Raw genomic sequence first — 72089 nt, 5'->3', positions numbered from 1 at the left:
GTATTTTATTTGAAAAATCAGATGTTTGAACTACAGAACATTATACGTTATTTAATTTTTGAAACCAGCCCCCTAACATAATAATTATGGATTATGAGAGTACGTGCCTACGTGATTTAGGTGCGTTTGATAATACCGAATGATTTAGCGCTGAATAGTTCAGAATCTGAATAGTTCAAAGCCCCTCAATAAAGTTTGTTCTGAATGAAAATAAGTTGTTTGATAATCATTTTAAATGAACGATATGAATTGAGTAAAATTAACTTATTAACGTTCTACATGAATAGAAAATACAATATAGTTGTTGGTTAAACGTTCTGGATATGACTTTAAAAGAATATTACATAAAAATTAGGCTCTTAATGGTTAAGAGTGTGTTTCAACTCTGAAGGGTTCAATACTTAATTCTGAACCATTCAGCACCATATGTATGTCAGAAACACACATGCTGAATGATAAATGGTTCAACATTCAACGCTGAATCATTCCATTAAGATGCAAACAAACGTATCCTTAAAGGTATATGATTATATGGATATGTAAGTGTACGTTATTTTTACCTATATAATACGGAGTATTAGGGAACGATCGGCATGTCATTTCAATTATATTTTATTTCGGTTTACACAATTCGTTAGTGTTAGTATTGTAAATTAGGGGTGAACATGGTGCGGGTTGGAGCGGTTTTAGGTCAAAACCACACTCATAACCATTATTGCGGTTAACTAATTTTCTTAACCATTGGGTGCGGTTAAAATCGGTTTGGTTAATATGGTTAAACTGGTTAGCGATTAATTATAAAACGGTTAATTTGGTTAACCATTTACGGAAAAATAATAATTTAATAAGTTTATTTTTATACTACATAAATAACATTTTAATATGAGATTAGGTCATTGTCTCATATTTCTAATCGAAAATAAAATTAGATCAATGTCGTTTTTATACTCTAAATTGATGCAAAAGACCATAAATTAGACAAAACATAAGTTCGCGTAATGTTCTTAATAATTAAACTTTCCTTCAAACTTCATTCTCCCTCCATCAGAGAGTCATAGATCAAAGTGTCTTTCATTGGTGTGGTTCCCTTTGGTATAATTAATATCTATGCTTAACTTTTCTCAACTTAAAAGTCAAAATAATGTTACACATTGATTTACAAGATTTAATATTTTACATGTTGACCATCTTCCACAAAAATGATTATATATAAAATACTAAATGGTGCGGGTGCGGTTAATTCGGTGCGGGTAGCTATTAATTCCATAACCGACCCACAAAGTGCGGTTAACTCAAAAGTGTTAATCAAATCCGCGGTTATCTATTTGGTTTGGTTAATTTGGTGCGGTTTTTTCGGTTAAGAGAATCCTTGTGTGTAATGTTGCCACTCCAGGAAATCGAATTCTCGACCCCTATCAAAGAAATATGGGTTATTACCACTTACCCAACAACACAATGATGCAATTTTGGTATTTTTAATTTCAACATTTTGTTTTACGTTTGATTCGTATACTTTAGGATGTTACTACCACTTAAAGTTTCTTTGTATTAGATTTCTTTTAACTATCATTTTTATTTTTCAGTAGTAATAATATTTGGAAACGTAGTTTTCATTTTATTATTATTTTTAATTTTTTTTAACATATATTTTTCATATATACAGCTACCAGCTAGTTTTGTCAAACATAACTTAAATGAATAACATACCTTAAATGAATGATGGGGTGTAAAAGAGGTTAAGAATTGAACACATAAAAAAATTGCATTGATTATCAATATACAAAATAAACGTTCCTGTGTTGTCCGAATCCAAAATTGTTCTGAACTCAATTATGCTTTAGTGTTGTCCAATACTATCGTTGTTGTGAATACACATCTGTTAGCTTAATTTGACTGTAAAATTCAACAAATGTAATAAATGTTCAAAATAGTGCTAAATATTTTGTTGACCTCACTTGTTTGATTCTATGCATAGTACATGAACAAACTGTTTCCACTAGAGCATGCAATTAAATTGGCTTGCGGGTGCCAAGCTAAGTGCAATAACTTGGAATTTAAATCACAAGAAAATTCGTTTATTCCTGTGTCCGAAACTTCATTTCCTGAAACAAATGAGGATATAATGCTTGTAACTAAATACTACTAATAAATAAGGACTTTTAAAGTATAACAGATATTTAGTTAATATCAAGAACCTTGTCGGTAGAATCCCCGAGTTAAGCTGCTCAAGGATGATCTCCTAGCCCTCGAAGCTTCTTGTTGGGTCCGTTTTCTGTAGCCAATGCCAATAAGAATGAACCAATATCAGAAACAGACAAATAGTGGATTGATTTTGTTCAGGGCCAATAACAAGACAATGTTTTTTTTTTTTTTTTTGTTTGTTCATTTCTATATTCTTCTGTAACTGACGCATTAACTACGCTGAAAAATGATAGGATTAAGGTACCGATAAGAGTTTCTGCTAGCTTCAACTGTAGTTCCTTCTTCGGTTCCAACTCCATTACAGAATATTCTCATATGATTGCTAAGTCAAATAAGATAAAAATCGCAAGTGGATAGAGCTGCATAAGTGGACTGGTTAACGTGCAACATGAAGCTTTGAAAATCTTACTTCTATAACTAACACAATTAGATTAAACGAACACTTTGAATACCTATATGATCCTGTTGCAAAGTGAGTCCCATCTCCACTTATGCAGCAATCAAACTTATCGAATATGGCATCATTATTGTACAAGTCACATAACTGTACGCCTCATTAATGTAAGTTGTAGTACATTCAAGCTTATAAAATTTCGATGAAATATCACTGAAGTCTAACTGACCTTTGGGCGAAGGTGCTCGTGGATTTTATATGTCACAACTGGTGCGGTCGACATACGCATATCCCACAGCTGAAAATATCTCAAAGCATCAATAAGTACTTACGAAGTTACGATCATGTTTGATAAATGGAACATGGTTGGATTTTTAGGGTATACAAAACAGACCTTTAAATTCATGTAGTCACGACTTAAAATCTGTCTTTCGTTTGTTGCGAATTTTATACTAGAAACTGATGCTACTATTTCTGTAAAAAATGTTTTTTGCCCTCGCGACTCAACATCCTGCAACCTGAAAAATTAAAGGTTAGATGCTCATATTATTAGATATAACAAATAACAAATGTCATATTTTAACGACAAGGACCCAATAATTAAACTCACAATGTAGCACTGTGTTCACATAATGCTGATTGTCGCATGTCTACTAGCCGTATAAAACCTCTTGAACTACTATAAGCGAGTAAGTTACAATACATTGGGTGGAATTCAGCTGCTGTTATTACCTCTGATAATGAAATAAACATAACTTAATTAAATATTACAATCTTTAATGTGCTGAATACCTGAAACAGGGAAAAATTATAATATTTGTTTACCTGTAAGGTCATCCATGTTTGATGGCTTCATGTTGATTATATTAAAACACTGATCACTGACCTCAAGGTTCCACAAGTTTATCCTAAGGTCATCCGCAGAAATAAACGTCTCCCCATCACTGTACAAACGTTTACAAAAATAAATTAAATGATTATTTAGTTGTGTCCATGTCATCCTAATATCTGTTGGGTTTTTTATTTGGTTTCCAATTATGTGGTTAGCCCAAGCCCAACAAATTAAGCCCAATTGATTGTTTGACTTGGTCAAACATCAAGGGGCATCTTTAATTTGAAGTTGTGCAGCTGTATTCATAAAAGAGTGCAGAGAGATAGATCAAGAAATTGTGTGAAACCCCAATTCCCGTCTACAGTGACAGCAGGCCAGAAAACCTTCGATCCCCGGAGATCCGACCGTTGAATCTTCTTCATTTTTGGGTTGTGTCTTCCTGACATCAGTGCCAACATTTTCAACCGTTGAATTCGTCTCAAGTGGTCTGTAGCTCGAGTTACAGCAGGTCGAACAGTAGCAGAATTTTGGGTGATGAAATTCTTCTTTTGTCTTTAATTGTTTCATATACTTGTTGATTATTGTTGTTCAAGAGTATGATGATGTTGTATACCTCTAGTTGATCTAGAGAAGGATTATTGTATTGCTCTCTTTGTTGATGATAGTGTAATTTAAGTGGCTTACGAGTCCCGTGGTTTTTACTCTCGATTTTGAGGGGTTTTCCACGTAAAAAGTCTCGTGTTTTAGTGTGTGCTTGGTTATTGTTTAGCTACTGATTTGGAACAGATTTGGGTTGGTTTTGATATAGCTTGTTTGTTAGTTTCCTCACGGGTTCATACGGGTCGGGAAATGCTTGTCAAACGGGTTTGTTTCCGCTTTGTAGATTGTCCGTTGTGATTATTTTCTCATCAATATCAACTTAACAGCTTTACCTATTATTAGATATAGAATTGATATTATAATCATGAGCATGCGCATACATCTTCCGACATCTAGCAATAGCAGCGTCCCCAACAGTTTGCCCCTAAACAAACCATAATTATTAATTATGAGAGGACACCAGAGCTGAAAATCGATAAAAAATTAAATCGATATGTTTTAGATTTACTAACATTTACATATCCTGAATTATGAGGCGGGATACTTGTACCCGTATTTTCTGTCCATTCTAGACGGTGACCATGCGCAACCGATGATTTAGATGCCATGCTAACAAAACTGCTTTCAGATAAAAGAGAATTCTCTGTATATACATACGGAGTAAGATCCATTTCCTTGACTTTCTTGACTTTTCGTTCCTTAACCTGACTTTAGAAACAACGCATATATATTAGCATCGTTATGTTTTCAAAAATAAAATATGATTAGTTCATTTCTTTCATTATCGTTTTGGATTGAAAAAAGTAGGAACACACATTCTGTCCAAAAGTTTCAACCTTTTATTCATAACTACTAGCATAGTAAATGTTATTACAAAATATACAGTTTCAAGGATATAATTGGGAGGTTGTATGCATAGGAAGTACCCTTTGCCTGACTCTAATTTGACCCATTTGACCCGTTTGAGTTAATCAAATTGAATCCTTAATACATAAGTACCCTCTGTGTGACTCTAACTATTGACTCATTTGACCCGTTTAAGTTAATCAAATTGGATCCTTAATAGATAAGTAGTGTTAAACCTAAAGAAGATTGTACCTTCCAAAGTTTGATGGTCTTATCATTTGTTGAAAGTAAAAAGTGTGATTCATTCAAAGTCATGCACCATCTCATCTTGTTGATCTTCTCTTCAATTTCAACACTTTTCAAATAATCAAACTATAAAAATAACAAAAATAAAAATAATACCATTATCAATACTTCATATACATACAGATATCTGTAAAAATGTATACATTTAGTAATATCAAAGCACCTCTGGCTCATGACTCTGAAATTCAGTCTTGTATCTATACTCAGGATGTTCCTTAACATAATCATCCATATGTACTAACTCATTCCTAGAATGTTGCTTCTTTGTCCCCTACAAATACAAACACTCGAACATAAACAAAGCACAATTGTAATTCTGATATCTTAGAATGTGGTTGGAATCTTACATGTTTAATGTTTTCGAAAATGACAACACGACCTCCTCTATCGCCAACAGCAATATAATCACCACTCTTGTCAAATTCTATACCAGATATCACATCAACTAATACATAACCAAATACATTTCATTAGCACAATATATAAACTAAGTTGTAAACGGTTATAGAATAATCCGTTAGACCGGATATATTTGAGTAAAAAAAATATATATTATTTACTTATATCCAAAAATGACTTAAAACAAACTATACTCTTATTGATACAGTACATTTAAATGACAAAATTGACCATTCGACCAATTCATTAAATCATATCAGTTATTCAGTTGTTAAGCAGAATCAACTAAACAATTTAGAAGTAACCAAATATATAATACTCCGTATAATATACAGTAATATATAATAATAAAAATGCATACAGTATTTTTTATAAATTAAAATAGAAATTGAAAATTACTGTTTTCGACTTCTTCGCCGGGACTGCGTTCACCGAAAACCTGTGAAAATTTCCAGTCTAAAGGTGAAGATACCGGTAGATTCATCACCGGAGAATAAATCAAAAAAGGTTTATAAGAATTTGAAAAAGAAATGGCTAGGAGTTATTCTTATCCACTTTATTTTTTCTAGAGTTCGTTAGCCACGAATGTGTTTTTTTGTCGTTTTGTTATTGACCCCGGAATATATAGTGGTGCCGCCTAAGCACATTGTACCACTGGTGACGTCATCGACAGGCGGGAATTGTATATTCTTCTTGTTCTATATGCAACAACGTAACTTTTGATTAACTTTCTAGTTATGTCGTACTCAACAACTTATGTTAAAGTCAAAAATGCTAATTAATTTCATAGTCTTAAATTCAATTATTATTATTACGAAAATATACTTTTCTGGACCTGTCATTGTTACATAACGATTTATGCTTAAATTTTTCATGACATGTCATTGTTTCATAACAATTTATGCTTATATTATACAAACCAGTAATTTGAGATATAAAGGGTACGGTAAAAATGACTGTTTTATATCACCTCAAAATGTGAAACTAGTAAATATGAGTAGTAAATCCGATATAAAGGGTACGGTAAAAACGACTGTTTTATATCATGATTTTAACTGATACACTATTTTGATACAAAACCAATTATCGGTCTTAAAAGTTCACAATTTCAACCTAAATAATATCGGGCTTGAGGTAAAGGCTATATATTCTGGACCTAACCCATATTATGTTTGATAATGGATTAGACATTAATCTATCTCTATTGATACCGTATTTTTTATGCTTACATGTGCTTTAATCTCATTACTTCAAAATGATTTTAGGGAACATATAAGTACATTTTCATGAATTGTGTATGCCAAGTACATTAATAACTGATCATAAACAGGTAAACAAATAACTTTTACCCAAGCATACGTGATTAAGTAGACTATTTTTGACCTTTTCCATAACCACCCCAATATATGCCGTTAGTAAGATTTAAACATGACCACTTACCAAGAAACCAATACCCCAAAACTAAGACTTTTTTGAGATGATTTTATTAAAAGTGTATGTTAACCCCGACACTAGGCATCCACCTTGGACCGAATAGCAATGATGTAGTAACCGGCGATGATCAACTCTATATCAACTATCAAATCTACCGGGTTCGATAGTAAGTCTGAATGGGTCATATCCTTGTATCAGATATGTGTTTTTTTATTTTTTTTTGAAAGGCAAAAAAGATTTCTCCACCTCTGAATCAGATAGGTTGTTACAACAAAGGTATCATTTTAATTACTTGCAACTTGTTTACTTTGGTTATTAAAAATTTCTCCACCTCTGAATCAAAGTCGCTGAATCATGTTAACACCGCATCAAAGGCGGTGTTGGTAATACAAGTAATTAACTAACCATGTACATGAATCATTGGGCTGATCGGGCATATTCAATTCTCAATTAAAAAATAAAAAATAAAAAAAATTTAAAGATCACATTGAAATTGGGCCGTCCATGCCTGGATCTGCCCTGTATATGATAGATTGTGCAAGGTAACTAGGTTGTGTACAATGTTTAAACAAGTTTAGGAAAGCCAAAATGATCATGTGTTTGAATATCAAAGTGATGTAGTCTTCTATATGATCATGTGACAGGGGAGGCCCGGAGGGGGAGCAAGGTGATCGACCGCTCAGGGCCCAATTTTTTTATATGTACACACACAATTAGAGATTTGAGAAACATGATAAGTATGAAAACATAATTGAAGCAGTGAATACGAAACAAAATAGGCTCAAAAATAACAATAAAATGCCCCATAAAAAAAGAAATTAAAGTCCACTAGCACTCTAGCAAGGCTTGGAGGACTTAAAAAAAAAAAAACTTATATTACTACTGTTGGTGCATAATGTTAGTCCTAAGTTCATTATAAGCATTACGTTGTGGTAATATGCGGTGTGTAATAGTATACGAGTTAATATACGTTTGATGTTTCATTTACACACTGTTTTTGCAACCAGACGGATGCGGAATGCATCCGTACGGGTTCAGTGTGCAACCGCACGGTTGCAAGTGCTGGTAGTATTTACTGTTAATCTCGGGTTCATTGTTAGGGTTACGAACTCTAAACCATTCCAACCTTTGTATCCGACATCCAGAGGTACTAGCACTATTGTTGTGATGGCCCCATCAAAACACTTAACGGCTCCGTCACTTGGTCCCACAGCTTGATCGAACTTAAATGAATTTAATAAATGACATTGCATTCTTTTATATCAAAAGTTTCCCAAAAAGGAAAGCATACCAAAATATGTAGTTTAAAAGTAACCCAACATATTAATAATCCAAAGTTGACACAAAAACATTGTCAACAACCCACAAGTATTAATTATTCAAAAACCGAATGCAAGCCAAAGTTTCATAAATTGTTTCATAAAAATCTGCTCAAATGCATGCAGACTCTTCTAAACACAGCGGAAGCATCACATAAACTCAAGTACCTGTAAAAATATGCGAGTAAACTGTCAACACAAAGGTTGAGTGAATTATAGGTTTAAATAATTGAATAAACTTTAGACCACAAGATTTAAAAATGTTAGAAAACATTAAACATTATTCCATTATCAATGAGCCACCTGGTAATCACTTAACCCTTTATTTACCCTTGCCAAACACAATAAAAATATACACTGGACAGTGTATCTACAACAAAATACGAAGTACTAAACATTCCGATTATAAATTGCTAGCGCGACTAGCTCGAAATGGGGTTGTCAAACCCGATAGATCTATCCGTAGGTTTCGCGTTCACCGGTAGAAACCAATGATTACAGTTACCAGACTAGGGAATATTTTTGTCCAGCTCACAATGTATAATTTAAATTTAATTGTCACTTGTGTCTAAACGTGAAATAAAATGCATGTAATCACATCCCAAAAATATACTTTGAAAAGTATATAAAAACGGGACTATAACTCACCTTAATAGTAATGAAGTAACCAACACAATTAAGCGAACAGCAAATATAGTACAGTGATCAGGAATGATCACAACGCCGACCTATAAATAAAGCAGGTCGATGTAAATAACTAACTTAGGTCAAGTCTTAGTATGATAACTATTGTACATGTTGCAAGTAGTCATAGAACAATACTCAATATGCATCGGTTTGATCAGAACAGCTTACGGACACACACTTTCTATTTTTAGAAAGTTTCTATTTTTAGCAGGTTTCCATTTTTAGAAAGTTTCTATTTTTGGAAAGTTTCTATTTTTAGAAAGTTGCTATATTAGGAAAGTTTATAAGTTAGGAAACTTTCCTTAATTAGAAAGTCAACAAAAGTCAACCGAAAGTCAACTCAAAAGTCAACCTTGGTCAAACATGGTCAACGTTAATTTTAAAAGTGTAAGTTATAATAATAATATAAGTTATAACATTTATTAAAGTTAAATATGTCTAATTATGTCATAACATAAGTTTAATTAAATTAAAATGAATTATTAAAGTTAATATAAGTTTAAATGATATAATTAATATAACATAAGTATTTAATTAATTAATTAAATATTAGTCATAATGTAAGTATTATTAATTAATAATAATTTTTAAATTATATCATAAGTATTATTAATTAATAATGAATTATTAATCATATCATAAGTTTCTAATTATAATTATTAAATCATAAGTATTTAATAATTAAATTATAATTAAATAATAACTAAGTCTTATAATAATTAAATAATTATTTAATCCTTGTTATAAGTCTTATTATAATAATCTCATAATATAAGTTTAATACTTATCATAAGTATTTTTTCATTAATAATGAAGTATTATTAATCATATGTTTAATTAAAAAGTTAATTAAATTATAAGTATTAATTAAATGATATAATAAATATATATCATAAGTTGTAAATAATAATAATTACTTTTTTTATCATAAGTAATTAAATGATAATGAAATCCATTATTTATAACATAAGTTTAATAATTAATCACAAGTTTTAAATCAAAAGTTCATCGGGTCGTATCCTGAGCCCCGGGTGTCGGTTTTTGGCGAGCCTTACATATATCTCCGCCTAAGCAAACCACCCGACACTTTGGTATACTCAAGAACACCCCAAGAACAGTCCACAAGTCGTGATGTACAGCCAACACACTACTTGCAACTTCAATTCAATCAAAAACGTGTTTTAGACGTAACGGGTGATTCGTGGCTCGGATTGAGATGACCCGAACATGAAAGTTCGCCCCACCATCAGTCCTAACACACTAACACACCCTAAAGTCACCAAATATGGTCACAAAGTCGGACCAAACCTGGTTCATACCAATATCACAATTCAATCTTAACAAAATACCACTTTGATCATAATTAGGGTTCCGGGAATCGAAACGACATGAATCCGGAGTCTAAAATTAATGTCTTGATGAGAGGAACTCATTTATATACTTTATTTTATGATCAAAATCAGTTACAATATCAGAAACACACGAAAAAGCTTCTGTCCAGAATTTAACAAACCGAAAACATGTGATTATGAGTAGTTCTATGCATACAAACATCATTACAATAATCCACAAACATCATACTACTAAATAATCATCAAAATACAGAAAATAAATGAAAAATTGAAAGTTCTAGGGTTGGGGTTTATACCCTAATCGAGAAACAATTGGTGTTATCGCGTAGAGAACGGAACGAGGAATCCGATTATATGAACAATCTCTAAATCCAAGCAATATTTTTGGTTGATGATGATGATGTTATGGTGATGGTGGTCATCGTCCAAAAAGAAAGAAAGAGAGGAAGAGAGCCAAAAAAAATAGAATTAGGTTTTGAGAGGATATTGATAAATTGGAAATAAAATCAAAGGTGAGAAAACAAGGGAGTAATACTCCCTCCCTCCCCCCATTCGGCCGAATATGGGTGGGGTGGGCCCCATGGTGGGCTAAATTTGCTAAAAGCTTAATTCCTTGTGGCCCGAAGCCCGAACGAGTCCCGAAACGCGAAAACGCACTTACGCTATTAAAAATCCGGAAAGATAACAAACGCGCGACGAAAAATAAATATAAATACCCTATATAATTATATGACCTTAAAATATCATATTTAAAATATTTAGGATTTAAATATCCCAAAAACGCGACCGTTGGTTTGAAAACCGAAAAGATTCGCCGGATAGAAATCCGCGATTCGTATAAACGTACGATTTAAAATATGAATACATATATTCGCATAACACATAATAATTTATATATTATTACTAAAATAATAATATAGGTCATGAAATGACGTAACACAATTAACAGTTAACGGTCGTTAAATAATTAACGGAAAAGATAACAGAAAAAGTAGGGTCGTGACAGTACCTTCCCGTTACGAAAATTTCGTCCCGAAATTTAAGCAGGTGCAGGGGTTGACTCAGCATCTGGAAACAAATGCGGGTACTTCTGCTTCATCTGATCTTCACGCTCCCAAGTGAACTCGGGACCGCGTCTGGCGTTCCATCTAACCCAGACAATAGGAATTCGGCTCTGCTTAAGAGTCTTAACTTCTCGATCCATAATTTCAATAGGTTCCTCAATAAAGTGTAGTTGCTTATCAACATGAAGTTCTTCCAAAGGAATAGTCTTGTCGGCTTCGGCCAAACACTTCTTTAAGTTCGATACATGAAAAACATCGTGAACAGCACTGAGTTCTTGTGGCAACTTCAAACGATAAGCCGCCGGTCCAACTCTCTCAACAATCTCAAACGGTCCAACAAAACGAGGACTTAGCTTTCCCCTTTTACCAAAACGGATCACACCCTTCCAAGGTGAAACCTTTAACATAACACGATCACCAACTTGAAATTCCACATCTTTCCTTCCCCTATCGACATAACTCTTTTGCCGACTTCTAGTGGTTCTCAACCTTTCCTTAATTTGTACAATCTTCTCGGTAGTCTCGTGAATAATTTCTGGACCTGTGAGTTGAGCATCCCCAACCTCATTCCAACAGACAGAAGACCTACACTTCCTACCGTACAGAGCTTCAAACGGTGCGGCTTGAATACTTGCGTGATAACTATTGTTATAAGAAAATTCAGCTAGCGGCAAATATTTATCCCACCCATTACCAAAATCAATAACACACGTTCGCAACATATCTTTCAACGTCTGAATGGTCCTTTCACTCTGACCATCCGTTTGAGGATGATAAGCTGTGCTCATATCTAACCTAGTTCCCAAGGCTTCCTGTAAAGATCGCCAAAACCTCGATACAAAACGACTGTCTCGGTCTGAAATAATGGATACAGGAACACCATGCCTAGAAACAATCTCCTTCAAGTACAAACGAGTGAGCTTCTCCATTGAATCTGTTTCCCTAATCGGCAAAAAGTGAGCCGACTTAGTGAGTCGATCTACAATTACCCAAATAGTGTCATAGCCACCCGCAACTCTCGGTAACTTAGTAATAAAATCCATCGTAATTCCTTCCCACTTCCACTCGGGAATTTCAGGTTGCACCAAAAGTCCAGAAGGTTTTTGATGTTCAGCTTTAACCTTAGCACAGGTCAAACACTTAGCCACATATGTAGCCGCATCACCTTTCAAATTAGGCCACCAATACAGCTCCTTAAGATCATGATACATCTTTCCTGAACCAGGATGAATAGAGTACCTAGACTTATGAGCCTCATCTAAAATAAGTTGTCGCAGTTCACCAAACTTCGAAACCCAAAGACGTCCTGCAAAGTATCTAGTACCATCTGCTCGTACCTCAAACTTCTTAGCCATACCTCTTACGTTCTCATTCACAAAATTCTCTTCCTTTAAGGCTTCTTGTTGTGCCTCAAGAATCTGCCTTGCGAGGTTTGTTCTAATTGTCATATTCAAGGCCCTAAACCTGCGAGGTTCAGCCATTTCTTTACGACTCAATGCATCAGCCACAACATTGGCATTACCCGGATAATACAAAAGTTCACAATCGTAATCGTTTAACGTCTCAATCCATCTTCTTTGTCTCATGTTCAACTGTTTCTGATCGAGGATATGTTGAAGACTTTTGTGATCTATGTACACAGTACTCTTGACCCCATACAAATAATTTCTCCAAATCTTAAGTGCAAAAACAACGGCCCCCAACTCTAAATCATGAGTTGTATAGTTCTGCTCGTGAATCTTCAACTGACGTGATGCGTACACAATAACTTTCTTTCGTTGCATCAAAACACAACCAAAGCCTTGACGCGAAGCATCACAATAAACAACAAAATCATCATTACCCTCAGGTAGTGACAATATCAGAGCGGTAGTCAACTTCTTCTTTAAAATCTGAAAAGCAGTCTCTTGTTCATCCTTCCACTCGTACTTCTTCCCTTTATGCGTTAAAGCAGTCAGAGGTTTTGCAATACGAGAGAAATCTTGAATGAACCTTCGATAGTAATCTGCCAATCCTAGGAACTGACGAATCTGGGTAGGAGTTTTCGGAGTTTCCCACCTTTCAATCGCCTCAATCTTAGCAGGATCAACTTGTATCCCTTGTTTACTGACAATGTGTCCAAGGAATTGAACTTCTCATAACCAGAATGCACACTTAGAGAACTTAGCGTACAATTCTTCTTTTCTCAACAGATCAAGCACTAACTTCAAATGTTCCTCGTGCTCTTCATCACTCTTCGAATAAATAAGGATGTCGTCGATAAACACAATAACGAACTTGTCCAGATAGGGTCTACACACACGGTTCATGAGGTCCATGAACACAGCAGGTGCATTCGTCAATCCGAACGGCATAACAAGAAACTCAAAGTGACCGTAACGGGTGCGAAAAGCAGTTTTCGAAACATCAGATTCTTTAACACGCAACTGATGATAGCCGGAACGAAGATCGATTTTTGAATAAACAGATGAACCCTGAAGTTGATCGAACAGATCATCAATTCTCGGAAGGGGATAACGGTTTTTAATAGTAAGCTTGTCCAACTCACGATAATCAATGCACAAACGAAAAGAACCATCCTTCTTCTTAACAAACAGAACAGGAGCTCCCCAAGGGGACGAACTAGGATGAATAAAACCTTTGTCTAACAACTCACGGAGTTGACTTGACAATTCTTGAAGTTCAGAAGGCGCAAGACGATAAGGAGCACGTGCTACGGGAGTAGCACCGGGAACATGATCAATTTGAAATTCTACCGCGTGTTGCGGCGGAAGGCCAGGTAAATCTTCGGGAAATACCTCGGGAAAATCCCTAACAACATGAACATCTCCAACACTCTTCGTTTCTCTTTCGGAATCAACAACATGGACTAGAATAGCATGACAGCCTTTGCGAAGATGTTTAAGAACCTTCAGACAGCTAATAAGATTTAACTGTAGGCACCTCTTATCTCCAAAAACCATCAGCGGCTCTCCAACCACATTAGTAATACGAATAGCTTTATCATAACACACAATCTCAACACGATTCGCAGATAACCAATCCATCCCAATAACAACATCAAAACTACCAAGTTCAATCGGTACCAAATCTATCTCAAAATCTTTACCAGCTAAACTAATGTTACACTTACGATGCACAGTCTTAGCAGTGAGTACCTTACCATTAGCTATTTCAACAACATAAGTATTGTCTAAAGGAGTTAACGGTGTTTTGATTTTTGGACTTAATTTACTCGACACAAAACTCAAATCAGCCCCTGAATCAAATAGTACATAAACTGATAAATCGTTGACCGAGAACGTACCAGTAACAAGTTTAGGATCTTCCTCAGCATCCCTAGCGTTAATGTTGAACGCTCTACCACGCGCAGTCTCTGCAGTCTTCTTGTTGGGACAGGCATCACGGAAATGCCCCTGCTTTCCACACTCGTAACACACTCCCAGATTACCACCATTATTCGACTTTCCATTTCCATTACCATTACCATTACCACCTCTATTACCAGCATTATTACCACCTGCAGCAGGAGTAGCAGAACCCGGCAGAAGCACCGTACAATCCTTAGCAATGTGTCCCTATTTGGAACACCTCTTGCAAGTCACGGTACAGAAACCATCATGAGCCTTGTAACAACGTGGACACACGCGCTGACTGCGGTTATTCGAACCAGAAGTATCCTGCTTTTTCTCCTAATTCTGGTTTTGATTGCGGTTATTATCCCACTTTCTCTTCCCATTATCAGCTTTCTTAACCGCCTCTTCACTGGGTTCGGTTACAGCAGCCTTGATTCTTCTCAAGATCTTATCATTCAACTTATGAGCCATTGACATCGCGGCCTCAATAGTCTGGGGCTCACTAGATTCAACTCCATGTTCAATTTTCTCAGACAACCCATCAATGTAAGCTTCAATCTTAAGATTCTCATCGGCGTAAACATTAGGGCACAACAAAGTCAACTCAAAGAATCTCTGCTCGTAGGCATCTAATTCGGTGCCCTTCATTTTCAAGTTTTTAAGTTCAACCTCTAACTTCTTAAGCTCACCCCTAGGACGGTAGCGGGTGATCATTCTTTCCTTGAAATTATTCCAAGTTAAACCATAAGCCACATCATTTTCCAAACTGTTAACCAAGTTGTTCCACCAGGTCAATGCACTATCCTTCAAAGTGCGGCTAGCAAAAATAACCTTGTCCTCCTCTCGGACTCGACTAACCCTGAAAATAGACTCGATTTTCTCGAACCAGCGGGTAAGTCCTATGGGTCCTTCTGTACCACTGAATTCCTGTGGGCGACTAGCCATAAACATTTTGTGGGAGCATCCCACCTGATTGTTGTTCGCATTAGCATTTTCATTCGCTGCCATAGCAGCAGCTATCCCTTCGGTAACAAGACGTTGGATACGGGCTTCGTTGGACTCTCTTGTAGTGACCCGAACTTTTCCATGTTTATATATATTAATTGAGATTGATATTTACATGATTAAATGTTTCCAACATGTTAAGCAATCAAACTTGTTAAGACTTGATTAATTGAAATATGTTTCATATAGACAATTGACCACCCAAGTTGACCGGCGATTCACGAACGTTAAAACTTGTAAAAACGACATGACGATATATATATATGGATATACATATGGTTAACATGAGATTATGATAAGTAAGTATCTCCATAAGTATATTAACAATGAGTTATATACATATAAACAAGACTACTAACTTAAGGATTTCGAAACGAGACATATATGTAACGATTATCGTTGTAACGACATTTAAATGTATATATATCATATTAAGATATATTAATATATCATAATATCATGATAATATAATAATTTAACATCTCATTAGATATAATAAACAATGGGTTAACAACATTAATTGAGATCGTTAACTTAAAGGTTTCAAAACAACACTTACATGTAACGATTAACGATGACTTAACGACTCAGTTAAAATGTATATACATGTAGTGTTTTAATATGTATTTATACACTTTTGAAAGACTTCAATACACTTATCAAAATACTTCTACTTAACAAAAATGCTTACAATTACATCCTCGTTCAATTTCATCAACAATTCTACTCGTATGCACCCGTATTCGTACTCGTACAATACACAGCTTTTAGATGTATGTACTATTGGTATATACACTCCAATGATCAGCTCTTAGCAGCCCATGTGAGTCACCTAACACATGTGGGAACCATCATTTGGCAACTAGCATGAAATATCTCATAAAATTACAAAAATATGAGTAATCATTCATGACTTATTTACATGAAAACAAAATTACATATCCTTTATATCTAATCCATACACCAACGACCAAAAACACCTACAAACACTTTCATTCTTCAATTTTCTTCATCTAATTGATCTCTCTCAAGTTCTATCTTCAAGTTCTAAGTGTTCTTCATAAATTCCAAAAGTTCTAGTTTCATAAAATCAAGAATACTTTCAAGTTTGCTAGCTCACTTCCAATCTTGTAAGGTGATCATCCAACCTCAATAAATCTTTGTTTCTTACAGTAGGTTATCATTCTAATACAAGGTAATAATCATATTCAAACTTTGGTTCAATTTCTATAACTATAACAATCTTATTTCAAGTGATGATCTTACTTGAACTTGTTTTCGTGTCATGATTCTGCTTCAAGAACTTCGAGCCATCCAAGGATCCGTTGAAGCTAGATCCATTTTTATATTTTCCAGTAGGTTGATCCAAGGAACTTAAGGTAGTAATGATGTTCATAACATCATTCAATTCATACATATAAAGCTATCTTATTCGAAGGTTTAAACTTGTAATCACTAGAACATAGTTTAGTTAATTCTAAACTTGTTCGCAAACAAAAGTTAATCCTTCTAACTTGACTTTTAAAATCAATTAAACACATGTTCTATATCTATATGATATGCTAACTTAATAATTTAAAACCTGGAAACACGAAAAACACCGTAAAACCGGATTTACGCCGTCGTAGTCACACCGCGGGCTGTTTTGGGTTAGTTAATTAAAAACTATGATAAACTTTGATTTAAAAGTTGTTATTCTGAGAAAATGATTTTTATTATGAACATAAAACTATATCCAAAAATTATGGTTAAACTCAAAGTGGAAGTATGTTTTCTAAAATGGTCATCTAGACGTCGTTCTTTCGACTGAAATGACTACCTTTACAAAAATGACTTGTAACTTATTTTTCCGACTATAAACCTATACTTTTTCTGTTTAGATTCATAAAATAGATTTCAATATGAAACCATAGCAATTTGATTCACTCAAAACGGATTTAAAATGAAGAAGTTATGGGTAAAACAAGATTGGATAATTTTTCTCATTTTAGCTACGTGAAAATTGGTAACAAATCGATTCCAACCATAACTTAATCAACTTGTATTGTATATTATGTAATCTTGAGATACCATAGACACGTATACAATGTTTCGACCTATCATGTCGACACATCTATATATATTTCGGAACAACCATAGACACTCTATATGTGAATGTTGGAGTTAGCTATACAGGGTTGAGGTTGATTCCAAAATATATATAGTTTGAGTTGTGATCAATACTGAGATATGTATACACTGGGTCGTGGATTGATTCAAGATAATATTTATCGATTTATTTCTGTACATCTAATTGTGGACAACTAGTTGTAGGTTACTAACGAGGACAGCTGACTTAATAAACTTAAAACATCAAAATATATTAAAAGTGTTGTAAATATATTTTGAACATACTTTGATATATATGTATATATTGTTATAGGTTCGTGAATCAACCAGTGGCCAAGTCTTACTTCCCGACGAAGTAAAAATCTGTGAATGTGAGTTATAGTCCCACTTTTAAAATCTAATATTTTTGGGATGAGAATACATGCAGGTTTTATAAATGATTTACAAAATAGACACAAGTACGTGAAACTACATTCTATGGTTGAATTATCGAAATCGAATATGCCCCTTTTTATTAAGTCTGGTAATCTAAGAATTAGGGAACAGACACCCTAATTGACGCGAATCCTAAAGATAGATCTATTGGGCCTAACAAACCCCATCCAAAGTACCGGATGCTTTAGTACTTCGAAATTTATATCATATCCGAAGGGTGTCCCGGAATGATGGGGATATTCTTATATATGCATCTTGTTAATGTCGGTTACCAGGTGTTCACCATATGAATGATTTTTATCTCTATGTATGGGATGTGTATTGAAATATGAAATCTTGTGGTCTATTATTATGATTTGATATATATAGGTTAAACCTATAACTCACCAACATTTTTGTTGACGTTTTAAGCATGTTTATTCTCAGGTGATTATTAAGAGCTTCCGCTGTCGCATACTTAAATAAGGACGAGATTTGGAGTCCATGTTTGTATGATATTGTGTAAAAACTGCATTCAAGAAACTTATTTTGTTGTAACATATTTGTATTGTAAACCATTATGTAATGGTCGTGTGTAAACAGGATATTTTAGATTATCATTATTTGATAATCTACGTAAAGCTTTTTAAACCTTTATTGATGAAATAAAGGTTATGGTTTGTTTTAAAATGAATGCAGTCTTTGAAAAACGTCTCATATAGAGGTCAAAACCTCGCAACGAAATCAATTAATATGGAACGTTTTTAATCAATAAGAACGGGACATTTCAGTTGGTATCAGAGCGTTGGTCTTAGAGAACCAGAATTTTGCATTAGTGTGTCTTATCGAGTTTGTTAGGATGCATTAGTGAGTCTGGACTTCGACCGTGTTTAGTTGAAAAATGATTACTTAACAAATTTTGTTGAAAACTATATATTTTTAACATGTGAATATTATGTGATATATTAATCTCTTAACGCGTTTGATATTATGTGATAGATGTCTACCTCTAGAACAAGTCCCATTGACTCACCTAATAATAATGAAGAGTCAAATGTAAATTGGAATGATTCGTGGACTGATTCACAAGTTCCCGAAGAGGAACCGGAAGAAGAGTCGGAACCGGAAGAAGAATCGGAACCGGAAGAAGAATCGGAACCGGATGAAGAAATAGAACCGGTGGGGGAAATAATAAAACGGTTAAGTAAAAGAAAATCCTCAACCAACCGACCAAGGTTAATTATGGTCAATGGTGTTTCTGCTAAGGAAGCAAAATATTGGGAGGATTACCAATTCTCCGATGAATCGGATTCCGACGAGAATTCCGATGATGTTATAGAAATTACCCCAACTGAATTTAAAAAGGCAAAAGAAAATAATAAGGGAAAGGGCATAAAAATAGAGAAATCTAATTCCAACCCCGATGAACTTTATATGTATCGTCAACCCCCGAAGTCCTTAAGTTGTAACAATGACCCGGGAACCTCTAAACCACCAGGTTTTTCTAAACCAATGTGGAAAATTACGGCTCGTATTAGGGGAACATCATATATCCCTAGAAACTTGGCAAAACGAACCAAAACCGAAGAAGAAGAAACAAGCGAGTCGGAATAAGATAGTTGTATTCGTGTGGTGTAATATATGTAATATAGTGTGCTTATGCTTTATGATGTGTAAAAATTGCTTGTATTAATAAGTATTTTTTTTTTTTTTTATGAATCTAACTCTTGTCTATTTTACTGTATAAAAACACAAAATGGATAGACAACCCAATATTTTAAGAGACCTACCCGGAGACATGATTGATGAAATCTTGTCTAGAGTCGGTCAGAATTCTTCGGCACAACTATTTAAGGCGAGATCAGTTTGTAAGACATTCGATGAACGTTCCAAGAATGCCTTGGTTTATAAAAGGCTTTCGTTCGAAAGATGGGGGATATCACATTGGGAAATCCATAAGTTACGATGTGTTTACTTTGACGCATATATTGCGGGGAACCCAAATGCTATTTTACGCAATGGGTTAAGAAATTATTTTGACTCAACATATCCGAATATTGGACTTCGTGATTTAGAAAAAGCGGCTAACATGCAACATAAAGAAGCATGTTATGCTTACGGATTAGTAATGTTCGCTTCTCACCAAAGTGAGAACAAGAACATCGGCCTACAACTATTAAACAAAACGTTCCCACAAGTGACAGAGTCGGTAATTGGGGTAAGAAATGAGGTTTTTAGATTGTTACGGGACTGTTGGACATTACGTAACCCTCGTCCTTTTGACGACGTTACAACACGCTGTCTTATCAACGGCCATAACGGTTATGTTCCACAAGACCAAGGATGGGAAGTAATCCTAGTAAAACCAGAATGCATGACTTGTTTCTGGACGTATGAATTACGTGTCTTTATTGCCTTTGCTGAACGACTTGTGTACTAGCTAGAATTATCTTCACAACTATTTTGTATCAAAGTTATTGTGTGCTATATTTCATGCTTTATGTAAAATAAGCGGTATTGTAAGTTTGTAAAATATTGTATAAAAGTTTGAACGCGAAATATTATTATAATCAGTTTTTCATATAGAATTGTAGTAGTTGAATTGTATATTAGCTACTAAGTATGAACTTAACGGGTAGGTACTACCCGAATTTGAACTTATAAAACGCTAATATGAAGAAAAAGCTTTTATAAATGAGTTCATATTATGCTACGAAATACTATTAACTACTCTTAATATTCTGTATGATTAACTTGTTCTATTTGACTATTTTGAAGGAAATGGCACCGACTACTCGACACACCGTGAATATGAATGAAGAGGAATTCTGTACTTTTCTAGCTTCAAACATAGCCGCAGTACAGGCTGCGCTACATACCAACAATAACCTTGGATCTAGCAGTACAGGAAATCGTGTAGGATGCACCTACAAAGAATTCACTGCCTGCAAACCTTTGGAATTTGATGGAACCGAAGGACCGATCGGATTGAAACGGTGGACCGAGAAGGTCGAATCGGTGTTTGCCATAAGTAAGTGTACTGAAGAGGACAAAGTGAAGTACGCTACGCATACCTTCACAGGTTCTGCGTTAACATGGTGGAATACCTATCTAGAGCAAGTGGGACAAGACGATGCGTACGCACTACCGTGGTCAGCATTCAAGCACTTGATGAACGAGAAGTACCGTCCCAGAACCGAGGTCAATAAGCTCAAGACAGAACTTAGAGGGTTACGAACCCAAGGATTTGATATTACCACGTACGAAAGACGATTCACAGAATTGTGCCTATTGTGTCCGGGAGCATTCGAAGATGAGGAAGAGAAGATCGATGCGTTTGTGAAAGGATTACCGGAAAGAATCCAAGAAGATATAAGTTCACACTAGCCCGCCTCTATACAACAGGCATGTAGAATGGCTCACAAACTAGTGAACCAGATTGAAGAAAGAATTAAAGAACAGACTGCTGAAGAGGCCAATGTGAAGCAAGTCAAAAGAAAGTGGGAGGAAAACGGTGATAAGAATCACCAATACAACAACAACAGCAATTACAACAATAATCGCAACAATTATCCCAACAATCGCAACATCAATCGCAACTACAACAAACGGCCCAACAACAACAACAACAACAACAACAACAACAACAACAACAACAACAACAACAACAACAACAACAACAGCAACTACAACAATCATCCCAACAACAATAATAACCGCAACAACAACAACAATCAGAAGCAGCTATGCCAAAGGTGTGAAAAGTATCACTCGGGGTTCTGCACCAAATTTTGCAACAAGTGTAAAAGAAATGGTCATAGCGCGGCGAAGTGTGAGGTCTACGGACCAGGGGTTAATAGAACGAAAGGAACAAATGGTGTCGGAACGAGTAATGGCGGAGCAAGTAGTGTCGGAGCAAGTTATGCCAATGTAGTTTGTTATAAATGTGGAAAACCGGGCCACATTATTAGAAATTGCCCGAACCAGGAGAACACGAATGGACAAGGCCGCGGAAGAGTTTTCAATATTAATGCGGCAGAGGCACAGGAAGACCCGGAGCTTGTTACGGGTACGTTTCTTATTGACAATAAATCTGCTTACGTTTTATTTGATTCGGGTGCGGATAGAAGCTATATGAGTAGAGATTTTTGTGCTAAATTAAGTTGTCCATTGACGCCTTTGGATAGTAAATTTTTACTCGAATTAGCAAATGGTAAATTAATTTCAGCAGATAATATATGTCGAAATCGAGAAATTAAACTGGTTAGCGAAACATTTAAGATTGATTTGATACCAGTAGAGTTAGGGAGTTTTGATGTGATAATTGGTATGGACTGGTTGAAAGAAGTGAAAGCAGAGATCGTCTGTTACAAAAATGCAATTCGCATTATACGAGAAAAAGGAAAACCCTTAATGGTGTATGGAGAAAAGGGCAACACGAAGCTACATCTTATTAGTAATTTGAAGGCACAAAAACTAATAAGAAAAGGTTGCTATGCTGTTCTAGCACACGTCGAGAAAGTACAAACTGAAGAAAAGAGCATCAATGATGTTCCCATTGCAAAAGAATTTCCCGATGTATTTCCGAAAGAATTACCGGGATTACCCCCACATCGATCTGTTGAATTTCAAATAGATCTTGTACCAGGAGCTGCACCAATAGCTCGTGCTCCTTACAGACTCGCACCCAGCGAGATGAAAGAACTGCAAAGCCAATTACAAGAACTTTTAGAGCGTGGTTTCATTCGACCAAGCACATCACCGTGGGGAGCTCCTGTTTTGTTTGTCAAGAAGAAAGATGGTACATTCAGGTTGTGTATCGACTACCGAGAGTTGAACAAACTTACCATCAAGAACCGCTACCCACTACCGAGAATCGACGACTTATTTGATCAACTACAAGGCTCGTCTGTTTATTCAAAGATTGACTTACGTTCCGGGTATCATCAAATGCGGGTGAAAGAAGATGATATTCCAAAGACTGCTTTCAGAACACGTTACGGTCATTACGAGTTTATGGTCATGCCGTTTGGTTTAACTAATGCACCAGCTATGTTCATGGACCTTATGAACCGAGTGTGTGGACCATACCTTGACAAGTTTGTCATTGTTTTCATTGATGACATACTTATTTACTCAAAGAATGACCAAGAACACGGTGAACATTTGAGAAAGGTGTTAGAAGTATTGAAGAAGGAAGAATTGTACGCTAAGTTTTCAAAGTGTGCATTTTGGTTGGAAGAAGTTCAATTCCTCGGTCACATAGTGAACAAAGAAGGTATTAAGGTGGATCCGGCAAAGATAGAAACTGTTGAAAAGTGGGAAACCCCGAAAACTCTGAAACACATACGCCAGTTTTTAGGACTAGCTGGTTACTACAGAAGGTTCATCCAAGACTTTTCCAGAATAGCAAAACCCTTGACTGCATTAACGCATAAAGGGAAGAAATTTGAATGGAATGATGAACAAGAGAAAGCGTTTCAGTTATTGAAGAAAAAGCTAACTACGACACCTATATTGTCATTGCCTGAAGGGAATGATGATTTTGTGATTTATTGTGACGCATCAAAGCAAGGTCTCGGTTGTGTATTAATGCAACGAACGAAGGTGATTGCTTATGCGTCTAGACAATTGAAGATTCACGAACAAAATTATACGACGCATGATTTGGAATTAGGCGCGGTTGTTTTTGCATTAAAGACTTGGAGGCACTACTTATATGGGGTCAAAAGTATTATATATACCGACCACAAAAGTCTTCAACACATATTTAATCAGAAACAACTGAATATGAGGCAGCGTAGGTGGATTGAATTATTGAATGATTACGACTTTGAGATTCGTTACCACCCGGGGAAGGCAAATGTGGTAGCCGATGCCTTGAGCAGGAAGGACAGAGAACCCATTCGAGTAAAATCTATGAATATAATGATTCATAATAACCTTACTACTCAAATAAAGGAGGCGCAACAAGGAGTTTTAAAAGAGGGAAATTTAAAGGATGAAATACCCAAAGGATCAGAGAAGCATCTTAATATTCGGGAAGACGGAACCCGGTATAGGGCTGAAAGGATTTGGGTACTAAAATTTGGAGATATGAGAGAAATGGTACTTAGAGAAGCTCATAAAACCAGATACTCAATACATCCTGGAACGGGGAAGATGTACAAGGATCTCAAGAAACATTTTTGGTGGCCGGGTATGAAAGCCGATGTTGCTAAATACGTAGGAGAATGTTTGATGTGTTCTAAGGTCAAAGCTGAGCATCAGAAACCATCAGGTCTACTTCAACAACCCGAAATCCCGGAATGGAAATGGGAAAACATTACCATGGATTTCATCACTAAATTGCCAAGGACTGCAAGTGGTTTTGATACTATTTGGGTAATAGTTGATCGTCTCACCAAATCAGCACACTTCCTGCCAATAAGAGAAGATGACAAGATGGAGAAGTTAGCACGACTGTATTTGAAGGAAGTCATCTCCAGACATGGAATACCAATCTCTATTATCTCTGGTAGGGATGGCAGATTTATTTCAAGATTCTGGCAGACATTACAGCAAGCATTAGGAACTCGTCTAGACATGAGTACTGCCTATCATCCACAAACTGATGGGCAGAGCGAAAGGACGATACAAACGCTTGAAGACATGCTACGAGCATGTGTTATTGATTTCGGAAACAGTTGGGATCGACATCTACCGTTAGCAGAATTTTCCTACAACAACAGCTACCATTCAAGCATTGAGACGGCGCCGTTTGAAGCACTTTATGGTAGAAAGTGCAGGTCTCCGATTTGTTGGAGTGAAGTGGGGGATAGACAGATTACGGGTCCGGAGATTATACAAGAAACTACCGAGAAGATCATCCAAATTCAAAAACGGTTGAAAACCGCCCAAAGTCGACAAAAGAGCTACGCTGACATTAAAAGAAAAGATATAGAATTTGAAATTGGAGAGATGGTCATGCTTAAAGTTGCACCTTGGAAAGGCGTTGTTCGATTTGGTAAACGAGGGAAATTAAATCCAAGGTATATTGGACCATTCAAGATTATTGATCGTGTCGGACCAGTAGCTTACCGACTTGAGTTACCTCAATAAATCGCGGCTGTACATAACACTTTCCACGTCTCGAATTTGAAGAAATGTTTTGCAAAAGAAGATCTCACTATTCCGTTAGATGAAATCCAAATCAACGAAAAACTCCAATTCATCGAAGAACCCGTCGAAATAATGGATCGTGAGGTTAAAAGACTTAAATAAAACAAAATACCAATTGTAAAGGTTCGATGGAATGCTCGTAGAGGACCTGAGTTCACCTGGGAGCGTGAAGATCAGATGAAGAAGAAATACCCGCATCTATTTCCAGAAGATTCGTCAACACCTTCAACAGCTTAAAATTTCGGGACGAAATTTATTTAACGGGTAGGTACTGTAGTGACCCGAACTTTTCCATGTTTATATATATTAATTGAGATTGATATTTACATAATTAAATGTTTCCAACATGTTAAGCAATCAAACTTGTTAAGACTTGATTAATTGAAATATGTTTCATATAGACAATTGACCACCCAAGTTGACCGGCGATTCACGAACGTTAAAACTTGTAAAAATGACATGACGATATATATATATGGATATACATATGGTTAACATGATATTATGATAAGTAAGTATCTCCATAAGTATATTAACAATGAGTTATATACATATAAACAAGACTACTAACTTAAGGATTTCGAAACGAGACATATATGTAACGATTATCGTTGTAACGACATTTAAATGTATATATATCATATTAAGATATATTAATATATCATAATATCATGATAATATAATAATTTAACATCTCATTAGATATAATAAACAATGGGTTAACAACATTAATTGAGATCGTTAACTTAAAGGTTTCAAAACAACACTTACATGTAACGACTAACGATGACTTAACGACTCAGTTAAAATGTATATACATGTAGTGTTTTAATATGTATTTATACACTTTTGAAAGACTTCAATACACTTATCAAAATACTTCTACTTAACAAAAATGCTTACAATTACATCCTCGTTCAGTTTCATCAACAATTCTACTCGTATGCACCCGTATTTGTACTCGTACAATACACAGCTTTTAGATGTATGTACTATTGGTATATACACTCCAATGATCAGCTCTTAGCAGCTCATGTGAGTCACCTAACACATGTGGGAACCATCATTTGGCAACTAGCATGAAATATCTCATAAAATTACAAAAATATGAGTAATCATTCATGACTTATTTACATGAAAACAAAATTACATATCCTTTATATCTAATCCATACACCAACGACCAAAAACACCTACAAACACTTTCATTCTTCAATTTTCTTCATCTAATTGATCTCTCTCAAGTTCTATCTTCAAGTTCTAAGTGTTCTTCATAAATTCCAAAAGTTCTAGTTTCATAAAATCAAGAATACTTTCAAGTTTGCTAGCTCACTTCCAATCTTGTAAGGTGATCATCCAACCTCAAGAAATCTTTGTTTCTTACAGTAGGTTATCATTCTAATACAAGGTAATAATCATATTCAAACTTTGGTTCAATATCTATAACTATAACAATCTTATTTCAAGTGATGATCTTACTTGAACTTGTTTTCGTGTCATGATTCTGCTTCAAGAACTTCGAGCCATCCAAGGATCCGTTGAAGCTAGATCCATTTTTCTCTTTTCCAGTAGGTTGATCCAAGGAACTTAAGGTAGTAATTATGTTCATAACATCATTCAATTCATACATATAAAGCTATCTTATTCGAAGGTTTAAACTTGTAATCACTAGAACATAGTTTAGTTAATTCTAAACTTGTTCGCAAACAAAAGTAAATCCTTCTAACTTGACTTTTAAAATCAACTAAACACATGTTCTATATCTATATGATATGCTAACTTAATGATTTAAAACCTGGAAACACGAAAAACACCGTAAAACCGGATTTACGCCGTCGTAGTTACACCGCGGGCTGTTTTGGGTTAGTTAATTAAAAACTATGATAAACTTTGATTTAAAAGTTGTTATTCTGAGAAAATGATTTTTATTAAGAACATAAAACTATATCCAAAAATTATGGTTAAACTCAAAGTGGAAGTATGTTTTCTAAAATGGTCATCTAGACGTCGTTCTTTCGACTAAAATGACTACCTTTACAAAAATGACTTGTAACTTATTTTTCCGACTATAAACCTATACTTTTTCTGTTTAGATTCATAAAATAGAGTTCAATATGAAACCATAGCAATTTGATTCACTCAAAACGGATTTAAAATGAAGAAGTTATGGGTAAAACAAGATTGGATAATTTTTCTCATTTTAGCTACGTGAAAATTGGTAACAAATCTATTCCAACCATAACTTAATCAACTTGTATTGTATATTATGTAATATTGAGATACCATAGACACGTATACAATGTTTCGACCTATCATGTCGACACATCTATATATATTTCGGAACAACCATAGACACTCTATATGTGAATGTTGAAGTTAGCTATACAGGGTTGAGGTTGATTCCAAAATATATATAGTTTGAGTTGTGATCAATACTGAGATACGTATACACTGGGTCGTGGATTGATTCAAGATAATATTTATCGATTTATATCTGTACATCTAATTGTGGACAACTAGTTGTAGGTTACTAACGAGGACAGCTGACTTAATAAACTTAAAACATCAAAATATATTAAAAGTGTTGTAAATATATTTTGAACATACTTTGATATATATGTATATATTGTTATAGGTTCGTGAATCAACCAGTGGCCAAGTCTTACTTCCCGACGAAGTAAAAATCTGTGAATGTGAGTTGTAGTCCCACTTTTAAAATCTAATATTTTTGGGATGAGAATACATGCAGGTTTTATAAATGATTTACAAAATAGACACAAGTACGTGAAACTACATTCTATGGTTGAATTATCGAAATCGAATATGCCCCTTTTTATTAAGTCTGGTAATCTAAGAATTAGAGAACAGACACCCTAATTGACGCGAATCCTAAAGATAGATCTATTGGGCCTAACAAACCCCATCCAAAGTACCGGATGCTTTAGTACTTCGAAATTTATATCATATCCGAAGGGTGTCCCGGAATGATGGGGATATTCTTATATATGCATCTTGTTAATGTCGGTTACCAGGTGTTCACCATATGAATGATTTTTATCTCTATGTATGGGATGTGTATTGAAATATGAAATCTTGTGGTCTATTATTATGATTTGATATATATAGGTTAAACCTATAACTCACCAACATTTTTGTTGACGTTTTAAGCATGTTTATTCTCAGGTGATTATTAAGAGCTTCCGCTGTCGCATACTTAAATAAGGACGAGATTTGGAGTCCATGTTTGTATGATATTGTGTAAAAACTGCATTCAAGAAACTTATTTTGTTGTAACATATTTGTATTGTAAACCATTATGTAATGGTCGTGTGTAAACAGGATATTTTAGATTATCATTATTTGATAATCTACGTAAAGCTTTTTAAACCTTTATTGATGAAATAAAGGTTATGGTTTGTTTTAAAATGAATGCAGTCTTTGAAAAACGTCTCATATAGAGGTCAAAACCTCGCAACGAAATCAATTAATATGGAACGTTTTTAATCAATAAGAACGGGACATTTCATCTCTAGGAGGCATGATCTTCAAAACAGAATAACACAATCGTTAGTACTAAGAATAATACCAGTGTTATAAAGGAATAGATCGAACACGAAAAGATTAATCATTAAAATAATAGTCAGTAACCACTATGAGTAATAACATAACAGTTATGATTGTTATAGAAATAACCACCACATGCATACATATTTTATGATAACATCATACAACATACATAGCACCTAACATACATGATCTACATTACGCATAATATAACATGCCAAGAGTCACAACATCAGAAATAAAATGTGATAATGATAATAGATGTCATAAAAATAACCATCCATACATAATGAAAAACATCCCATAACAAAACCTTAATAAAATCCTCGGTAAAACGCCGTACATAATCCAAAAATGTATGTATGAAAGGACGTTAAGTTTTATGAAATAAGTAATCAATCATGAATCATCATATCACATCTGCTTAGAGCGGGTGTGATAAGCTGGGCCAGCATGAGTCTCAGCAGAAGGCTCATACTTCCGCAACTTTCCTTTCACTTCTTCCAACTCTTCCTTCAAACCACGAACTGTGCTCTTCAGAGCCTCGAACCTAGCGTCAACTTCACGGTTATGCTTACGACTCTCGATCCCAACATTGTTCTTAAAGCTAACAAACGAATCCATACTAGCTCGAATCTAGTCCATCATCTCGTTATGTGGCAAAGTACGCATACAATCACTAAGAGCATTAATACGCGTCACTTCATTGTAAGCCCTGTTCATATGAGTAAGAGTGGAAAAGTAGTAGTGAACAGGATCATCGATCTCTGGTTGACCAGCACGGCGTCTGGCAGCAGCCGGAGGAGCAGGAGCAGCAACTGAGTCATCGCTCGAAGTCGACATCTGCAAACAGTAAAACCGCAAACCACATACTAAAAGATATAAATGCTAATGATATAACTCATACGAAATGAAATGCATAATAATGCTATAGCAAAAGGGTCGGGCTGTAGACTAGACTCTAATGCACCCTAAGAACCACGGGTTGACCACATTAAGACCGCCTAGTTTCCTACATCCAGAGCTCTGATACCAACTGTGATGGCCCCGTCAAAACACTTAACGGCTCCGTCACTTGGTCCCACAGCTTGATCGAACTTAAATGAATTTAATAAATGACATTGCATTCTTTTATATCAAAAGTTTCCTAAAAAGGAAAGCATACCAAAATATGTAGTTTAAAAGTAACCCAACATATTAATAATCCAAATTTGACACAAAAACATTGTCAACAACCCACAAGTATTAATTATTCAAAAACCGAATGCAAGCCAAAGTTTCATAAATTGTTTCATAAAAATCTGCCCAAATGCATGCAGACTCTTCTAAACACAGCGGAAGCATTACATAAACTCAAGTACCTGTGAAAACATGCGAGTAAACTGTCAACACAAAGGTTTAGTGAATTATAGGTTTAAATAATTGAATAAACTTTAGACCACAAGATTTAAAAATGTTAGAAAATATTAAACATTATTCCATTATCAATGAGCCACCTGGTAACCACTTAACCCTTTATTTACCCTTGCCAAACACAATAAAAATATACACTGGACAGTGTATCTACAACAAAATACGAAGTACTAAACATTCCGATTATAAATTGCTAGCGCGACTAGCTCGAAATGGGGTTGTCAAACCCGATAGATCTATCCGTAGGATTCGCGTTCACCGGTAGAAACCAATGATTACAGTTACCAGACTAGGGAATATTTTTGTCCAACTCACAATGAATAATTTAAATTTAATTGTCACTTGTGTCTAAACGTGAAATAAAATGCATGTAATCACATCCCAAAAATATACTTTGAAAAGTATGTAAAAACGAGACTATAACTCACCTTAATAGTAATGAAGTAACCAACACAATTAAGCAAACAGCAAATGTAGTACAGTGATCAGGAATGATCACAACGCCGACATATAAATAAAGCAGGTCGATGTAAATAACTAACTTAGGTCAAGTCTTAGTATGATAGCTATTGTACATGTTGCAAGTAGTCATAGAACAATACTCAATATGCATCGGTTTGATCGGAACAGCTTACGGACACACACTTTCTATTTTTAGAAAGTTTCTATTTTTAGCAGGTTTCCATTTTTGGAAAGTTTCTATTTTTGGAAAGTTTCTATTTTTGAAAAGTTTCTATTTTTAGAAAGTTGCTATATTAGGAAAGTTTATAAGTTAGGAAAGTTTCCTTAATTAGAAAGTCAACAAAAGTCAACTAAAAGTCAAAGTCAACCGAAAGTCAACTCAAAAGTCAACCTTGGTCAAACATGGTCAACGTTAATTTTAAAAGTGTAAGTTATAATAATAATATAAGTTATAACATTTATTAAAGTAAAATATGTCTAATTATGTCATAACATAAGTTTAATTAAATTAAAATGAATTATTAAAGTTAATATAAATTTAAATGATATAATTAATATAACATAAGTATTTAATTAATTAATTAAATATTAGTCATAATGTAAGTATTATTAATTAATAATAATTTTTAAATCATATCATAAGTATTATTAATTAATAATGAATTATTAATCATATCATAAGTTTCTAATTATAATTATTAAATCATAAGTATTTAATAATTAAATTATAATTAAATAATAACTAAGTCTTATAATAATTAAATAATTATTTAATCCTTATTATAAGTCTTATTATAATAATCTCATAATATAAGTTTAATACTTATCATAAGTATTTTTCCATTAATAATGAAGTATTATTAATCATATGTTTAATTAAAAAGTTAATTAAATCATAAGTATTAATTAAATGATATAATAAATATATATCATAAGTTGTAAATAATAATAATTACTTTTTTTTATCATAAGTAATTAAATGATAATCAAATCCATTATTTATAACATAAGTTTAATAATTAATCACAAGTTTTAAATCAAAAGTTCATCGGGTCGTATCCTGAGCCCCGGGTGTCGGTTTTCGACGAGCCTTACATATATCTCCGCCTAAGCAAACCACTCGACACTTTGGTACACTCAAGAACACCCCAAGAACAGTCCACAAGTCGTGATGTACAGCCAACACACTACTTGCAACTTCAATTCAATCAAGTTTTAGACGTAACGGGTGATTCGTGGCTCGGATTGAGATGACCCGAACATGAAAGTTCGCCCCACCATCAGTCCTAACACACTAACACACCCTAAAGTCACCAAATATGGTCACAAAGTCGGACCAAACCTGGTTCATACCAATATCACAATTCAATCTTAACAAAATACCACTTTGATCATAATTAGGGTTCTGGGAATCGAAACGACATGAATCTGGAGTCTAAAATTAATGTCTTGATGAGAGGAACTCATTTATATACTTTATTTTATGATCAACATCAGTTACAATATCAGAAACACACGAAAAAGCTGTTGTCCAGAATTTAACAAACCGAAAACATGTGATTATGAGTATTTCTATGCATACAAACATCATTACAATAATCCACAAACATCATACTACTAAATAATCATCAAAATACAGAAAATAAATGAAAAATTGAAAGTTCTAGGGTTAGGGTTTATACCCTAATCGAGAAACAATTGATGTTATCGCGTAGAGAACGGAACGAGGAATCCGATTATATGAACAATCTCTAGATCCAAGCAATATTTTTGGTTGATGATGATGATGTTATGGTGATGGTGGTCATCGCCCAAAAAGAAAGAAAGAGAGGAAGAGAGCCAAAAAAAATAGAATTAGGTTTTGAGAGGATATTGATAAATTGGAAATAAAATCAAAAGTGAGAAAACAAGGGAGTAATACTCCCTCCCTCCCCCCATTTGGCCGAATATGGGTGGGGTGGGCCCCATGGTGGGCCAAATTTGCTAAAAGCTTAATTCCTTGTGGCCCGAAGCCCGAACGAGTCCCGAAACGCGAAAACGCACTTACGCGATTAAAAATCCGGAAAGATAACAAACGCGTGACGAAAAATAAATATAAATACCCTATATAATTATATGACCTTAAAATATCATATTTAAAATATTTAGGATTTAAATATCCCAAAAATGCCACCGTTGGTTTGAAAACCGAAAAGATTCGCCGGATAGAAATCCGCGATTCGTATAAACGTACGATTTAAAATATGAATACATATATTCACATAACACATAATAATTAATATATTATTACTAAAATAATAATATAGGTCATGAAATGACGTAACACAATTAACAGTTAACGGTCGTTAAATAATTAACGGAAAAGATAACGGAAAAAGTAGGGTCGTGACAATTGTGGTTCGATCTCATACATCCTAAAGTCTTAATAACACATTTAGATCTTTGTTTTAAGTGATTGTTTGATATAAAACCCAATATCGAGTTATTCTGCACTCGATATTGAAGTCTAGATCGTTTAATCATGTTTACACGATCCTACAAGTGGTATCAGAGATGTAGGTGTGATTATACGATCAGTTTTTGTGTCAAAATTGAGTTTAAAAGATTGGGTTTGGTGTTTTTGATAAGAAATCATCAAATCTTATATTTTTGACGTTTAAATCTGTGTTTTTGTTAAAGAATTGTGTTAATCTGGTCAAAAACGGTGTTTTGAACGTAAAACATTCAATAAATTTGATCCAGATAGAGTGCTAGATACAATCAAACCCTAAACCCTAATTTGGGTGCAGATTTCTGCCCAGAATTCGTCAAGAACACAACCGTACGGTTACACACTGCAACCGTACAGATACACCACTCGGATATAGCAATCGTACGAATACACCCTTGCATCCGTGTAATACTCCATCCGTTAACCTACAACCGTGAACCTTTGCAACCGTACAAATACATTGTGCAACCGTATAGTCTGCACCTGGTTACACCTGCATCCGTGTAACTTACAACCTTGTTAAACCTGCATCCGTATAATTTTAGTGCAACCATGTACTGCAACTGTACGGATGCAATGCCAGACCATATGGAAACTTCTGAAACACAATCCGCTTTAGTTGGTGCCTCTTCGTTGGTCTTCATAAACTGCTCTAAAATGAAAATGAGATAGGGAGTTCTTATAGAGTACCTAGGCTTGAATCTCTTGACGACTATGTTAAATGGAAACCTAGGTTCTTAATTTTGCTGAATGGAATTGATTCTCGATTGTACAACAGTTTAAAGATCGAATATAAGTTCCCTCTCAAGGATCATGGTGAACCAGAGACTCCTATGGAACTTTCAGTTCAAGAAAGAGAGGACTATAATTTGGAATGTAAGGCTTACAGTCATCTTACACAGGCTCTCTCAAAGGAGATTTTTCATCAATTTTCAGTTCCTTCTCCTAGAAAAACATTAAAGAAAATTTCATGCTTGAAAACCCGAACTTCAATAAATTTACAGTTGCAAGTAGTGGTGTGGGTTACACGCAATGTTGTAAATCTCCTTATTTCTCCCCGAGATCTCGTTTTTGGAAGGCCGCCGAGACGAGTTGTCCATCTCCCGAGATTTCTTGATCAAAGCCATGATTTCTCGAATTTACTCGCTCATTTCTTGAATTTTCTCATAAGATCACGTGATTTTTCGAATTTTCTCGCTCATTCCTTGATTTAATTGTAAAATCTCGTAAAAATGTATATAAATGTACATATATTTATTTATTTATATATATTTATATTATAAAAACTAAAAAGTCAACGTAAGTCAATGCCCGAGATCTCCCCGAGATTTTTTCGAGATGCCGAGATCTCCCTAAAAATGTCCAAACGAGATCTCTCCGAGATCCGAGATCTCTAACCTTGGTTACAGGTTACACCATTTGAAAAAACCGCAACGCGTTTGTTTTCGGGAAAGACCAAGCAAGCTGCCCAAAATTAATCTCCAAAATCCAATCAAAATCCACTGAATGAATCACTTGACAATGGAAAAAAGGCAACTTGGATGGCTCAATTGGATCCAAAATTCGAAGATTTATGATGTTAACCCTACTGTTGAAAAGGAATAGGCTAATCCACAATATGATCTCATCTCTTCTGATTCATTATGGTTTCCAACCTTTTTTGAATTCTTCGAGTTATCTGCTGTTCGTAAACTGGTAGCAATGCAAGCAACTGCAGATTTTTTTCTCGATTCCTCATAAGGGTTCCTTGGTTAAAGGTTAAATAGGTTGGTCTGGGGCTACTTTGGCACTGATTTTCAACACTGTATTCGATCTTGTCCCAACTTGTTTGTTCAAGTCTCGCCTTTATTCTTGGCTCTGTTATGATCGAATTGAGCTTTTTCCTGCATTGTTTGCCTATCATGCTGATATTAACTTGTTGCATTTGTATAGCTTATTTAGAGTTTTCGGGATAATGGTATTCTGAGCCATCTTTGGTTCCTATGGTATAATGTATATATCTATCTATAGTATTATGTAAATTTCTAAAATGATGATATCATAAATAAAGATTATCCAAGTTTAAAAAAATTAAGAAATAAATAAAAAATTTCTAAGCCCCCTCATGATGATGTCATCAAAATAATTAATTATTTTTAATAAAAATATTGACATGTTAATTATATAATATATGAAACATTATGTACAACCTTATGATAAAATACCCCCATGACCATATTTACAATATTAATCTGAAACATTATGTATAACCTTATGGTAAAACACCCCCATGACTATATCTACAATATTTGAAACATTATGTACAACCTTATGATAAAACAACTTCATGACCATATGTACAAACTCTAAAACAAATTATACAATCTTTTATAAAACACCTCATGAACACGTGTACAAATTTTGAAGCATATTGTACAACATTGATATAATAATTGTATTTTAGTTATTTTTTTTTAAAAAATTAAAGAGACATTTGTTATTACTAATAATTATTAATATAAATACTCAAATTTAGAGTAAACTTTATTATTATTATTATATTACTATTATTCAAATATGAGTTCTCTTTACATGATTAATTACGTTACATATGTATGCGAAATACATGTCTCAATAAAATATTGTAATGTAGCTTTTATGACAAGAAAAATAATAATTGTGATGAAAATTAGAAGAAAGTGGTGGGAGAATAAATATAGTTCATTTATTCTGACCAAGTTAAGTATATAAATATGTTTGTAAAAACAGTCGGAATCTGTGATTCCACGGGTCATTAAACTAAATGACTTTAACATTTACGTTCACTTAATACCTAAAACATATTATTAAACTGTTTCGTTTAAACAAACATGTGGTCTACGGGGCATTAAATTAAATGACTTTATCATTTACGTTCACTTAATACCTAAAACATCTCATTAAACTGTTTTGTTTAAATAAACTTGTGATTCCACGAGTCATTTTACTAGTTATTAATACTCTTTTTTTTTTACAAAAAATAATAACAACATTAACAACGCAATTGCCAAAAAAAAGGTAAATAATAAAATGGTACTATAAATTATCTTCTAACAAATTATGTTGGTGACGTTGTATTCTCAAGTTTTATTTTCATCAAAAAGGAGTGGGAAAAAGGGAATCAGAGTGTTTTAATATCTTTCCCAATCCGTACAGCTATGAGCGGATAGTATTGTTAACAAAATGTTAATGTATTATATTTTCTAATCCGCTACTCTCATCTTCTCCCGCTTAAAATAAAAACCCGAGAATCACTACTATTTTTTAATTTGTCCGTTTCATTTCCTTTAGATTCAAAAAAAGGAAAAAGAAAAAAAAAGAAACTCGAGAATGCACTGTATATGTTTTAGATTACAAAGTATTATACTATCTATAAAAAAAATGAATGGTTAAAAATAAAAGTTTAACAGGGTTTTTTTTATGGAAGGTGATTACTTTTCTTTTTTTCGTTACACACCATCAAATAAAATTTTTAAATATCATTACTTTTAGGTTGAAAAGGAAGGGTGTGATGTGAAAAAGAACGGGTAAAAATGTCTAAAATACTTTAGTTATAGCCCTTAGCTATATTTAACGCGGAGTCAAAGGGGTTCCGTTAGACGCGTTGGCGTCTGGTGACTGGGTGACACCCTATGACGCCTATAGTAGGGCGTTACGGCTAACGCTGGAGGGACGTCAGTGAGTATTTTAACGGAAAAAATGTCACGGATACGTGTTCGAAGCTGATTGATCCAAAAAACTAGTTGTTTGCCAACGGCTATGAAGCCATTTTTCATTTTTTATTTCAAAAATTATTTATATAAACCCATACACGCTCTCATTTTTAACACACCAAAACTCAATACTTTCTTTCAATATTATACTTTCAATCATACTATTTTTATAATTAAATGGCATCGTATTTACTTAATTCTGAATCAGATTCGGAAGACGAGCGTATTATTGCACTAATTCAAGAATTAGATGCCGAAGTCGAATTCGAGCGCGTTCTAAGATCCCGAATTTATATTCCAAGAGACCGTGGGGGAAGCCACACAAAACTTATGGAGAATTATTTTAGTGAGACACCCGTGCTTCCGCCACATAAATTTAAACGGCGTTTTCGTATGCAGATTCAGTTATTTCTCCGAATATCGCAAGGTATTTCTAATTTCGATAGTCATGATATTTCTGAGTATTTTAGATTTTTTTGCGAACGTTTCGATGCTATCGTTCGGCCGACTTTTACAATATTGCAAAAAATGACTTCGGCTCTACGCTAATTGACGTATGGAACCGCCGCCGATATGTTTGATGAATATTTAAAAATGAGTGAGCAAACCTCAATACATTGTTTAGACAAATTTTGTAAATATATTATTACTTTATACAAAGAACGTTACATAAGATCTCCCAATGCATACGATGTTCAACGATTATATAGTAAACATGAGGAGAAACATGGTTAATTTATGACTTTTTTATATTTTATATGTATTTTATTTTATGTAATATATTTTGTATTCATATTTACTAATAAAGAAAAAAATAAAACTGATAGGACCTACATGAATTTGACACTTAAATAGAGCGTCAGGGTTAATGAGTGTCAAAACCTGACACTGTCACGTCACATGCAAATTACATTTTTTGACCAAAAAGTACACAATTTACCTGTGACTTCACATGCATAGTTATATATGATCGTACATCAATGGTTAAACATTTATTAAAAAACGTTAATTTATCATATTATAACATGTTTTTTATGATTAAATTCACATATTCAATTTATTCATGGAAATATGGAGTATTATATTAGAAATAATAACTTTCCAATTAATGTTTAATCATTGTTCTAAGAGTTTTTTTTTTTTTTTTTTTTTTTAACCTGGATATTCAAACGGTCAACTTGACTAATCCCATGGCGACTACTCGCTACGCGAGCAGCCCGGAGTCATTGCAGGCGAACCTCCGTGGCCATGAGTGGATAACTGTGGGTGCCTGGAATCGAACTCATGACCTCCACTATGAAAGACCAGGATTATAACCATTCAACCACCACACTCATGGTTATTGTTCTAAGAGTTATGATTGTCATTTTCTATTTATTTAATGGTGTATGACAAAATAAAAGTATCAATAACCTTTCTATTTTTATGCGACTATATATAGTATATTTACTCTTTTCTAAAAGTAAAAACAGAATGTTAGTTGGTTTTCAAGTATGTATAATTTGTTAGTTCCGAGGATATGAATGATATCTTGGATCAATGTATCTTTTTTTAAAGGCAAGTATTTAGTTCCGAGGATATGAATGATATCTTGGATCAATGTATCTTTTTTTAAAGGCAAGTATTTCGATCACTGATTGAGGAAGTATCCACCCTCCCAATCATTTTCACATACATACGCGCTTTCAGGCGGAAACCAGAACCGCATTACAGAGCCGGTCCTTAAATCATCTCGAGAGGTAGGCGGAGCGTGCCGATATCCTAGAATACGAGTTGGCAAAATCTTCACGGGGTCACTCCATAAATCAGATAAATACCCCAGAATGTCATAAGGGTGGTGACTCGAACTTAGACATGCCACATCCATCCAACACATAAGGTGTTAGGTGTACCACTTGGCCGTAAGGTCGGGTACATTTAAATCACATGTATGTACTTAAGCTAACTGAAAGAATGTTGTGCATTTAATATTAATTGATTTTTTTGAATTTATACTGGCTTCATATAAAAAAAACACAGTTTAAGAAATATTATTATTATATTATAATTTGAATCTACCATCTTCATGGCGAAATTATTTAATTATTTTTACTATTTTATTTATTCATTTATTTATTTACTTTTTATTAAATTTTTTTTCTTTTTTCTTTTATTTTTTATTTTTTTATTTTTTTTTCTTTTATTTTTTATATTTTTTTATTTTTTTATTTTTTATATATTTTTTTCATTTTTTTATTTTTATTTTTATTTTTAATTTTTTTTTGTGTTTCTACTTTTTGGCCGGAGGTCCACTTGGAAGCAATCTCTTTATCCGTCGAATCAAGAGAAGGATGACTCTCTCTACTCTTGGGAGTGTTTCACTCGGGGTGGAAAAATGACTTTTTTTGTTCAAGGATAGAGGAAGGATTGTCTACGTCCCACCTCCCCCATACTCCACACATATGGGATTGGATTTTGTTGTTGTTATTGTTGTTGTTGTTGTTTCTTGATTTATCATTTATTTTACCTATCATTTTGTCCTACGTACATAGAATAAGAGTATAAAAGAATTTTACCTCATCATTTTTATTTATTTATGTACGTGGACACATTTTTAGGTCCGTGTCTCTAAAAAAACTATGGACGTGAATAATTATGTTAAGACATTTGAAAAAAAAGGAATGGTAGATAGTACTTCATAATAGATTTAAGACGAAAGTAATACTCCGTAATTTATATGAATGAACATAAGTAGTTTCGCATTATGATGTAAAGTTAGTTAAGTAATTTAGCTCCCAAAGTATGAAATTTAAGAAACTGTGATTTTTCACGTTATTCAGAGTGAATATATTTACTAGGATTTATACTTTCCATCTAGATTATTACCGTTTGAACAATCAAAAGAATTAAATTAATTATTTTATTCATACATTGGCCCCATTTTAATATATTTATTTAGCGTTATAGATAATATTGCAATTGAAAAAAGAAGATTCTCATGTTTCTCCTAAAAACATAAAAAGTTAAAATGATACACGATACATTCTCAATCAAAATTTCACTCAATATACTTGAATAAGAAACTTTCTCTAAATTATGTAGACCCTGTTCTTCTATATTTGGTTTTCATGTAGGCCTTACTTTTATTATTAAATAAAAATAAATATCGCATAGCACATTTGATATTTCTTCATGCTTTATGTGCTGATGTGCATTTACTCTTTCTTGATTATCCAAAGTTAGATTGACAATTTCACATTCCAAAAGACGTAAACCAGAAAGCAGTTGTGGCTATCAATAATCCTGCCAAAACATCAGTTTTGTACGGATTCAAATACATATGTTTTGTAACTTTTGTTCTTAGTATTCGGTAAAATGTAATTCGACTTACCTGATAACTTGTTCATTGCCAATGATGATCCTCCTACCGTTACTTTGATAACTACATAAACCATTTAATTAAACTATCAATTATTCGTAGATATTAAATTATGAAAAATGCTAACGACAACCTTAAGGGCTGTCGTTAAGATGCATAAAAAACTTGTACATTTTAACGGTTATTTTGACATTATTGTGGCGGTTATTAAATTGTACATCATCTTTTATGTATTTTAACGATAGCCCTAAGAGCTATTGTTAGCATTTTCCTTAAATTATTATTGTACGAAGAATTTTGTACAACTTTTTTTTTTTCATAATTTTTATTGAAAAGGGACTTACTTGAATCACAATTTGATGTAGAATTCCAACTTCCACACAAACATAATTGTGATAATCGTTCCATATCGTGTCCACAAGATCCCCCGGTTGCTTCACAAGCTTTACAATACGAATAGTTACTTGCTTCCACATCATACTTGACCCGTATCCCATAATTCCATTCAGATGGGCCGCTTACCCGCAAAGGCGCAAGGGTATATGCACTACTATAGCCTTGGCATTCAAGTTTACTTAGATTTACACTCTTGATTGATACAAAAGGTAAAGCACAACATATAGGTGGGCCTGTTCCATAAGCTAGGCCCATTCGGGCTAGCCCAAGATTCATCCAACCTTCACAACCATAATACTCTTGACAACCCATGCCTGAAACATTTCTACACGGTACATGGTTGCCCGTTGGAAAGCCTTGAAACAATGGTGATTGGGTTGAACAACCCAATAGCATGAACACGTTATCTGACGACGGGTTTAAGTATGGGGCCCGCCAATGCTCCACCACGAACCCGTTTCCCCTGCCTCCTAGCACAATAGAGTCACAAGTGGACAAATGAGGGTCGTGTAATGTTATTGAACGATAAGCGTAGTCTATTTTTGAAACTTTGTATGAGCCTGAACTAATGTGGAACATGAGGACATCGTTGATGCAAAAAAGAAGATCTCTAAAGCCCGAATGACCACATCCGGATTGAAGAGCAAACGGGTAATCTATAGTTATGTTGCCACAATAAGATCGACATACATGAGACACACCCAAACTATAGACAAGTGGAACGTACGATATTAGTAACGGCATAAATATAACCATGAACCCGAGCTTAGACATTGTGTGAGATGTAACAAGATAGAAAATAGTTGGGAGTTAAAGTGAGAGTATGGCTTTAGGAATTGAAGTAGCATATAAGTGGAGGATGCTTTGCTTGTAATGGTTGAAAAGTGATATTCTTTAGTTAAGAATCTTGAATTGTTTAAAGGTTTTGAGTAGCTTTTTGGGTTAAATATATTTTGGGCCAGATTAAGTTTTCTGAATTTTTTGAATTATTATTCTTTTTTTCAAGCAGAGTGAATCTATATTCAGTAGCAATACAATTACGAAAAAATTAAATCGAGATTAAGTAAAATACCAGTCCTCCGATTTGAACAACTCTTAGAGGCGGAGCAATTGTCTCCTCAGTGGCCGCCACTTGCAAAAAAGAACGAGATGGAGTAAAATACAATTAGCACAAAAACATATTAATAAAATATATAACGAAAGCTATGATTTAATTTCTGGTAAAAACACAAATTCACAAAAAGGCTTTGATTATCTCAGAGCAAAATTCACTAAAGAGTAATATACGAACCTGTTGCAAAATCCACTAAAAAGCAAAAATAGTGGTTATAAACTAATTGATGATGTGTAGTAAATAACTAAATGGACAAAAAAAAAAAAAAATAGTGGTTATAATCTAATTGATGATGTGTAGTAAATAACTAAATGGACAAAAGTGCCCTCACATGCGTGGCACATGTGAGGTGTCAACCATTAACAATTGACGGACGTTACTATGGGGTACCAACCACAAAACTTAAGCACAGTAGAGGTACCAACGACGCACAAAATAAAGTTAAGGTTTTGTCATGAAAATATAAACAAACCACAGGTATCAACGGCGTAATTTTTCCTTGAATATATATATGACGTCTGAAAAAATTAATTGACGAATAGATAATTATTGTTTGTTTTTTGGGTTGAATAAACGTCTGAATATTAAATTTACTAAATTAACCTTATAAGTAGGTAGTTAAAATAGCAGTTATTAAAAACTGGGGACTTAAATGAAAATTCACAAATTTATGATTTTTTAAATTAAGACATTCTTATTTATAATAGCTTCTCACATTAAGTTCTATTGTATTAAGTCAATTAAAGTGCAAAACAAACATGACCTTAATCGACTCAATAGTAGGGAACTTAATACAAAAGATATTGAAAGGTGTTTGTTTGTGACTTATTATATATGATACGGAGTATGTCTTAATGAATAAAAATTCAAATAAATGTAAATTTTTGTTTAGGTCCTTACTTTTTAAATTTTATTATTAACCGTTTTCTTAACTACCTCATATGGAAGGTTATTTGGTAAATTCAATTATTCAGACGAATATTCAACACATAAAACGAATAATAATTATTACTTTATCACTTATTTCACACAAACATCTTATATTAATTCAGATAAGATAAGAGTACCTAATAAGAAAAAAATAAAAATAAACAGGGCCTTAGGATAGGATAAGACTAGGATTAGCAGGGCCAGATATTGGTCCGTGCAACCCGTGCAGCCGCACAGAGCCCAATATCTATAGGGCCCAAAAAATATACTCTAATGTTGCATACCTAGGCCCATTATCCATACATGAGTCTATTTGATAATTAATAATTTAAAAAACTAAAAAATAAAATACACCCTGCTACGTTTTCTATTAGATTTGATACCACGTTTTCTACGTCCGTTATTTTGATTGATCGCGGTAATTATGAATTTATTAGTAATATTAAACTTTATTATTTTATATTTGAAAGTTTTGTGTATATAAGGCCCCACTTTTATTTATCGCACAGAGCCCATAAACTTGACAGGACGGCGATAAAATGCAACAAAATATCCAAATATTGGCCCATTTCTCATAATGGGTCAGTTACTAGGCTCTTAATGTAACTGGGCCAAATTATTTCACTTAAAACCGGTCATCCTGATCCCAAAACCCCCAAACTTTGCACCAATTCACCATTTTGTTCATCGCTAGAATCAGGTAAAAATCATGTTAGTTACTCTTAAATCATTAGTTGAACTGTTAAAATACTGTTATCGATTACATCGGTGAACCTAATTACACTGCTCTGTTGTCTTATTATGTGATCCAGCTTCATATTACTCTCAGCTAATTGCAGCTTAATTTTTGGTACTTTGATTTTATTTACCCAACAAGGTTTAGTCATTTCTACAGGGGGACTTTGTTTTTTACTGATATTTGATTGACAATGGAAGTCAATGAAGAAACACAAGAAAATGCTTCATATGATGTAAGAATTTTGTTACTTTTCTAATTTCCGTACTATATGTATGTATTTGTTTGCCTGTGGTAATAATATTTTAGGGTTTATAGAACTATAGTTGGAAAATTCACATAAACCAACACAAATTAGGCTTAACTTTAGCTTGAGTGTTCATAGATGTTGCACACTGCAAGTCTGCAACATTTAGGGTGTGATGTTGTGTTTGATTGAGAGCTAGAAAACATGATTATATAGTGTATGTAATGGGAGAGTACTTGTATTCAAAAAATTAAATTATCTATTCTGCATTTAACTTGAATCATGAAATTTGTGAATGGTAAATTAGTAATTTTCTTGAGTGGTTGACTGTTTGAGCCACAATGATTAGTTCTCCTCTGCTTTCAATAGGATTGTCCAGCATCATATAAACTTGATACGTTTATGTTACAAAAGATAAAAGTTGTATTGGTTACAATTAATATCTCACCCTAAATTAATCGTTTCTCGTTTACGTTTTGCGTTGAACACAGAGAACTTCAAAGTTGGCCGGAACTGTAAACTGGGGTACAGCAACTGTCGTTGGAGTATTTGCTGGATTATTATATGGAGGCATGAAGGAAGCCTCTGCGTCTGTCGTAAGTTTTGTTGTACACAAATTATAATTACTCATTGAAGTGCGTTACCATTGTATTATAATTATCTTAAGAACGACTAACCACTCGATAACATGGTGGGGAAGATGCTTAGTATGTAACATTGTAAAAAGATGTGTGAATTATTGAATAATCAAAGAGAAATTGAATACTTGGTTATGTTTTTATATTAGAGTAAGGATGCTGAAGTAACGTTGAAACTAGGGAGCACATCTGACAAGAGGGAACAATATCGATTAATGAGAGATGCAATGGAGAAAAGGTTTATTAGAATTACACGTGGTTCGATAGTTGGCGGTGTCCGACTTGGTATGTTCACAGCTGCATTTTACGGCTTGAAAAATATTCTTGCTGAAAAAAGAGGAGTTCATGATGTTTATAATATTGTTGGAGCTGGTTCTGCTACTGCTGCAACATTCAGTCTAATCAGTAAGATTTTCGAAAAAGCTAACACAATTCTGATAACTTATTTAGTCTGAGCATAAACTTGTGTCTTGATTTGATTTTTTTCAGTGCCTGGATCACTTGCATGGCGAGGGAGGAACGTCCTATTGGGTTCAGTATTGGGTGCAACGTTCTGCTTCCCTCTAGGTGATTTGTCCAATCCCTTATCTTGTCTGAAAACTAAGTTAGAACCTTCAATAAAGTTGAAAGTTTAATAAATGATCATCTAAATTCATGTATGTTTGATTGAATGCTATTTTTAGCTATTGCTAATTTTGCCTTATTAAGCCGTTGACCGAAAGTTAAACTAAGGTCATGCTTGGCTTGTGATGAATTGTGCCTTATATGTGCAAAAGTTTGTAAGTTATAGTGATTAATGGTTGAGCCAAAGCTAATTTTGCTATTTTTTCTTTGTGTTTGTGATGAATTGTTGAGGTTACAATTATTATTATGTTACCGTAGTTTATCACAAGTTTGTAAGTTATTTACGCATAGAACAATCAAATAAAAATATTATGCTTTTTTGTTCCAACAATCAAAAACATTACAAAAATGGCATACTCGCTTTTCGAATAATCAGGCAATATCATTAGCGCAACATTTCTGAACTCCATGCACGTTATAGTGATTAATGGTTGTAATTTGTGAATGAGCGTTTTGGTGACAGGTTGGCTTCATTTGAAACTAATTGAGAAAGCAAATGAAGAGAGCCCTATTCTTCACGAAAGCAACAATGTGAAGCCGAGTGTAGGGGCTGCAATCGAAAGGCTTGGAGGGAACACTAATAGTAGTGAATAGTACCATCACCTGAAACATACAAACGAGTCTGTTTCTCCTTTATGTATACAAATATGATTAAAGATACAACTGTCACTACAAAAGCGTGAATGATGAAAATGAATTTGATGATTTGTGGATCCAAATTTTGTAATGAGCCGGTTACACTGGTTAAACCGGTTAGCATAGTTGATGAGTGTCGTTTTGTTTTCTTGTTCGTTTTTGGTCTGAATTTGGTTTTTCTTTCTTGTCTTCATCTTGTATCGTTACTAATAATGTAATAAGATCCCCTAGGGATTCGTGTAAAATTATGTCGAGTACGTGAGTTTGCCCTTATAAATAATAAAAAGATCCTAGGGATGAATCTAGAATGTTTGAGATCTTAATATATTATACATTCTGAATTTGTCATTTGTTTTGTTTTGTTGGTTATGGTGTTGAGTTTTGCACTTGTGCTCCAACATTTTGTGTAATTAAATTAATTATATTATATTATACTATAGATTATGGACAAGAGTGGATAGTGACTTCCTATTGGTTGGAGTTACTCTTCACGACTTTTTATTTTTATTTTATTTTATTTTATTTTTATCGTTAGGTATTTTTTTTTATAGAAATTGCGAGTAGTATAAACTCAAAATACTCGCTACAAAGCGCGATCAAACCTCAATTCTTGTGGTTGATCAAATAATGTATGGGTTAGGTTGTTTCGGTATTGGGTGTCTGGGTTAGCTTGTGTTAACAAATTTAGGCATGTTTATGAAACTGATAATTAAGAAATATTATGGGTCTAACTGGTAATTACTCATAATTATTTAGATTAATTCTGCATTTGAAATTTAATGTTCGTGACTGAAATGAACTTTGCACCCTTTTTACAATTATCAGGTTATGGCGAAAACAAATTGTAACATTATATATGCTTCGTTCAAATAAGATGATAAAAGGTACAAACAATATAAAGAAAATAAGATCAGAAGAGATAAATGAAAAGGATACATATTAATGTGTTTATAAACGTACTTAGCTTCAACCAGATTTGTTTACTAAATTTTGTTTTAGTCTATTGTTTGTATCCAAGATTCAATTTTGATCTATAGTATCCGATGACTTCAAGAACCAACAACGTGTATTTTCAATGACGTATTAACCGTATAAATCGCATGAATTAGAAAAATCATCAATCACAATTGCCTTTCAAAAAAAAAAAAAAAAAAAACAACTTTACAAGTAATTGTTGGGTAATCTTGAAGCCCAAGTTACAGCCCGATTAAGTGATCCAAGAAGACAAATTATGGTTTTAATTAGTAGGAAGTATGGAATTGAGCGTGTGACATTTACGGATTCATTACTAAAGAAGAAAATGGGTTAGTTGTTGGCTAAAATAATGGAACGTGAGTACACACACATTCATGTAATTTGTATTTGATTAATTAATAGGACTTTAGAATGTTTTATTGTCGTGAATGAGTTGGTAGCTATATATATATATAGCATCTTATTGTCGTGAATGAAAATAAGCAGAAGCATTAAAAATGTAGTCGTATGTGTTCTTTTGTTTTATCAGTATATTCAATTCAATTTTGAGTATAGAATTGTATGTTGAATACGTTTTAATATTTGGTATGAATAGAAGAAAGAACATGTATGTTCCCCTAATTGGTATTAGAGCAGGAAGACCCTGGTCCGTAGAAAGAAAGAAAGGTGATCATCACCGGTGATCAGAAGGAAGACTGAAAGAAAGAAAGTCGAGGTGCAAAAGACCGAGAAAAGCACCTAGACCGAGAAAGGCACCTAGACCGAAAAAGGCGCTTAGACCCAGAAAGAAAGTCTAGACCAGAGACAGAGAGAGTCTAGACCGTAGACCGAAGGCCAAAAACCGTAGACCGAAGGCCGAATACCGGAGACCGAAGAATGAAGGCCGAAGACCGTAAAAAGGTAAACGAGACCGGCAGTTTACCTAAGATAGTAGAAAGGGTCGATTGCAACCTATGCAAACAAAGAAAGAAAATCAAGTTCGTTTAGATCGAGTGAAGAACGTGATCGAAAGAGGATTGTTTCAAGATTACGGGGATGAATGTTGGGTAATCTTGAAGTCATTTTTCATATCTTTCCTATAGGCCACAAAATGGGTGGGTCAGGTGGTTCAATCCGGGTTGACCCATTTTTCAAGTTAATCATTTTCATCTGCAGGAAGGTGATGTGGAAAGGTGTAAATCTTGTGAATTGGTTTACCACAAAACTTGTTTCAAGAAGATTGCTACTTGCCCGTGTGGCGTAGATCTTTGGACCGGATCCACAAGAAGCTCGAATAATGTCCGTGTGGGTCAACACAGTTTAGTTCAGGATACAGAATCAACGTCTTCATCGTGATTCCTCTCAGGGTGGTTGTTAAAAGCTGTTCCTGCAAAATTTTGGGGGACTAAAGATCGCCATACAGTAATCCCAATGGGTTCTTTACCAAACTCGTCACTTTGAGTTTTTTTTGTCTGTAAAATTGTGTTACCATAGATTCTGATTGCCCATTGCACGTGTTATTTATTGTAAACACTTAGCATGTAAATGGTGGAAATATTGAAGACTTATGTACATTAGAATCTCGATAATCAGAAGTGGAAATTCTTGTACCTCAGTCAAATAGTTGATTTTATGAAACTGAATATTTGCTTTGAGCAAATATTGCATAATAAAAGATTTTTCTAAGGACAACCATGCTTAAATTCTTGTCAATTTTAAATAACTGGCATCTGGCATCTAAAAGTCAACATAATCGTTTTTAAGCTCCTCAATGACAACTTAAGGATTGTCGTTAAAAAAACAAAATGGAAAAAAATGGGTCATATGCAACATTATAAGGCTTGATGGTAAGTTACTATCAAATTTCATGTGTACAACAAGACCATATAAATGCTTTACCCTGTCATCTACAACATTGAAATATAAAGAATGCTCAATATGCACAAAGATGATAAGGTATACTGTTAAAAAAATATAATCAAATTTAACCATGACATAAAATTCTCTGTAAAAATTGGTTAATTGAACTCAAATACAACATATTTCAAGATACAAAATCCAACTTCTTTTTTTTCTTTTTCTTTCCTTGATGCTTGTAATCCTTGAGATGAACTCCAATTCAAAATGGAGTTTCCTATCTCGTACCTCAAATCTGCCCTATTCCGAAACATTAGACGAATAAAAAGTGGATTAAATTGAACATGAAAATATCATCATCATCATCATCTTCAAAACCTAGATGAAATTGGCCCTCTTCAGAAACCTAATCAATTTGCAATAATGGGGCCATATCGATTCAATGTAATCGAAATACTTATCAACGATCCATTCTTGAACTTGTTTCCATATTCCTTTATAACCTAAATTCCTAAATTCCACCGCAGGTTGCCATAAACGAACGTGTACGGTTTCTTTCAGCTTTCCACTAACAACGTAATTGTAGTACACGGGCAAGTTCTTGACCACTTTGACCGACTGCTTGAAGCTATAAATGTAGAGTAAACATAAACCTTGTACGATTTTGATGTAAAGTGCCACAAGCAGAGGTCCAAATATCCATAAAGGTGTCAGCTCCTTCGCAACATCAGGTCCATACTTCATGTTAATCGCCAGGTACATCGGTATGCTTCAAATCAAGACAAATAAATTATAAATAATAAGGAGAAGTAATGGTTTTTTATTAGAAAATGGTGTACAGTAAATCTAGATAACATGACAATTTACATAATTATGTCCAAAAGACTCTTAAAACTCCTAAAAATCCTAAACCAGTGTATTTAAAAGACAGGATTATGCAGTAATATTACAGATTCTTAACCTCTGACACATTACATTATTAGAAAAATTCCAAATCTGGGATCATATTCCAAATTTGCCCCTTTTACCAATAACAATTCTTCGAGACAAAATAATAATGTGATCCAGCAGGTGGCAATATCGACCAAATTACTTGATAACAAGTAGCATGTGGGTTGTTTTTTAGTCAACTAACAAGTCAAATGGGTTGAAAAGCTAAGAAGAAAACAAGACAAATGAACGGCTCAAACCGTGCCCAAGGTGTGTTCCTAAATCAATTTATTTGATAAGTAAAGTAATACCAACATAATTCTAATATATATTGCACATCAAACTATATAAACCAAATTAATAATCTTAGAGCAGAAGAACGTCCAGTCAATCCGACCCGCCCAGTTCCCTCCCATGCAAAAGTGGACCCATTCTTGACCTGTTTGTCTATTACACACCCTGCCCTTTTTGCCAAAATTTAACATGTAGCATCATAAAACAATAAAAACGGTAATCACTCCAACTTACAATATCATTGCAGGTATCTTTATTGCTGGATCCAGATCCAAAAAACCACGCCAAACGGTTTTTGAAATCACAGTTCTTCTTCCACTGTTTTGGATCTTGCGGTCTGTTTCCACGGTTTCATTAATAGATGTTTCCTCCTCATCTAATGTTCCATTAAGTAGTTGACTTTGTGAAGACGGTGTGCGTAACAAAGTCAACCAGCTTTTAAACAAATGTTGGATGGCTTGAGACCCCGAACTGGTCCCGTCCATATTTGAGGTGGGGGTAGCATGATTGTTCTTCACCTTCGATAATTCGGCTAAAGTTTCTTTGCGATCTTGTGGCACATAAGAAAATCTAACAGGATTCTTTACACACTTGGACCCTTTCTCACGGCCTCCCGATTCATCATTCTGAACGTTTCCTTTAAAACATGATATTTTAAATAATTTCGTCTTTGATTCAGGCGCCTTTATACTGTTTTAAGAAAATTACATCAGTATACAAGATTGGGGATATCATGAACAAAATTTAAATCATCAATTTGCATCTTGATTACCAAGTACCGATAAACCCGTACTTACCATAAACAAGATCTATGCTTCAATAAAAGAATATCTGTCCTCTTCACGATTGGAAACGTTGCTAAAAAATTGTTTGATTCGATCCCTCTCTTCGAAGGTAAATATCTTGGAGGAGCATATGAACCCTTCACATGCATATACATATACATTATTAGTTATTATCATCATATTACTCATACTTGGTAATATGAGATTATTATTATATCTTTTTTTGCAAAGTTGTGTATTTATTCATTGCTCGTAATCTAAATACAGAACAAGACAAATGGGTCAATGTTCCATAATCCATATACCTGAACTTGGTGGGTTACTAATGCCATTATCCTCTTGTAAAGCACCCTATCATTTATATGCCAACATCAAACACACCACCTGGAAATGTAACAATATAGTTATCAAATCAAGGTTAACAAAAAAAAAAAAAAAAAAAAACACAAACTAGCACACATTACTTCCCAAATCCCAAAAATTTCACAGTATACATATGTATAGCCAATTGAATATAAACGTTGAAAGGTAATTAATCATAACCTCACATATTGGTTGACTAATAAAGTATAAAACAAAAACACTAATAATTGGAATAATTGAAAACTTCATAAGTAGAGATACCTGTTTATATATCAGAAGATGATTCTTAAGAGTAGCAGATAGCTAAATATCATTGAAAAGTTGTCTAATTTGTGATAATTATTGTGCAGATTGACCGGTACGAAATGAGTAGGCAGGGTTTGATTTTGTATGTAATGAATAGAAATAATGAAGAGAAAAATGAAAGCTTTATCTGTTATCTTTCCTTCCAATAGAGTTCTAAAAGGAAAGATTGGATAAATACATGATGACGAAATGGAAGTGGTCAAATTTTGGGGTCAAAATTAGGGTTTTTAAGGAAATAAAATATTCAACGGTTTTTTTTTTTTTTATTGTTGGGGATAAAGTGATAGGTTGTTAGTTCTGAAATTTGTTTCTTTTATATTTATAAATTTAATTAAAATTTACCATTCATTTACTTATCTACTCCTTTGTTCCATAAAATAGTCCGGTTTAATTTGCATTTTCATCCCTTTAATATGGTAATAAAAAGTAATTAATAAATTAATTGTTATATTTAATATAAAAATTTTAATAAGGAAAATAATATAATTAAAACTTTAAAAGTTTTTAATTATTATTTGAAGTAAGCGATAATATATTTTGAACAAATAAAAATAGTAAGGTGAACATTTCTTAAGTGAAGAAAGTAGTATTCTGTATTATTTATTTATTATTATTATACAATTATTTATTTACCACATAGGTTATAGATTAAGAGGTGAGAAAATGGATTTTTCCCACTTATATTTCTAAATTGATTGCTAGTGATAAAACAAAATGATTAAGTAGTCAATGATTTAAAATATGAATGATTTAAAGATTGATTAATTAAACTTTGCATAATAACTTGTTTGATAAAAATTTAATGAACACTTAAAATGATTGTACAGACCTTTTATATGAATAAATAGATTATGAGTCTCTTACATTTCCCCATCTTAATGTTATGAACAAGTGAGGATACCTGTACGTTACGGCGGGTGGTAATAAATTTGTTAATATATATATATACTAGGTTTTTGAGCCCGTGTGTTGCACGGGTGTATAAAAAACCGTGCAAAAAATGTAATTTTAAGTTCATATTAGTATGTAAATAGCGATACTAAAAAAATAGATTAAGTATAAGAATTAATTAAGAGTCTATGGTGTTGACAAATTTTAAAAATTCTTTTGAGTTTAAGAGCATGTGATGTTGATAAATTTTAAAAGCGGTGTTAGTAATTTAAGGTTTACAAATTTTTTTATTTCTCACAATTAATATCTTTTTCATTATACTTATGAGTTTAAGAGCCCGTTGTGTTAGTTTTAGAGCCCGTAAATTGGACGGTGGTAAAATATTTTAGAATTATTATATACAATTTTGTTATAAAATATCTAGATTGGATGTTAATTTTATTATTATTATATTTCTTGCATAGTAATATTTTATGCTATAAATAGACATGTATGGTAGCCATTTAAGGTGCACCATTTCTCTTGAAATATCAATATCAATATTTCTTCTCTCCTTCTTCTCTCTTTTTTCTCTCTTTGTTCTTATAACCATTAAAGGTAGTTATAAGCCTACTGAATTATAACACGTTATCAACACGAAAATCTTAGTGTAATTAAAAGATATCTCAAACGATCACGAATCACTAATCAAGGTATGAAATTATTAATAATTTTCAGACTCGAATATATCAAATTTTGGACTACTAACATTTATATTTATGTTATTTAAGTTATATATGGTCGGTTATACCACCTGAATTATATTTCTGTAATCTAACTTTTACTAACTTCACTAACATTTATATTTATGTTATTTAAGTTATATATGGTCGTTTATACCACCTGAATTATATTTTCTGTAATCTAACTCTTATTAACTTCACTAACATTTATATTTATGTTAATAAGACCTCATGATTGTACGCAACACGTCATTTGACAACACGGTACTTTATGTACGCAACACGTCATTTGACAACATGGTACCATGGGTCGAGATTAATTCCGATCAATACGAATACGACGGGGTCTTTATATGTTATCTAACATTTATGATTACTTATGCAATTAATTATTATTTATTTCATGCATACTAATGTTTATTCTTAAATTTATAATTTTAAAAGTTAAAATAAAAAAAAAATAGTTTGTATTTTTATTAAAAGTAAATCTTAAAAGTTAAAATAAGAAAAAGTAGTTTGTACTTTTATTAAAAGTAAATCTTAAAAGTTAAAATACAAAAAGTAGTTTGTATTTTTATTAAAAGTAAATCTTAAAAGTTAAAATAAGAAAAAGTAGTTTGTATTTTTATTAAAAGTATATCTTAAAAGTTAAAGTAAGAAAAAAAAGGGGATGGTAAAATGGAATAGTTTTTTGTCAAAAATGAAGTATTGAAAATGAAGTGGTCTCCTTCTATAACTAAAAAATATATATATACTTTTATCAAATGAATTTTTTTGTGGCCGACAATTTCAAACACGAGTCCGTGTTTAGTTTATCAAGAATATCTCTTGCTTTGGTGAAAGGTCACGATCACGATATCAGGTGTTGTGAAAGAATTAAAAAATTGGTCAAGTGGCCTTTTAAAAACTAGAAAAAAAATTTAAACAAAAAGTTTTTTTTTATATATTTATAATTTACGGGTAACGTAAAAAAAAAGGAAGTTTTTTTTTAAAAAAAAAAACAAAGAAAGTGCTTAAATGAGTTTTACAGAAAGGGGGAAAGCAAAGTAAAAAAAAAACTTTTTTCCAAACAAAGGTAAATGAAAGTAGGACTTAATACAAGAAAAAAGTAAACATCTCCTAGACGTGATAAAATCTATCAATGATAAGTATTAGACTTGATGAGCTAAATGTGACAAAAATGTTTCAACATGTCTTATGTTAATTTTCTAAAATAAGTTATTATTATTCCGAGTTTAACACATATACATATGTTAATTAAAAACAACATTTTTGTTCTTATGTAGTGTTGGGTTGCAATTTTGGTTGTATGCCATAATTCCATCCAGTAGAGTGACAATAGAAAACTTTTGATGATAATCAATAAAAAACTTTTTTCCAAACTTGTCAAATGTTTTGTTAAAAACGTGACCGTTGAAAAAAGGAGGTTGAATAATAAAACTTAAAAAACAAATTATTTTTTTAAGAGTGTGCATCAAAATGGCCCGTTTAATAATGGGGAGTAAAAATATAGTCAAATTGTTTCAACGAACAAGGGTTCAATTGGATGTCTCTTAAAAAAAAATCCGCGGGTACGGGTGATGGATCCAATGGATCCGCATCCACGACCCGCGAGTGCTATCCCTAATTGTGACAAGTACAAATCAACTAAAAGTCTAAAAAATAAATGCTCTTATAGGGACCAAATGTTCACAATAATTGCCTAAGCTAGATATGAAACAAATAGTTCATAAAAAAAAAAAAAGTCGTTGTGCGTTTTCTGGATAATAGCCGAAATACACTTACAAAAGTAGGTCAGCCGTCAATTCTTTCTGGCCATATCAACGTAGATCAACAAAATCATTTATGGTTTTGATAAAAGATTAATTGAAAATTAATTGTTTTTTGGTCTTGGATTCTCGGTAACAAAAGCAAAGGTTGTTTTTGGTTGCCACAACAAACAAGACAGAGGTTGTTGACCTTTGTTGTTAAACATGGCACAAGTGAACAATAACAATAGATTATTTTTTTTTAAAGAATAATGATGCGTTAATTTTATTGTATAAAATAAAATTAAAGAAAATGGTTTTCATTGATGACTATGAACAAACGCAAACAAAGTGTTTGTGGTATTTGGTGATTAAAAAAAAGTGCATCTAAAGCTTCTACTGAAAATAATATGCATCTAAAGCTTCTACTGAAAATTAATGTGCAAGGTACAACATATAACTATATGGTCAAATTCATTTGAGCTTTCGGAGTCACAAGTATATGATGTATATATATTACTCAATTAACAAAATAGTAAATCGAAATTAATTCATATGAATAGTAAAACGAAATTAATTAATTTACTATTCACATAAAAAGCGCATCGCATATGATAAGCGCATATGATAAAAAGCGAATATGATGAAAAGCATAGCGCATATGATGAAAAGCGCATATGATTAAAAGCGCATATGGTGAAAAACACAGCGCATATGATTAAAAGCGTATATGGTGAAAAGGATATATGATGAAAAAGCACATATGGTGATTTATGAAGAAGAAAAAAAACACATATAGTGATTAATGGAAAGCACATATGGTGATTAATGAAAAGTATATTGTGAAAAAGAATCACAAATGTTTCTTGAAAGAATTCAAGGTAAGATATATGAACCAATTCATCCATCATGTGAACCATTTTGATATTTCATGGTTCTAATAGACGCATCTAGCGGATGGTCTCATATTTATATGTTATCAAGCCGTAATATGGCATTTGCAAAGTTTCTTGCACAAATTATTAAATTGAGAACACATTATTCTGATTACACCATTAAAAGGATGAGACTTGATAATGCTGGTGAGTTAACATCTCAAGCATTTAATGATCATTATATATCTACAGGGATTGTTGTTGAACATCCAGTTGCTCATATGCATACACAAAATTGGTTTAGCTGAATCAATAGATAAACGCTTGCAGCTAATAACTAGACAATTGATAATGAGTACAAATCTCTCAATATTTATATGTGAACATGTAAATTTACATGCTGCGACATTAATTCACATTATACCATGTGGAAGTCATAAATATTTTCACTTAATACTTGATTTTGGCCAAGAGCCAAATATTTTCCACCTTAGAACATTGGTTGTGCAGTGTATGTTCCAATTGTATCACCACAACACAATAAAATGGTTCTTCAAAGAAAGATGGTAATATATTTTGGATATAAAACATCTTCAATCATAAGATATATTGAACCCATGATGGGTGATGTTTTTACAGCACGTTTTGCTGATTGTCATTTTAATAAAACATTGTTCCCTAGATTAGGGGGAGAAAAAAAAATAAAAAATAAAATGATGCTTCATGATGTGAACATCAATTAAGGTATATTGAACTCGCACAAAAGAATGTGAAACGAAAGTTCAAAAATAATGCATATGCAAGAACTTGCAAATTAATTACTTTATGCATTTACAGATATAAAAAAAGTGACTAAATCATATATACCAACGATAAATGCTCCAGCTCGAACTGAAATTCTAAAAGCTGGCAATAATGTCACTGTTGAGTCTTTTCCACGCATCAAACGTGGAAGATCAATTGGTTCCGAAGATAAAAATCCTCGAAAAAGAAAATCAGCTGATAATGAGGTAAAAGAAAGTGTTCAAGAAGAACCACAAATCAATATTCCTTCTGCAGAGGATATTGATAAATGTAAATACTAAAATTGCGATAAATTATGCAATATTATGGAACTGAAATGAAATTAAAATCTCTATGAGATATTTTCATATAATGTTACAATGACATCATGAATAAAGATGATGATCTGGAACTAAAATCTGTCATTGAATATACAAAATGGACATGATTGAGCTCAATGGAAAGGAGCAATACGAGTTGAATTAGAATGGCTCGATAAAAGAAAAGTTTTCGGATCAATCGTTATCACTTTTAAAGATGTGAAACGTATGGGATACAAATGGATTTTTATCCGAAAAGAAATGTGCAAATGAAGTTACAAGGCAAAACTAGACTTGTAACTCAATATTTTCCACAAAGACCAGAAATGAATTAGGAGGAAAACTTATCCTCCTGTAATAGATACAATTACTTATTAGATACTTAATCAACCTGGTAGTTATTTAAATGCATCTCATGAATGTTGTTACTACTTATCTGTATGGATCACTTAATAGTGATATATATGAATATACCTAAAGGGTTAAGGTATCATAAGCATCTAATGTAAAACCCAAGGGAATATATTTCATTAAATCACAAAGATTTCTAAATGGGTTTATACAAATGGGACGTATGTGGTATAACCGATTAAATGACTACTTGATAAAAAAAAAGGGTATAAATATAAACTTATTTTGCACGTATGTTTTATAAAAACAATGTTCGGATATGAGATCGTAGTTGTTTATGTCAATGTTCTTAACATCATATGAACAAATAAAGAGATCTATAAAATCATTCAACTTCTAAAGAATTATTTTGAAATGAAAGATCTTGAAAAAACCAAGTATTACCTTGGATTGAAAATTGAGCATATGCCTAATGGTTTACTTGTACATCAAACAACTTATACCGAAAAGATTTTAAAACATTTTTTTTTAAAGACAAACTCATTGTTGTTAGATCACTCAATATTGACACTGATCTATTTCATCCCTGCGAAGATCATGAAAATTTTAACAGATCGGAAGTTCTATATTTTAGTGCAATTGAGGTTCTTATGTATCTTATAGATTATACAAGATCTGACATTTCTTTTGCAGTTAATTTGTTGACAAGGTTCAGCTCAGCCCCTACCAAAAGATATTGGAATGGGATCAAACAAATAGTTTGATACCTTCAGGGAACTACTGATTTATAATTATTTTATTCTAACAACTCGAAACAAGATTTGTTTGGTTATACAGATGCAGATTATTTATCCGATCTACATAAAGCTAAATCTCAAACTGGATATGTATTCCTAAATGGAGGCACCGCAATATCATGACGTTCTCAAAACAAACACTTGTTGCAACATCATCAAATCATGCCGAAGTGATTGCATTATGTAACATCCCGCGTTTTTCCGTTAAATTTAATTTTAACACCGTTTTTTTTTTTAACATAATCTTTCGTATTTAAATTAATAGTTTCCGTGAGTAACGTTCATTATATTCCCGCTATTTAATTTTGACATCACCCGTTTACTCGAGCGTTTTAAAAATATTCGTTTGGTTAATTCCCGCACCCGTCTACAAACATGAGGGACTTAAGTTGACAAGTGGGCAAAGTGGTGACTAGGTCAACTAGTCAACCACTTCACCTCCTCCATCCATTTCCATCCATCTCCCTCATCTCTCTTTCTCTCTAGCAAGAACACACACACACAACACCCAATTCAATCATTCATCATCTAAATTCGATTTAGGAGGCTTACAACAAAACAAATTACATATTTGGAATCCTCTCTTCATCCTCTACAATTTGATACCAACTTCATCTCGTTTGGGTAACATTTCTAAAACTCTAGATTTCTCTAAATTCGTGTTTTTGACTTGAAATGGTGTTAGTTAGTGTCTATGGCTCGTGTATAACATGAATATATGTTTTGTTTGCTCGATTCGTTGTTTTGAGTAACTAGTTTGAACATTTGAAATGGGTGTGCTAAATCTTTGATTTTGGATGAGTTAATGTTGTTAAATTGTTAAAGTTCATGTTTTAATTGTGTTACTAGTATCACTAACTTCGTTTTGATGCGTAGGTTGATTAAGGAAACTTCAAAAACATGAATATTGATTTTTGCGGATTGTGGTTAGGGTTTGATAGACTTAAAACGAGCTTTTAATGTTTCGAATGCCATGAAATGTTATTAGTAAGTGTTTAGTTGTAATGTATGCTTCATTACCTTCAAAACGGCATATCGTATGTGTAAATTGGATTCCCGAATCATAAAATACGTTTTACGAACTTGAAACTTTGAAAATAAACCCTTCTTGATCAATTGACGAGTTTTCGGTTATAGTAATTGATGTTTGTGCTTGTGAAAGGTAGTTAATTGTATTCCTTGTCAAAAGAGCTTTCCAATGATATAAGATGCGTATTCTAAGTGTTTACGGTTTGCGTTTTGTGCTAAATTGAATTTTGGATCAAGACTTGAACTTTTGAAACTGACCAGGCACCAGACCACGTTATTTGTCGCGCCGCGGAGCAATTTGTCGCGCCGTGGCCCAAAGGGTGATTTTAGAACATGTTTTTCAGGCTTTCTGACCTTCAACATAGGCATTTGTCGCGCCGCGGAGCAATTTGTCGCGCCGCGACAATTGCCTGTTTCATCCGAACTTCAGCAAACTTGTTTTGGCCATAACTTTTTGACCGTAACTCCGTTTTCGATGAATCAAATATCGTTGGAAACGTAATAAGATTTCCTTTCTAATGGTAAGGTTTTGAAATGTCAACTCAAACTTTATTACAATCGTTCTAACATGCTTTTATACTTGATTCTTGCATGAAACTTGACAACGTGGTTCACATGCTATACTATTCGAGTCGTAACGAGCCATAGGACTAATTGAACACATTTCACCCGACCTTGTGTCGTAACCGGTTAATTGATATAACTTACTTGTTTAGGTCAAGGCTAAGCAACTTTCATGCACACGTTTACTTGTTGAAGTACTTTTATACTCGTGCACTCGAGGTGAGATCATAGTCCCACTTTTTAATCACTTTTATTCTTTACATCGTGGGCTGAGAAACACATACATTTCACACTTATTTACTTTTCATGCTTTTACATTGTGAACAAATACGAATACAAGGATGCATACGAGTTTGAACAAAAGTCCTCAATCCAATTATCATTAGTTCCACTTGCAGGGTGTAAGTGTAAGCGTGTAATTATGTTGTGTGGCCATACGGGTTTAACAAACCCTCATTCAGACGGTTCGCTACCGTTAGTGAATGAAATATAATTTCAACAATGTATAGTGTAAGTTCTAACACTAAATTCAAAATTCAGAGGGAAGATTCGGTTAAGCCTTGATAATTGGGTGCTCGTGATACAAATACTATTTTGGAATGTGAACGATTCTGGTTGAACAATTCTTAAAGAACCTTGTGGTTCAATACAATTTACTTGCTAAACCTATGATTTCACCAACGTTTTCGTTGACAGATTTCTATGTTTTTCTCAGGTCATGCACGATATGTGAAACATGCTTCCGCTTACTATTTGATACTTGCATCCGATGTCGAGTATACATGCATTTCATGGAGCGTCTTTTGACTTTACTTTAAACCGTGTCGCCTAGATTTCAATCGTACTTATAACGTTGTAACTTAACTTTTGGTTGAACAATTCTTGTAAGCTTTGAAACAATCTTTATTTTGAAATGAAGGCGACATATTTTTGGTCAAACGTTATCTTAAAGACTTATAATCAGGTAATGGGACCCAAGTAGCCGACGCCGTCACTTGACGATTTGTCGGGGTCGCTACAGTTGGTATCAGAGCCTTGGTTGTAGGGATTTAGAGTTCATTTGTGTCCACCTCGAGTCATAGGGTACATAGGTGAATCTAGACTACAACCGGCATATAGACTGCAGTAGGAATTACTTGACTATTTGTGCATTTATACTCGAACTCTTCTATCATATCTAACTCGTATTCGATCTTGATCTTATGTTGATAAATTTTGTTGACGCGCCACCTTGACTTTATGAAGTAATGTTAAATGCACATGAGAATCAGGGTAATATAATTTCCGGGATTATATTACGGTGATTCACATGGACGTTCCGACATTATGACATAAAGAATTTAGGGCGAGTCAAGGAAAATTTTCTCTCTATCCTTATTCCATACTCCGGTTAGTATTGTTGAAAATACTAACCAACGATATTCTTGTGTCTTGAAGGAACAATGGCTCCTCGTCGTGTACGCCGCAATGAAACTCCCGAACAAGCTCTCGAACGGATGATAGCTACCGCCGTAGATGCGGCCATGGCCGGTCACTCATCCAACAACAATAATAATAACAACCACAACAACAACAACAATGGAGCCGGAAACTCAAACGAGGGATGCTCCTATAAAGCTTTCATGGGGTGCAAACCTCACACTTTTGATGGAACCGGGGGACCGGTCGTGCTCACCCGATGGTTTGAGCAAACGGAAGCCGTCTTTAGCATAAGCGGTTGTCGGGACCAAGACAAGGTCAAATACTCCACTCACACTTTCTCCGGAATTGCTCTAACATGGTGGAACACCTATGTTCAATCGGTGGGTACCGATGAAGCTCATGCCCTCTCTTGGGCCGATCTAAAGGAAAAGATGATTGTTGAATATTTTCCGCGCGAAGAAACCCGAAAGCTTGAGGAAGAACTAAGAGCTTTGAAAGCGGTCGGAAACGATCTTAAAGCTTATAATCAACGCTTCGCCGAACTATCCTTGATGTGTCCTAATCTTGTTAACCCCGAATCTCAAAGGATTGAGCTCTACATGCTCGGTCTTCCAAAAAGCATCAAACAAGGGGTGATGTCATCCAAACCCACTACTCATCAAGCCGCTATGAACATGGCTCGCCAACTAATTGAAACGGTTGACGAAATCGTAGTTCCGGCACCTAAGGCCGAGGATAAATCGGGCGGCAACAAAAGAAAGTGGGAACCCTCCCAATCAAGCAACAACAACTTTGCTAAGAAGCCTTACACCTCCGACGGCAAGAAGGGTTATACCGGACACCTACCGTATTGTAACGAGTGCTACAAACATCATTTAGGCGAATGTGGCAAACCATTTTGCTTGAAGTGTCAAAGAAGTGGCCATGTAGCCCACGATTGTAGGAATACCGCTCCCGTCGCTCAAAAGGAGCACAATGCACCCAAGACGGGTGTTTGTTTTGAATGTGGCCAACCGGGTCATTTTAGGAGTGCGTGCCCAAATAAGAAAATCAACCCCAACGCACGCCGTTAAACTTTCAACATCAACGCCCAGGATGCCCGAGACGACGATGGACTAGTCACGGGTATGTTTCTTCTAGAAATTCTCACGTTTCATGTTTATTCGATTCGGTTACCGTTAGACGTTTTATAAACAAGTCTTTGACTCGTGCTCTTTACATTCCACTTTTTCCCCTAGATACTACTTAGACGATTTAAGTGACCAAAGGAAAAATATTGTGTGCCTATGAATTTTATTGGAGGATATACATTAAGACTTTTGACTTGACACCTATAGAACTAGGGAGCTCGGAACATATTCGTTAAAATAAAAAAAAAAAAAAAAAAAAAAGAAAAAAAAAAAAAATGTTTTCCCATCGTCTTGTATAGATTATTGTGAACTGAGTAATTTTCGGTTGGAAACCGATACCCTCTCCCTCGCATCCATGACCTCATGATTTCTTGCATGAATCCCGTGTGTATTCCAAAACGACCTCCGTTCCGGTTATCATCAATTGGGGGTTAAGGGAGACAATGTCTCCTGAGTCTTTTCCGAACTCGCAACGTTAGTTGTAAATCTCTCTTAGTACCATTCGATTTATCCAAAGCTCGTCCGTATCCATAAACCTCCTAAACCACGTATGCAAACTTATCTAGACAAATTTGTTATCGTATTTATAGATGACATCTTAACTTATTCAAGTAAAGAAGGAAAACGAACAACATCACCATCTTACGCTCGAACTTTTGAGAAAAGAGCAACTCTATACCAAATTCTCCAAGTGAGAATTTCTGTTGGACGAAGTCCAATTTTCTAGACCATAATGTTAACGGTCAAGGCATTTCAATCAATCTCGAAATCAAGCCACATGTAATCAGGAAACTCTCCCCACTCAGACTTGTATTCGTAAAATCTGAGATCTCGTCTGTTACTACCGAAGATTCATTTCTGACTTTTCTCGTGTTACACGACTTTAATCTCTCCGCGATCGAACCTTGAGCGTGATTCTTCACACCAACATTTCTAGTTAAATTCGTTATTTTGCACGGAGAGGACGAATACTAAATTGTGGATCCGATCAATTTTCTCGTCATCACGTACCACACTACATACCTCTGATATTTCACCATTTCCGTCTGATATTACTGGAATTTAAGATAACACACAATCCAACGATACTTCACTCTTCTTTGACTTAACGCCCTTGTGTTTCTGATAATCGGCCAACTATTATGCAACCCCGAACTATACAACTACGTGTACTATCTCGTTTCTCTTTCAGACTTCAACTTTTGACAACTAGAGGCACGTTATGGCAACCTCGAGATGTAAGCTCATCCTATTCAAAGTCCTCATTTCACTCCTATCCTCATCGCTCGCATTTCCGTTTAAGGAAACTTTTGTAACATTTCTCAATGGATAGAGAAACTCTTCATATTACATAAGTATTCGCCACGAGGGTGAATAGTCCTAACGAACATTTTTTTCGAACCCTAACTGACTCGTTCAAACATATCTTAAGAGATTCTATTCCAACACGGTGTATCTTTGTTAATTATCCCGTATCGAAATACTCGTTTCACTTCTAGTTTTACAAGAAGCCTCGGGACCGCGTTTAGACATGAGTACCGCGTACCATCCACAACCCGACGGACCGAACAAACATGTGATTTAAACCTTGGAAACCATAATACAAGTTTGTATTACCAACTTCAAATTTACTTGAGAAAAGTATTTTCCTTTAACCGAATCCTCGTACTACAATGATTTTCATTCAAGTTTTAACGTCACTCCTTTTGAAACCACATGTGACCGGAAACGTCATTCTCCCTTGTCGAACCAAGTAAACGATGATCAATTCACCGGGGCCGAGGTTGTTCATGAGCAACCGAGAAAAAAAAAAAAAAAAAAATTTATTCATATTCAGGTAAAACCCTACGCGACTCGTAATCACCAAGAGCTACGCCGATGTTAGACGTAAACATTTCAAATTCCACGTGGGAAACCGCGTCACGTTAAGAGTCGCACCTTGGAAAGGTGCAATCCGTTTCGGGAAACGTAGGAAGCTAAATCCGCGATATTTTGATCCTTTAAATTCTTGGGGTGTTTTGGACCCGTCGCTAGCCGTTTAGACTTTTCCGACTCATTTTGAGTCTCCGTTTATCCTACATTCGATGTATCAACTCAAAGACGTGTTTTGCGAAACGAGAACTTGTTATCTCCTTTGATGAACTCACTATCGACGATAACCCTCACTTCCTATGAGGACCGGTTGAAACCATAAATCGTGAAGCCAAACCTTAAAACATCGTATGATCCCGACCGTCAAAATTCGTTGAAATACCCTAGAACGTACTTCTCCCTCACTCGTAGAATTGGCAACGCAAGATCTCGAGGAAGATTCAACAACTACTACTTCCAACTAAATTTCGGGACGAAATTTCTTTTGAGGTGTGGATAATGTAACATCCCGCGTTTTTCCGTTAAATTTAATTTTAACACCGTTTTTTTTTTTAACATAATCTTTCGTATTTAAATTAATAGTTTCCGTGAGTAACGTTCATTATATTCCCGCTATTTAATTTTGACATCACCCGTTTACTCGAGCGTTTTAAAAATATTCGTTTGGTTAATTCCCGCACCCGTCTACAAACATGAGGGACTTAAGTTGACAAGTGGGCAAAGTGGTGACTAGGTCAACTAGTCAACCACTTCACCTCCTCCATCCATTTCCATCCATCTCCCTCATCTCTCTTTCTCTCTAGCAAGAACACACACACACAACACCCAATTCAATCATTCATCATCTAAATTCGATTTAGGAGGCTTACAACAAAACAAATTACATATTTGGAATCCTCTCTTCATCCTCTACAATTTGATACCAACTTCATCTCGTTTGGGTAACATTTCTAAAACTCTAGATTTCTCTAAATTCGTGTTTTTGACTTGAAATGGTGTTAGTTAGTGTCTATGGCTCGTGTATAACATGAATATATGTTTTGTTTGCTCGATTCGTTGTTTTGAGTAACTAGTTTGAACATTTGAAATGGGTGTGCTAAATCTTTGATTTTGGATGAGTTAATGTTGTTAAATTGTTAAAGTTCATGTTTTAATTGTGTTACTAGTATCACTAGCTTCGTTTTGATGCGTAGGTTGATTAAGGAAACTTCAAAAACATGAATATTGATTTTTGCGGATTGTGGTTAGGGTTTGATAGACTTAAAACGAGCTTTTAATGTTTCGAATGCCATGAAATGTTATTAGTAAGTGTTTAGTTGTAATGTATGCTTCATTACCTTCAAAACGGCATATCGTATGTGTAAATTGGATTCCCGAATCATAAAATACGTTTTACGAACTTGAAACTTTGAAAATAAACCCTTCTTGATCAATTGACGAGTTTTCGGTTATAGTAATTGATGTTTGTGCTTGTGAAAGGTAGTTAATTGTATTCCTTGTCAAAAGAGCTTTCCAATGATATAAGATGCGTATTCTAAGTGTTTACGGTTTGCGTTTTGTGCTAAATTGAATTTTGGATCAAGACTTGAACTTTTGAAACTGACCAGGCACCAGACCACGTTATTTGTCGCGCCGCGGAGCAATTTGTCGCGCCGTGGCCCAAAGGGTGATTTTAGAACATGTTTTTCAGGCTTTCTGACCTTCAACATAGGCATTTGTCGCGCCGCGGAGCAATTTGTCGCGCCGCGACAATTGCCTGTTTCATCCGAACTTCAGCAAACTTGTTTTGGCCATAACTTTTTGACCGTAACTCCGTTTTCGATGAATCAAATATCGTTGGAAACGTAATAAGATTTCCTTTCTAATGGTAAGGTTTTGAAATGTCAACTCAAACTTTATTACAATCGTTCTAACATGCTTTTATACTTGATTCTTGCATGAAACTTGACAACGTGGTTCACATGCTATACTATTCGAGTCGTAACGAGCCATAGGACTAATTGAACACATTTCACCCGACCTTGTGTCGTAACCGGTTAATTGATATAACTTACTTGTTTAGGTCAAGGCTAAGCAACTTTCATGCACACGTTTACTTGTTGAAGTACTTTTATACTCGTGCACTCGAGGTGAGATCATAGTCCCACTTTTTAATCACTTTTATTCTTTACATCGTGGGCTGAGAAACACATACATTTCACACTTATTTACTTTTCATGCTTTTACATTGTGAACAAATACGAATACAAGGATGCATACGAGTTTGAACAAAAGTCCTCAATCCAATTATCATTAGTTCCACTTGCAGGGTGTAAGTGTAAGCGTGTAATTATGTTGTGTGGCCATACGGGTTTAACAAACCCTCATTCAGACGGTTCGCTACCGTTAGTGAATGAAATATAATTTCAACAATGTATAGTGTAAGTTCTAACACTAAATTCAAAATTCAGAGGGAAGATTCGGTTAAGCCTTGATAATTGGGTGCTCGTGATACAAATACTATTTTGGAATGTGAACGATTCTGGTTGAACAATTCTTAAAGAACCTTGTGGTTCAATACAATTTACTTGCTAAACCTATGATTTCACCAACGTTTTCGTTGACAGATTTCTATGTTTTTCTCAGGTCATGCACGATATGTGAAACATGCTTCCGCTTACTATTTGATACTTGCATCCGATGTCGAGTATACATGCATTTCATGGAGCGTCTTTTGACTTTACTTTAAACCGTGTCGCCTAGATTTCAATCGTACTTATAACGTTGTAACTTAACTTTTGGTTGAACAATTCTTGTAAGCTTTGAAACAATCTTTATTTTGAAATGAAGGCGACATATTTTTGGTCAAACGTTATCTTAAAGACTTATAATCAGGTAATGGGACCCAAGTAGCCGACGCCGTCACTTGACGATTTGTCGGGGTCGCTACACATTACATGAAGCTACTCGGGAATGATTTTAGTTAAGATCAATGATACAAATCATTATTGATTCTTGTGGACTAGAACGCTATAAAAGCGTAACAACTATCTATGAAGATAATACAGCTTACATAATACAAATGAAAGAAGAGTATCAAAAATGACAGAACAAAACATAAATGCTGACGAGGCGCTAAAGCTATAAACGGTCTTAACGGTCATAAGTTTGATGGAAAAGAATGGTATATTGGTAAGGCTCAGAAAAAGACTGAAAGGGAATAGGAACTGAAACAACGGTTTGAACAAACCATGAAGGAGACTGTAGACAAATCACGAGGGCCAAACTTGTACATAAAAGATTTAGATGATACAGTTTCAGATGAAAACCTCAGATTTTTCTCATATACTCAAGATCTCGTAAAAGACAACCAGATTAAAATGAGATACGTTCAATCAACAACTCTGCTGATCTTTATACCAAAGCACTGCCAACTACTATTTTCAGAACACACGTTCATAATATTGACATGAGGCATGTTCAGAAGATGTAACAACTCAGACGTTGCCTACTTGAGGGGGAGTCAACTCTATGCTGCACTCTTTTTCCCTTAGCTAAAGTTTTATCCCAATGGGTTTTCTTTAGCAAGGTTTTTAACGAGGCAGTACTAGTTATTCTCTAATAAAATTGTCATCCAAGGGGGAGTGTTATAAAATATCTAGATTGGATGTTAATTTTATTATTATTATATTTCTTGCATAGTAATATTTTATGCTATAAATAGACATGTATGGTAGCCATTTAAGGTGCACCATTTCTCTTGAAATATCAATATCAATATTTCTTCTCTCCTTCTTCTCTCTTTTTTCTCTCTTTGTTCTTATAACCATTAAAGGTAGTTATAAGCCTACTGAATTATAACAAATTTTATTTTTTTTTTGAACAGAGACACCTCTGGTGGGACGTAGGTATTATAATACTTTTCGTATATCTTTATTCATCCATTTATGTTCATGTTTTTTTTGGTCCGTCATGTCTTTAAAAATTACTCAACTAAATTATTCGAGTTATTATTGTATTGAATCAGTATTTATAAATTTAAGCTTGGATAAGTGTAATAGCTAACGTGGCCTATTTCTTACAACAATGTATTTCTATATAATTATTTTTACGAATATTATCCTATACGGAGTTTTATATATAATAATTGTAAATAATGTATATCGAAAGTCAGTGAAGGTATGTATACATTGAACAAATAAATAATAAATAAACTCTATTAAACACGAGAATATATATTTATATATAAAAAATATATATATATTTTTCAAGAAATAAACATCCATATATCATATATGTTAAGTGTACAAAATGATGCTGCTACATATACATATTGTACACATCAACGTACATAAAAATCACTCTCGTATATATAGCATTGATCTCTTTTATAAGTGTAGCAATCTTTCATCTCTTATATATTTTATTTTATATAATAATAATAATAATAGTAATATATAATATAGATATATAGATATAATATATAGATACAAACATCTTAAAATAACTTTTAACCACAAAGCTCAAACACTACGGACTCTTAAATAACTCTTATATTTTTCCTATTTTTTTTAGTATCGCTATTTACATAGCAATATGACTGCAAATTACATTATTTGCACGGTTTTTTACATACCCGTGCAACGCACGGGCTCAAAAACCTAGTGTATATATATATATATATATATATATATATATATATATATATATATATATATATATATATATATATATATATATATATATATATATATATGGTAAGGATCCAGCGCTAAGGAGCTTTTATGGGATAAGGGAATAAGTGATTTTGTGATTTTGTGATTTTTATATCTTTTTTTCTACGGCTCCGATTTTAAAAACAAAAAAAATTCCATGATCTACTGACATTATGTAGATTCAGATTTTTTTTAAATGGAGCGATAAGATGCATCTGATGCATGTTATCTGCTGTTTGATGCATGTTAACTGCCTTTCATGCATCAGATGCATCTTAACAAAAAACAAAGAAAAAATAACTTTTGATTAAAAAAAACAGTGTTTAGGATTTAGAAATTAGGGTTTAGAAATTAAGGTTTTAGAATGAGTTTTTAACACGAACGATTTAGAGTTTAGGGTTTAGGAGTTAGGGTTTAGGATTGAGGGTTGAGGATTTACGGAGTAAACCCGAAAACTATAAACCCTAAACCCTAACCCCTAAACCCTAAACTCTAAATCGGGCTAAATCCTAAAAAAAAAAACTAAAAAAAACCTCAAAACACGTTAACATGCATCAGATGCATTTTAAGCTCATGTTGAAAAAAAAAAAAAAAAATTTGTGAATCTACACAATGTCAGTAGATCACGAAAATATTTTTTTTTAAATTGGAGCTCTAGTGTGAAAGATATAAAAATCTCATTTTACTTATCCCCTTATCTAAAAAAATCACTTATCCCTTGATCTCCCCCATATATATATATATATATATATATATATATATATATATATATATATATATATATATATAGTGGTAGGATCAAGAGGGAAGTAACCAATCGGGGGAAGCAATTTTTTTTTTTTTCATTTTTTGAAAAAACTTTGTTCACGAACATTATAGATTGGATGAAAATATGAACATTTAATAAAGACACTTTGTGATAAATATTTTTATTTTGGCGGGAAAACGCTTGAAGAAGTAATATATAACAATTATCGTATTTTTCGAGCGTATGTTGAGGTTTTAGATATTAGGGTTTAGATATTAGGGTTTAGAAATTTAGGGTTTAGGGTTTAGATTTAGGGTTTAGATTTAGGATTAGATTGAGTTTTTAACACGAACGGTTTAGAGTTTAGGGTTTAGGGTTTAGGGTTTGGTGTTTTGGGTTTATGGAATAAACCCAAAACACCAAACCCTAAACCCTAAATCCTAAACCCTAAACTCTAAATCGAGCTAAATTTTACTTCACAAAACATGAAAAAAAGCGTTAACATTCTTCACGAACAATATTATCTTGAATGTTATTTTTGTCGATCGTTTTCCCGCCGAAATAATAACATTCATAACGAAGTGTCTTTTCTAAATGTTCATATTTTCATCCAATCTATAATGTTCGTGAACAAAGTTTTTTCAAAAAACGAAAAAAAAAATTTTTTTGCTTCCCCCCGCTTTCCCCCGATTGGTTACTTCCCCATTGATCCTGCCCTTATATATATATATATATATATATACCGGTGACAGGTTTAGAATCGAGTCGACTTTTTCGTTTAAGGCAAATGCGGATGGTAGTGTCGACAACAACAACATCGGTGATTGATTTATTGGCTTTGTTCTGTAGTATGTTAAAGTGGATGGTTTTTAGTTTGGTTCGATTCTTGCAAATGTATGTTATGTGTCCGTTAGGTGCATGACGATGACATAACGCTAACTAAAATTGTAAGATCATGTAATTTGGCTAGAATGTATTTTTAGATTTAGCTAATTATTGTATTAATTAAATGGAAATTTAAAAGGGAACAATTTGTTTAGGAAGGAGGGAGCAAGGTTAGAATATGTTTTTTACTATCCTCTAACCGATATATGGTTTTATACTTCACAGAAACAGTTATCTGCCGTTAACATTAAAAGTGCCAAATTTACAGTAATTTGTTTGTGTTTCTTTTTGCTAACTCGGAAAGAGGCTCAAAAGATGGCCATATCAGACTCAATTGATGCTGCAAAAGCTAAAGTGGAAGAACAAAAGAAATTTGTATTCATCTGATATTGTTCTTGCAGGAATAAAGTTTATATTCACCAACATAGATACGAAGAATCTGAACGAACATTGTTTCATCACCATTCTTCTTGAGAATTATAATTTTATTTGTAAGTTATGCTTATATTACCTCACATATACATTAGCTTTGATAAAAGTTAAATTGACCATGCTTTGCTTTATTGTTTCTATTCTGTTTTCATGCTTAATTGTCATCCATATTTGAGTGAGGCCAGAAAACTAATCCAGCAGCTAAATGTTACTAATGACTTGTATAGTTTTGTCAGAATTATGAGAGCAAAATTTCAACTTAGAGGTGGCAAAATGGGTGGGTCAAGTCACTTGGTCAGCATCTCAAGATAGGTAGTTTTGTATATGGGTTTATATGGTAGGGTAATTGCGTTGACCCGTAACACAATCTGTTCAAAAGTTTTTATCTTTTATAATAAGGGTTTAGCTATCTTACACTTTTGGGCTACTTTTAACTCGTCAAACTTATATTTTCGTTTTCCTAACCATTTTTAACTTTATTTGTCTGGCCCGTTTGAAAGATTAAACACAGCGAAAATATATTTGTAAACTGATACATGAAGCGGAACTGCCACATCTATTAGACCATTTTTAACTTTGTATGTGACGTCATAATGCACTTTTTGACCAAAAAATTTAATCTACATGTGATGTGACAATGTCAGGATTTGACCATCATTAACCCAAAATGTCAAATGTTTGTGTCAAATTCGAATAGGGTCTACATATTTAATAATTTAACATTTTACTATTTAATAAACACTAATAATTAATATTCATAAAATAAAATAAAAATAAAAAATACATATAAATTCGGAAAAAAACAAAATAAAAAATAAAAAACACAACATAAAAAAAAACTATTCCTCGTTTTCGGATGAGTCGTCATTTTCGAAATAGTGTTTTTTAAGGGTTTAAAGAAAAGATATGAAAAGAGGTTGAGAAAAGAATGGAATGGATGAAGATGAATAAAATAGATGGGGTATTTATAGAAGACAAAATTTCATTCCCCGTCCCTGAACTTTACATCGATTTTGACTCCCTGTCCTTTTTCTTTTTTTTTGTGCACTCCTCGTCCCTAAACTATTAAAAGGGTACATCCCTCGTCCCTCCGTCTAATTTTTGTCAAAACCTGCCGTTACCCCCTATCACGTGCATAGCATGTGGGGGTAAAAAGGTCATTAAACTAGAAGGATGAGGAGCGTAATTATGTCTTCTTCTTCAATATTCAAATTAATCCCAAAATCATAAACCCTAATAAAATTAATTTCATTCCTCTTCTTCAATAAAACTTAAATCTAACACACACAAAAATTATCAAATAGAAACACAAATTCATTCCAGAAACCATGCAATCCAGAATTCGTCCGTTTGTTTACTCCCTAAAATTTCAAATCTTTTCAGAATCCAAACCTCAAATCATCAAATACAAACAAAAACACACCCAAACTCTATTCATCTTTCAAGAATCTAGGGTGATTTCGTTTTCACTTTGCACCGCAGTCACCGAATCTGAGCTAAGGTCGCCGGATTTTTTCG

General features: G+C 33.7%; 4 protein-coding genes across 8 annotated transcripts; 1 reads left to right on the top strand and 3 right to left on the bottom strand.

The window, feature by feature from the left end:
- Window positions 1–1765: 1765 nt before the first annotated feature.
- Window positions 1766–6177, bottom strand: LOC139858702 (serine/threonine protein phosphatase 2A 55 kDa regulatory subunit B beta isoform-like). Of its 2 annotated transcripts, XM_071847539.1 has the most exons (14): window positions 5979–6176; window positions 5528–5625; window positions 5344–5451; window positions 5127–5246; window positions 4541–4732; window positions 4361–4452; window positions 3422–3540; window positions 3207–3330; window positions 2991–3114; window positions 2826–2894; window positions 2655–2746; window positions 2447–2524; window positions 2196–2272; window positions 1766–2102 (listed from the first exon to the last, which is right to left on the bottom strand). In XM_071847539.1, exons 1-14 carry the CDS (start codon window positions 6061–6063, stop codon window positions 1966–1968), a joined length of 1515 nt encoding a protein of 504 aa, XP_071703640.1. In that variant the 5' UTR covers window positions 6064–6176; the 3' UTR covers window positions 1766–1965. The 2 variants fall into 2 exon arrangements, 1 of the variants encoding a protein (XP_071703640.1); XR_011763043.1 differs by lacking the exon at window positions 1766–2102 and having other exon boundaries at window positions 2252–2272; window positions 2447–2561; window positions 5979–6177.
- A 33952-nt stretch (window positions 6178–40129) lies between these two features.
- On the bottom strand, window positions 40130–42084 carry LOC139858634 (uncharacterized). Of its 3 annotated transcripts, none has more exons than XM_071847465.1 (4): window positions 41967–42084; window positions 40843–41364; window positions 40511–40561; window positions 40130–40422 (listed from the first exon to the last, which is right to left on the bottom strand). In XM_071847465.1, exons 2-4 carry the CDS (start codon window positions 41288–41290, stop codon window positions 40373–40375), a joined length of 549 nt encoding a protein of 182 aa, XP_071703566.1. In that variant the 5' UTR covers window positions 41291–41364; window positions 41967–42084; the 3' UTR covers window positions 40130–40372. The 3 variants fall into 3 exon arrangements, with proteins under 3 accessions (XP_071703566.1, XP_071703568.1, XP_071703567.1); XM_071847467.1 differs by having other exon boundaries at window positions 40843–41357; window positions 41967–42068; XM_071847466.1 differs by having other exon boundaries at window positions 40843–41361; window positions 41967–42043.
- Window positions 42085–43513: 1429 nt separating this feature from the next.
- On the top strand, window positions 43514–46156 carry LOC139858213 (uncharacterized). Of its 2 annotated transcripts, none has more exons than XM_071847064.1 (6): window positions 43514–43638; window positions 43834–43909; window positions 44413–44517; window positions 44709–44964; window positions 45049–45126; window positions 45647–46156. In XM_071847064.1, the coding sequence occupies exons 2-6, from the start codon at window positions 43868–43870 to the stop codon at window positions 45775–45777; spliced, it is 612 nt and encodes a 203-aa protein (XP_071703165.1). In that variant the 5' UTR covers window positions 43514–43638; window positions 43834–43867; the 3' UTR covers window positions 45778–46156. The 2 variants fall into 2 exon arrangements, with proteins under 2 accessions (XP_071703165.1, XP_071703166.1); XM_071847065.1 differs by having other exon boundaries at window positions 43600–43638; window positions 43822–43909.
- Window positions 46157–48732: 2576 nt separating this feature from the next.
- LOC139858212 (uncharacterized) lies at window positions 48733–51466 on the bottom strand. The gene is made up of 5 exons (XM_071847063.1): window positions 51264–51466; window positions 50945–51023; window positions 50652–50776; window positions 50089–50544; window positions 48733–49399 (listed from the first exon to the last, which is right to left on the bottom strand). The coding sequence occupies exons 2-5, from the start codon at window positions 50969–50971 to the stop codon at window positions 49009–49011; spliced, it is 999 nt and encodes a 332-aa protein (XP_071703164.1). The 5' UTR covers window positions 50972–51023; window positions 51264–51466; the 3' UTR covers window positions 48733–49008.
- Window positions 51467–72089: the final 20623 nt, after the last annotated feature.

Source organism: Rutidosis leptorrhynchoides, chromosome 7 (assembly GCF_046630445.1).
Source record: "Rutidosis leptorrhynchoides isolate AG116_Rl617_1_P2 chromosome 7, CSIRO_AGI_Rlap_v1, whole genome shotgun sequence".
NCBI lineage: Eukaryota > Viridiplantae > Streptophyta > Magnoliopsida > Asterales > Asteraceae > Rutidosis > Rutidosis leptorrhynchoides.
The sequence above is the reverse complement of the archived record's forward strand: the minus strand, read 5'-3'. Positions and strand labels throughout refer to the sequence as shown.

Coding starts and splice junctions, on each gene's coding strand:
- LOC139858213 (XM_071847064.1), top strand. CDS start 43,868: ATGGAAGTCAATGAAGAAACACAAGAAAATGCTTCATATGAT. Junction 43,910..44,412: donor AAGAAAATGCTTCATATGAT/GTAAGAATTTTG, acceptor CGTTGAACACAG/AGAACTTCAAAGTTGGCCGG. Junction 45,127..45,646: donor AACGTTCTGCTTCCCTCTAG/GTGATTTGTCCA, acceptor TTTTGGTGACAG/GTTGGCTTCATTTGAAACTA.
- LOC139858702 (XM_071847539.1), bottom strand. CDS start 6,063: ATGAATCTACCGGTATCTTCACCTTTAGACTGGAAATTTTCACAGGTT. Junction 2,747..2,825: donor ACGAGCACCTTCGCCCAAAG/GTCAGTTAGACT, acceptor TGAGGCGTACAG/TTATGTGACTTGTACAATAA. Junction 2,273..2,446: donor GCTAGCAGAAACTCTTATCG/GTACCTTAATCC, acceptor CATTGGCTACAG/AAAACGGACCCAACAAGAAG.
- LOC139858212 (XM_071847063.1), bottom strand. CDS start 50,971: ATGGCATTAGTAACCCACCAAGTTCAG. Junction 50,777..50,944: donor TAGTAACCCACCAAGTTCAG/GTATATGGATTA, acceptor ATGCATGTGAAG/GGTTCATATGCTCCTCCAAG. Junction 50,545..50,651: donor AAGCATAGATCTTGTTTATG/GTAAGTACGGGT, acceptor TTCTTAAAACAG/TATAAAGGCGCCTGAATCAA.
- LOC139858634 (XM_071847465.1), bottom strand. CDS start 41,290: ATGCTATTGGGTTGTTCAACCCAATCACCATTGTTTCAAGGCTTTCCA. Junction 40,562..40,842: donor TACATCAAATTGTGATTCAA/GTAAGTCCCTTT, acceptor TGGTTTATGTAG/TTATCAAAGTAACGGTAGGA. Junction 40,423..40,510: donor GGCAATGAACAAGTTATCAG/GTAAGTCGAATT, acceptor ATGTTTTGGCAG/GATTATTGATAGCCACAACT.